Below are 70416 nucleotides of genomic sequence, written 5' to 3'. Positions count from 1 at the left end.
AGGCAGAACTTTAGCACAGTCCTGGAAGGTCTGAAATGAATTAATCATCTAGTTTGTTTCCTTATGTAGTATTTACTACCGTTTTGCTTGATTTTTTCAAGATATTTTATTGTTACTATTGTTAGCCATTTAGGTGATTCTTTTAGAAAAGAGTGGCCAGGTGTAAATTCTGTAAATAAATAAAACTGTACAAAAAAAGAAGCCACAAAAACTGTAACAAAACAAATTCATATATTTAGTCCTTGGATTGGCAAAGGGAGTCTGCTATGTCTGAATGAGGAATATAAGGCTTAAGTCTCCATATTTTTAGCTGAATACTCTACGCAATACAATGTGCAAGAATGTCTCTAGTTCCCTTTTCAGTGACTTGATCTGACAGCCATCTGGATTAACCCAAATGATAGAAGTAATTTGCGGAGGAAGTATTATGAAGGAAAAACCCCTTTGCAAACTATTGGTTTAAAAATATGTTTTGCATTTTTATCCTGCCCTTCCTCCAGGGAGCTCAGAGTGGCATACATTTCCTCCCCCTCCCGCCCCTCACAATAGGCTTGAGAGCTAAGTTTGGACAGTAACAGCCCCAAGATAATCAGTGAGTTTCATGTCTGAATAGGGATTTGAGTCCAGGTTTTTTACTCTACCACACTGATGCGTATACAGAACTGTAGGTATTAATAGAATCATAGAATGTTAGAGTTGGAAGGGACCTTGCAGGTCATCTAATCCAACCCCCTGCACTCTGCAGGAGCATAGCCAAAAGAGAGCCCTACAACATACCCGAAAGATGGTCGTCCAACAAAAACGTCCAGCAAAGGAGCATCCACCACCTCCCGAGGCAGTCTGTTCCACTGCTCAACCACTCTTACAGTTAGGAAGTTTCTCCTGATATTTAGCTGGTATCGACTCCCTTGTAATTTCCACCCATTAGATGTAGTCATGCAATCCGGAGTAAGAGAGAATAGATCTGCTCCATCTTGGATTAGGCCTTTGCTCTAGCAAATGGATGGAAGGCTTTCGTTTTGTCCCTTGACGATGGGACAGTAGGTTTCCCCTTTGCCTGTGAGAATCCCAGTCAATTCCTCTGCTCCTAGAGGCTGTCATTGGGGAGTCCTGCTGGCACACAGTGGCACAGTAAGATTAATGCCTGCATTGTGAAGTTGTCAGCAACCTGCTCCTGGGTTAGCTCCATGGGTTTGCTTACAGGCACTCAACAACACACATTCTTCCTGCATCCTAGAAGGAGCAAAAGGTGCTGTACATACTAATACGCAGGGAGTGACTTAAGTGTGGCTGCCCAGTGTTGGTAATTATGATCAAAGTAGACATTTATGTGTTCTTTCCATACTGGAGTATAGATTTTTTTCCCCCCTGTGTGGCATTTGTTATAGGAAAAAATGTGGAATATGCGAGGTCTAACCCATAGTTTTCTGGGACCAGTGGTGAGGGCACCCTGAAGCAGTGGGAATCTTGGAAGAAGCTTGTTGATATATCTTGGATGTGTGGCCTCTTAGCAATTATATAATTAGTTCTGTTCTGCACATGTCAAAATGCAACAGTCTAAGTTAGCTCTAAGACATTATTTAAAGCAGTGGGGATTATTCTGGCTGGGCTGGACCTCCCAATTCAGAGTTTTACAGCTAATGTTATCTGTGTAGTGAGGTTCCCAGTTCCAAAATGATAATTCTTCAGCAGCATGAGAGACCCAGGAGTCCCCCCCCCAAAAAAAAGACCCCCCAAAAAGAGCCAGTTTGGTGTAGTGGTTAAGTGCACGGACTCTAATGTGGGAGAGTCGGGTTTGATTCCCCACTCCTCCACTTGCAGCTGCTGGATGACCTTGGGCAAGCCATACTTCTGACAGAGCTGTCTTTGAAAGGGCAGTTCTTGAAAGAGCTCTCTCAGCCCCACCTACCTCACAGGGTGTCTGTTGTGGGGAGAAAAAGGGAAAGAAGTTTGTAAGCTGCTCTGAGACTCCGAGTGAAGGGGTGGGGTATAAATCCAATCTCTTCTTCTTCTCTCTTTATGTTTATCCTTGACAGCTTCTCTAGCTGGTTTGTCTCAAGTCATCTTTGTTTTTTGCTAAACTTGATGGCAAAATCCTGCAGTGTGAGAAGGCTGGTGACTGAAGTCATGGACATTAGATGCAATGTGTCATGGAGATTTTGGTTGAAACAGTTCAGAATTGTTTAAGACAACCTTCATTTATGTAACAGGTCACATGCAGGGGTGTATTAAAATTTCCCAGGGCTGAGCTACCCCTGCCAATGGTGGTAAAAATAAATGTAGGTTAGTTCATTGTGTTAGATCGCGCTAACAAAGGACTCTTAGAGTGATTCAGCAAGTGATTCAGCTTTATTGGAAGTAACGAACAAGCACTCAACTCAGTAAGAAACCAGAACAGAAAACAGTGGGAGCTTATGCTCCTTTTAAACATAACCGGGCTAATGTAGCCACGCCTATTTACAAATAACAACCAATGAGATTGCTAGTTTAAGAACCAATGGAAGTCTTTCCCTCGCAGGGACAAGGCACAGTTCTGATTGGTCGCTGTTGCAGAGCGACCAATAGGAAGTTCGTTCAGTGGAGCCCTGGTTTGGCTCGAAGCTTAACATGGGAGTCCTATGAGGTGATTCATGTAAACGTTTCAATACATTACAATTCCTCCCCCCTAAGTTAAGACAACATACCCTTGTTTATTCATCATCCTAAATGTTTTATTATTTACATACAGACAATCAAACCATTGTACATCAGTTATTCCAACATTAATTACACTCATAGTCCTTCAGATAAGTCGGCATTTGCCGCGAACGCTGGGACCTGCGGAGCGGTGCAGGCTCCATGGGCATACAAGGTTGTGGGTCAGAGTGGGGTTCACTACAGCTTGGTTCAGGCACAAACTCTACTGGGGTTTCAGCCCCGCACACAGGGGTCTGCCCTGACTCGGGGACAGTACCGGGCCTTTCGGTACTCACCGCCTGCTCTGGGGGTCTCCACTCAACATCAGGGAATTCAGCCGTCGGAGAGTCAGCGCTGTCCTTAGCCCAACGTCTCCTTAGCTGATCTATGTGGCGCCGCCATACTCGACCGTCAGCCAACTGTACCACATACATGCGAGTACCCACAGAGTCGGATATTACCCCAGGAAGCCATAAGTGACCATTAGCATAATTCCGTGCAAAAACCTTGTCTCCCCTTTCAAACATGCGCACCTTCGGTTGCGCAGTGGTACGCTCGGATTGCTCTTCAGTGAGGTCTGGGTGCATTCGGTTCAAACGGGTCGTGAGTCTCCGCCCCATTAACAACTCGGCCGGGCTACGGCCTGTAGCACTACAGGGGGTGGTGTGCTGCAGCAAAAGAAAGGAGCCCAGCCTCTGGCTCCAGTCCCCTGCGTCCATTTTACCCAGGGCCTCTTTGGCCGTCCTGACCATCCGTTCGGCTTGGCCATTAGATGCCGGATGGAAAGGGGCCGAAGTCATTTGGCGTATGCCATTACTCGTGAGGAAGAGCCTAAATTCCTCAGACACAAATTGAGGCCCGTTGTCACTGACGAGGACGTCAGGCAACCCGTGCGTGGCGAAAAGATGGCGGAGCGCATGGATCACGGCTAGTGAAGTGGTTGTTTTCATGCGCACAACCTCTAACCATTTAGACATTGCATCCACTACTATGAGAAACATGTTCCCCTGGAACGGGCCAGCGAAATCCAGATGCAATCTGGCCCAGGGTTTCCCTGAAGACTCCCACCTCTGAGGCGGAGCTTGTGGGGGTTCCGGCCTGACTTGCTGACACTGGGAACACACGCGAACCCAATCCTCAATCTCTTTATCCAGCCCAGGCCACCAGACATACCCCCTGGCCAACGCTTTGGTGTGCACCATTCCAGGGTGCCCCTCGTGCAGAGATTCTAGAACTCTGTTCCTGAGCTTGTCAGGGACCACCACCCTGTTGCCCCATAAAACACAGCCCTTAGAAATGGACAGTTCACTTTGGCGGCATTTGTAGGGTCCAAATTCAGGTTCAACACTCCCAACTGGCCACCCCCTCCAAACCCAGTTTAAAACACGGGACAGCACGCTATCTTTAGCCGTGTGTGCAGCAATGTCCCTGGACGATACAGGAGCCTGAGGGAGTTCGTCCAGTGCCAAGACCTCACAAGCAGGAGCAGGGTCGGGTCCCGCACAGGGCAATGGGCAGCGGCTGAGGGCGTCCGCATGTCCGATTGCCTTCCCAGGCCGGTGTTCAAGGTCATAATCGTACGCCTGCAAAAAGAGCGCCCATCTAAGCATGCGCGGGGACATGATATTCGGCAGTTGCTTATCGGGTGCAAAAATCCCCAGTAGCGGCTTGTGGTCAGTGACCAGCAAAAATCGCCTGCCAAAAATAAAGTCATGGAACTTTTTGACAGCCGCTACTAAAGCCAGACCCTCCTTGTCAATCTGGGCATAGTTCCTTTCTGCCTCAGAAAGAGATCTTGAGTAAAAAGCGATTGGCGCCTCGCTCCCATCAGGCATCAGGTGGCTCAAAACCGCGCCAATTCCAAACGGTGAAGCGTCCGCAGCTAACACCAGGAGCTTCTGGTCATCATAATGCGTCAGCACGTCATTAGACACCAACAGCTCCTTAACCCCCACGAAAGCCCTTTCTTCGGCCTGTCCCCACTTCCATTTCGCCTCCTTATGCAAAAGTGCGTGCAAAGGGGCCGCCACTGATGCCTTATGCGGTAAAAACGCATGATAAAAATTGAGGAGTCCTAAAAATGATTGGAGCTCCTTCTTACTCACCGGCCTGGGGGCGTCTCGGATTGCAGTCACCTTGTCAGTAGTGGGGTGCACCCCGTCTGCATCAATCCTGAACCCCAAGAACTCTACACTGCTAACTCCCAGTGTACATTTTGAACGTTTTACTCTGAGCCCAGCGTTTTGGAAACGCTTCAAGACCTCCTTCACCCGGTCCATCAACTCATTTTCAGACCTCCCCGCAATTAACACGTCGTCGAAGTAGGGCACCGTTCCTGGTACCCCCCTCAAGAGTTGCTCCATCAGGCCCTGAAAGATGCCGGGCGCCACATTTACCCCGAACTGTAGGCGATTCACCTTAAAAGCCCCCCTATGGGTAACAATAGTCTGAGCCTCTGCAGCCTCAGGAGTGACAGGCAACTGCTGGTATGCCTGTGCCAAGTCTAATTTGGCAAAGATCTTTCCGCCCCCCAATGAAGCCAGGATGTGGCTAATAACCGGGACGGGATAGGAGTGTTGTTGTAACGCCTTGTTAAGGGTGCATTTATAGTCTGCGCATAAGCGTATGGACCCATCAGGCTTAACTGGTGTTACTATAGGCGTCTCCCACTTGCTGTGAGGAACAGGTTCCAAAATTCCTTGTTCCACGAGTTTATCAATTTCCCTCTCTACTTTAGGCCTGAGGGGAATTGGAACCTTCCGATATTTCAGTCTGATCGGCTTTACAGATGGGTCAAGTTCAAAAGCAACCGGGGGCCCTTTGTACCGCCCCAGACCCTCTGCAAACACATCAGGGAACAGGTCATACATCATATCCCATTTATTCTCAAGCAATTTGTTAATCCCTGAAATACCAATGCCCAATGGCTCAAACCAGTCCAACCCCAGCAGGTTGACCCGGTCTCCCTCAGCAATAAGACATGACAGTTTAACACATTTCCCCTTATACTCAACATGTACAGTGTCTCTTCCGGCCAGGGGAATCCGGTTGCCCTGGAAGTCGGACACTCTGGTCTCCGCAGGCTGGAGCCGCCGTCTGCTTCTGGTCGGAAACAGCTGTTGCCAGGATGCTGCAGAAATCACCGTTACAGAAGAGCCGGAGTCCACCTCCATAGTGCATGGTCTGCCGTCGAGGAGTGGGGTCACGGTGATCTTCCCTTGGCAACTGGTGCGGTTTACAGCCGATGCGCTTGTCCGGGTCGTTGTAGTCTGGCAGCTTGCTTCCGATGCCGGGAAACGCTGCTTGCTGCTTCGGGAATTTGCGGGGGTATTCCTTTGTGCCGACCTGCTGGTAGGTGAGGGATCCTTCCGTGCCGATCTGCAGACTCTGGCCAGATGACCACGCCGTCCACAGGCTCTGCAGTCTGTTGTGAGAAAAAAAATAAATGGTTCAGAAAATTTTAACCCATTTATACAATTAATTTCATAAATAAATCATAGTCTTTTTCTCCCCTCTATTCCTGTAACTTTCCAAACAGCTAGCAGTACATGACTCCCAAAAAGAATTTTGCTAGGCCTTTGTCTCTTCTTACACAGGAATTAACATCTGCATTTTCATTGTTCATGAACCTAAAGAATTTGGAAAGAAAAATGGGCCTTAAGCTTCTCTGTGATGTCAGCGTAGGAGACAGTTTTCATATCCGTTGGGGCCATCAACGACCTGGCTATGTCGAAGGTTCCCTTCCCGCAGGAACTCAGGAGGCACGCCCGTTTCTTGGCCTCGTCTGTAATGTCGTGTGTCTCCAGATGGAACTCGAACCTGGATAGGTAGGAGTCCCAGTCTTCTGAGGAAGGTTCGAAGCACTTGAACTTCTGGCTTCCAGCCATCGTGGGAGACTTGGGCACCGGAGCTGGTGGCGCCTCCGCCGGATCGGCTGCTGTGCTCTGCTCGCTTTCTTCCGAGTCCGAAGTGTGGATGTCCGCAGGGCTGCCTACCTGCTCTAACATCCCATCCTTGTCGCCAATTGTTAGATCGCGCTAACAAAGGACTCTTAGAGTGATTCAGCAAGTGATTCAGCTTTATTGGAAGTAACGAACAAGCACTCAACTCAGTAAGAAACCAGAACAGCAAACAGTGGGAGCTATGCTCCTTTTAAACATAACCGGGCTAATGTAGCCACGCCTATTTACAAATAACAACCAATGAGATTGCTAGTTTAAGAACCAATGGAAGTCTTTCCCTCGCAGGGACAAGGCACAGTTCTGATTGGTCGCTGTTGCAGAGCGACCAATAGGAAGTTCGTTCAGTGGAGCCCTGGTTTGGCTCGAAGCTTAACATGGGAGTCCTATGAGGTGATTCATGTAAACGTTTCAATACATTACACATTGCATCCTCCCAAGCTGCCGTTGGCATCTGGCTGTGCATCTCTGTTCCCAGTGGTAACCAAGGAAGTTTAGACCAATGAGATTTTCCTGCTACTGGGCAAATCGGAGTTGAGTGGGACCTGATGCTGCTGGAGCGCAGCTTTGTTTGCTCCTGGCCATCAGGAAGACCTCCAGGGCAACAGGACAGGAGGAACTTTCCCCAGTATATTAAAGGGCTAATTTGCCCCCTGGCCACTTGACCTTGGGGCTAACATAGCTTCCACACTTTAGTGTTTGGACGCCTGAACTCTACAATAATTCATCCCCACCCCATGGCTAATATAAGGCCATCTGATGTCATTGATTAGTAAAGTGTGTGTTGGCAAGATTCTGCAGTAGGGCTGAAGGAGAGCTGGAATAGCAAGGAGGGAGCTGTTGATTAGGGGTGTGCTAAAACAGAGCTATTGCAAAGGTTATTGCTGGTCAGTGTCAGTTCTTTGTAAAAGATTAATTGGGGCAGTTTAAAGAGTCTACATGGGACAGATATGGAATTCCCCTCGTCTACATTCTTCAGGAGGTTGTTTGTTTGAATCCTTGATTCCAACAATATTTCCTTCCCCACCCTCCTTTCTTCCTTTTTGTAGGAATTTCCTCCCTTTACTTGAATTGTTGATGCTTCCAAATGCTGGGTCAACAATTCAATTACCCACATGCCCCACCTCCTTTGCTAGAAAAAAGCAGAATAAAGGACACTGGGTGAGTGGAAGGATTTCTTTGATTTGTTCTGCTTCTCTGGTTGTATTGCCATTTTTTTTTTTTTTGCCTGGGTGGTTAACGAGCAGTACTGTTCAACAATCTGTGGGTACAAACCATGGTTTTAAAACTCTGTTCTGAAATCCTGGTTTGCTGTAAACCAGTTGATCATGTGTTGTTGGGGCTGTCTACATTCAGATGCTGCCACTTAACTAGGATTTGATCAACCAAGGTTTATCATGATTTCTGAATGCAGCCGATGGATGGAGCATTCACATATTCTTTCACATGTTCCCATTACTACTTTGAGTTGGTGCCATTATATGTGGCTTACAGGAAAAGAAATGTGGAATGATGATGTGTGTTTTGCACTTTTATTTTATTAATTTCGTATTTACTGTTGGATTGCCTCCGGGGTGGGTAGCTCACTGCTAGGTAGAGGAGACAGGAAGGGAAGGGGGAGTGGAGCTATATAAGAGACTCTCATCTAGTAGGTGAGACCCAATTTTAAGAACTGAACCTTTTTTGGTCCCCTCCCCCCAACTGCTTTGAGTTTGGGAGAGGGTGCTGTTCAGAGCTTTAACTGCTCAAAAGCATGGTTATTCCCTTGTAGGTGTACACTTGGTAGTTCTGTAAAGTAACTCAGGCAGAGAACAGTACAGAATCCAGGCACTGGCCCAGTAAACAGCAGCTGGGTCTTCTTCCTCACCTGGCCTCATGATGTACATGATCAGGGACTTCCCACTTCAGCACCAAAATATCTCTGCTCCTTTGCAGTGTAAATGCATATCAGGCTTTGTAGTGACTTCTCCCATGAATCATGTGCACACTCTACATCAAAGAACCACGTGTATTCTTCAGCAACAGAACAAAAGCTTGTAGAAGTGGATTATGTGATCTGAATACACTCCACATGCAAAATGTCCATGCATTTATTTGTAATGTAGAAGTGGCTCCTCCTTGGCTGCTCTGTGTCCTGATCCTCTTTCTTCCATCATGGAACATGCAGATCTAAGGAGGCCTACTATCCAGGCATCAACCAGACTCAAGCTTAGCTTTAGCAAGAAGGCTGCCTTGTGTGCCTCTACACCATATCCTGGACCTTGCTCTTCCCTCTGCATGTCCCTCTCCTTTACAGATCTATCAGGCATTTCCTCTTCATTTTCAGACTTGTTTTTAGCCATAAGGGCTAGAAACCAGCTTTTTGGTTTTTAATGGAAGCTTAGATTCTCAAGATACTAATTCTGTGCTTGTGCAGTGTAGCTGTGGAATGTGTATAATAAGCCTCTGTGGTGTCTGTGATATGGGACTTAATGGCATATACTCCCTCAGCTGATGGATCTGGGACATTTCTATCTGGAAAAAACCTCACAACTGAAAATGTGTGGGTGTAGCTTTGTTGCATTACTTTAGCTTGTAGCTAGCAAAGGACTGCAACATCTTAATGTGGATGCATTTTATACATTGCACGTGGAGCTGCTCCATGTGATTTGGTCCCACAGTCCTCTGGTAATATGTCTATAGCTCAAAAATTCTAACATGGTTGCTTGTTTTTGTACATCCTTTAGTGGGTTGGGATTGGAGCATGATGAAACAGCTTTCACCTCTGAAAAGGTACCCTTTGAGTAAGGCCAATAGAGTGAATATTTGGATAAAATATTTCTGTTTGCTGAAGCTGCTAGGTATCTACATCATCTTGAAGCTTCTGAAGGTTGGGCCTTCCCCTGCAATGAAAATATTTGCCATGGCTAGCTGTCTTGAGGAGTTCTTTTTTAGGTCAAAAGACTTTTTATTTTCCATTATTGTCACATTTTACATCTTTTTATCAATTGATTAAATGTTCCCTTTTCCCTCCCTCCCCCGAAAGGCTTCCCGCAATGCACTTCCCTTATGTCCCACATAGATAGATTCAGGATAACATCAAATACTTAGTATTGTTCTAAACATAGTAAATTTTGTCTCACGTCCCAGTTCTTTTCTAAATATATCTTAAAGTCATTCCATTCTTCAAAAAATTCTTGGTCTTCTTTATTGTTCAACTTTTTGATTATTTTGTCCATCTCAGCCATGAACAGAACTTTTTGTATCCATTCTTCCAGATCTGGTATTTTTTCTTGCTTCCAATATTGGGCATATGTCATTCTTGCCGTTGTTATCAAATACCAGAACAATGTCTTTTTTGTTACATTCAGTTCTTCCATTTTTAAACCTAAGAGCAGAATTTCGGGCGTTTTCTCAAAAGAACATTTTAGAATCTTTTGCATTTCACTGTGGACTTTTGTCCAAAAGTCCCTAGCTTTATCGCATGTCCACCACATGTGATAAAATGAGCCCTCATGTTTTTTACATTTCCAACATTTGCTAGACATATTCTGGTTCATATTTGCTATTTTCTTAGGTGTCATGTACCATCTATACATCATTTTGTAACAATTTTCTTTTACATTAGTACATACAGATAGTTTTGTCTTGAGGAGTTCTTAGGGGGAGTGGCTTGACAGGAGATCCATAGAATTCTGTATTTTTCGCACAGCGGCCTCTCTGTCCTGACAGCTGTGCTTAACTCTGGCAGATAAAAGCAACAGTGGTTGAAAGTTCACTGCAAACTGTCTTGGAAAGTCCCTGCCCTTGAGAGCCCTTATCTGCAGCACAGTTGCTGGAGAGCAGGGATACACCTGTAGCCACATCAGAATGCATAGGGTGTGGAAGATTGGCAAAGATAAGTTGACAAACTGTGCATGTGGGGAGAACCCACGGCTTCCTGAAAGCATGTGAAACATAGTACTCTGGCACTGGCAGGGTTACTAGTATAAGAGGGATGTGGAAGCAGCTGTCAATGGAATATGAGACTTTCCCTGGCAACCTTTGCCAAAACTCCCAGGTGCAAGTACCATGTAGCATATTGTTTGGTTTTTCATCTGGCTAAGAATGCCCTAATGCAGTGCCTTTAAATGATAGTTCTTTGGTAATGCAACCTCTTGGTAATGCTGCACATAGGCTTGCTTGACGCTCAGAAGGGATAAACCAGGAGGAAAACATCTGAAATGAAATGTTAGATCTGTCTACATGATAATGACTCTAAAATGAAAGCTTTTTCTATAGTCTCAATGTTTAGGTTTCCGGTCCATTTTTTTGGTAAATGAAACAGCTACTGTTGTTATTGTAGCCCATTCTTTCCAACCTGGAGATTTTGGGTGGATACAGGCTTTCTTAAAGAGGATTTAAGGCAATTTAAAAGAGGCATCACTACTTGTATCTACAGATCCTGTGTTCACCTCTGTTAAGCAGGTTTGCAGGGTTTTGGCGCTGCTTAAAAAAATATGCCAAACCTGTATGACCAGGTGTGACAGAAGGGTTTTTTAAAAAGTTTATACAACTCAGGAAGCAAAACGTCTCTCAAGTCACAGTTACCTCTTGGAAACTACTGGCCATTGTGAATTTTAAGTTCCTATCATAAATTTGAGTCTTCTGCCTCTTGGTCACTGCTGCAGCCATCATAAGAAAATTAAAGATAAACCTATCCCAGTTGATGATATATTTAGGAATATTATATAAAATAAGGTATTTTATATCACCATGCTTTCAAGTTCAACAAGAAATCTAAGACGTCACCAACTGTGTAGGTTGTTGTCTAGGCTTTTGTGCTTGCTCGCTGGGGGAGGAGCCAATTCAGGAGCTAGCTAGGGATGTACTGTTTCTGAGCAACTAGATCCTTCTTATCCTAAGGTCTTGCAAAGTCCTACTGTGAGGTTTGCAAATTCTTTAAGGAAAGCTGAGCTGTGGCTTTTAAAATGGTTTGCATTGAGCAGTTTGTTTGGGGTGGGTTTGTAAACAGTGACTTGCCTGGTAGTGTTTGAGAATGACCCTGGAGAAGGTGTTGGGTTTTTTTTTGGGGGGGGGTAAATAGTAATCCTTTTCCTATATTTTCTGAAAGACTGTCAAATGAGAAATGTAGGAAAGGGTAGGCAGGTGGCCTTGTGTGGTGTAGGGACTTTTGTAATGTAGTTTGCAAAACTGGTTTAGGGCAATCGACCTTCCTTAAGAGGTCTATAATGAAGGTGAAACTGACCAGCACACAGGCGAACTCCTTTCAACAGCAGAAGGATGCCTCACAATTGGATGCCTCCAGCTCAGAGCTGGAGGTTTCACGTTTACAAGTACTCTGGTCAGCATTATAATTTGAATGAAGAACAGAGCTATAAAGGCAGGGAGGAGCACAGATAGGACAAATATATCCATGGAAATTTTGTCCCCGATCCCCCCCCCCATTAACATAAATCTCTCTACTGTTATCATGCTTGCTGGCTCCAGTTTCAGGAAGACCTCCATGGATCTGTGTAGTTTTTATGCAGCTCCTACAAAGAGAATCAACTCGCAGCATTTTACACGATACGTACCAAAAGTCGGTTAACACTATATTGTACAAACAGCTAGAGGGGCAGACCCCCCCCCGACATTATACTTTAACCACACTATGCAGCCCAGTTTTGAAGTGCTTATTCAGAAGCAGGGTTGCTAACTTTAAAAAAGCAAAAAAAACCAAAACAAAACCAAAAACCTGACTGTGCTCCTGTGTCTTCAACATCAGCTGAATACACAGACATTTAATGGGTAAACCTTCCCACCACTTCCATCTCCGTGCCAACCAGAATGCTTCACCTGCTGAATGTCCCCCTTGAAAGCATAGGAGCTGGACCAGTAAAAAAGGTGACAACCAGGGCTATTTTTGGGCAGGAACGCACAGGAACGGAGTTCCGGCTGGCTTCAGAGTTGGCCATGCTCACTACAGCCAAAACCTCTGTGTGCCTGGCTACAGAGGGAAGGCCTGGAGAGTGACCCCCCACCCGGCGACTCCGAGGCGGGCACGCTAAGGGGGTTTAAACTGCCTTCCCTTCCCTTCAAGGGGGGGAAATTGCCCGGGCAAGCCAAGGGAAGGCATGGGGTGTGGCCTAATATGCTGTTGGGTGTGGCCTATTATGCTAATGAGCTCCTGCTGAGCTTTTTCTACAAAAAGAGCCCTGGTGACAACTACATGCCAGTAAAACCTGGTGGTGGTGGAAAGTGCCATCAAGTCACAGCTGACTTATGGCCACCCCATAGACTTTTCAAGGCAAGGGACATTCAGAGGTCGTTTGCCATTGCCTGCCTCTGCACAGCGACCCTGGACTTCCTTGGAGGTCTTCCATCGACATACTTGCTAGGGTTACCTCTGCTTAGCTTCCGAGATCTGATGAGGTCAGGCTAACCTGGGCCGTCCAGGTCAGGGCTAGTAAACCCTAGATGGTTGAATTCAGTGGAACACCCAGGTAAGAGATATGTATGATGCGGCCCTATAGAAACAAAGGGACCAGACAGTGAAAACGGGCCCCAGGAACAGCCCAGCCTGCTTCTCCCTAGTTGAATGCGTTTCCCCGTCTGCCTTGGCCTAGCAGAGTTAAACTGTGTTCAGCGGCTTGTGCTGGCTGTGGCAGCTGTGCCTGAGGTTCCTTGGCCCTCCCCCACCTGTTGCTGAGGCAACTGTGGGTGGCCACTGCTTTGATGGGTAGGGAAATTCCCCATGCCCATGTGACCTCGGGCTTCCCCTAGTAGGGCCTAGCCTGCTTGCTGAGCCACAGACACTCTTCTGTCTGGGCTGCAGGAGTGTGCAGATCTCTGTGCTATGAAGTTTTGCTGTTATGATTTCAGTGGCCTGGGTAAAAGTTTCCAAATCGCTCATGGGGCCACAACTTCCTGTAGCAACAGCCCTGATCTGTGTTATAGAGCCTTGGGCAGTGGTGGGCCTGTGTTCAGAGTTCTCCTTTCCCACCATCCCCTTCTTTCCAAGGCCTGTCAGTACTGCCTCCCACATCCCTTCCTTTTGCTTCCTTGGAAATCCCCTTTATAGACAGACATGGGATGTAGAAGTGGTTCATAATGTCCTGTTTCAAGGATTCTCCGAGTTTAAAGACTTGTTTTAAAATTAATTGTAATTTTGAATGACTTGGCAATTAGAGACCCCTACCAGCTGCGATGGCTCAAGTGGTTAAGACACTGAACTGCAGGCTGTGGAAGGTCAGTAGTTCAGCAGTTCGAGACCCGAGTGTGCCGCATGACGGAGTGAGCTCCCGTCTCTAGTTCCAGCTCCTGCCAACCTAGCAGTTCGAAAGCAAGAAATTGCAAGTAGATAAATAGGGACCACTTCGGTGGGGAGGTAACAGCGTTCCGTGCGCCTTGGTGTTTAGCCATGCCGGCCACATGACCACGGAAACGTCTTCGGACAGCGCTGGCTCTTCGGCTTTGAAACAGAGATGAGCACCGCAACCCTAGAGTCGGATTCGACTGGCTTTCGAGCAAGGGAACAGCCAATGAGGAGGGCAGCCAATGAGTCCCCATTTTCAATATTATATGGAAATCCTTTTTTTTTTTTAATTGAGCTATTTCTCCCCTTCCTTTACAAAGCCTCTAGTGCACATGTAGAACATTAACTTCCACAGCCATGACAATTAGGAAGTTATCTTTTTTTGTCCTTGGTGAATGTTCAATATAATGTTTCATGTCTTGCATCAAAGCTCCTGTGACTTGAATTTGCTTCCACTGTGGCTGTAGTTGATTTTTTTGAATGGTGGCTTGAAATTAGAGGGGGAACGTAAAGAAATTATAGTGTTCCTTCAGGATTATGGATACAAAATGGATTTAATAATCTTATTAAGGTGAATCCTTAATTGTGTAGAAACGCCTGTAAAATGAGGCTTTATTTGTATATCAGTATATCCGTATTAATTTGCCTACTTTTTAATCCCAAGGCTGTTGAGAGCACTTGTGTTTGCCTCTACAGTTGCCAACTCCATCCTGGAAAATGCCTGGGGATTTGGGGATGATGCCTGTGGAGGGGAGAATTTGGGGAGGGATTCTACCTAGAATCTATGGTATACCATACAGTTTGCCCTTTGAAGCTGTCATTTTCTCCAGGGCAATTAATCTTTGTAGTTTGGAGACTAGTACTTTTTGGAGAATTCCAGGCCCTGCCTGTAGGCTGGGAACCCTCCCTTTAGTAGACAGCAGGTACTTGGGCATTGTGGGGGTGATTTTGCCGTCTGGACCTTGCTTTCTGCTCTTTATCCTGTGTCAGAAATCCTGATTGAGAGATCTGAAATTCTAGGCCCTACTCACTGGGGGCTTTTATATGGAAGCCAATACTACAGGCTGAAGTCAGCATAGATGGGCTTTTAACACACGATCAGAGCTCGGCTGCAACTTTTGAGTGCTTCAGTGGCACATTGAAAGCAAGAAGATGGCCACTGAGATAACCACAGCTGTTGTGTGCTGAGAGGGGTGTCGGAATAAGCTCTGAATCCTAGAATGCAGCTATTACTGTGCCTTGGTCGGTGGCTCAGTTGTTTCCCTTCCGAAATGATTCAGTGGTGCCATCTTCTCCTCTTGCCAGTCCTGGTTGGACTAGGGTTAGTGAAGATTTGGGCCTCGAGGTTTGCTTGCCTTGCTCTAGGAAAGCAGAAGTCTCCTGTTCTTAAGAAGAAATCAAAATTGGTCCTGGCTTTCCTTCTGGGTCCACCTTTGGCATAGATTCCAAAATTTGAGTCCTGGCAGAATTATGATTGGCATGCGAGGATAGGTCTGTATTAAGCTCGTGGGACATCGGCTGCTATTAATTTTGCCCTCAGAACGTTTGCAGGTGCATGGTTGGCTAACTGCAAGCGGCAAATCCCTTTGCCACATAGAGTGTGTGCTGGTCCTGCCCATCCTGTGAAAAAGTGTCAGGATGCAAAACTGCTCAGGAAGAGGCATAACTACTGTTTGTATGTGGAAGTCTAATTGAGTTCCAAGCAACTGTGTTAATGACCTGTTCCAATGGAGATGTACAAACGAGGGGCTAGGTAAAGACTTGCCCTCGCAAGGAAGAAGATCTGCTACAGAACAAGGGTGCCTGGTAGGAATTTCACCTTCCCAACTTACATGTGGCCCTAGATTAGGATTGTTCGGAATTTAGAATTGTAAGCCGCTCAGAGCCCCTTAGGGGGGTGAGCGGGATAGAAAGTTGAATGAATGAATGAATTGTTCTTCAGGTGTGTTGTGTTTTTTTAAGTGTTTTTAAGAATAGTAGGGTTGATATTACTTGGATGCTGCACCACAGACTAATGCCTTTTCCCCTCCTTACAGGCTACTGCACCTGGCAGTCATCCACTGCATGCCTTCTATAGCACTCTGCTGCATTGCCCATTTGCCAATGGAGGTCTTGGAGATCCAGAATGACTTATTCCAGGTGTGTGCATGTGTGCGTGTGTATGTGTGGCCTCACTGCTTCTTCTACTTGAGTGAAAGAAAAAAGGCTCTGCTAGATGGTGAAGATGTAGGTCAGCAAGCTAGTGTTTCTTTGAGGGACTATATAAACATGTTCCTTGTGCTTCTTGCTGCCATCTTGTCAAACAAGGAGTGCACATAGAACTGTTATCCTGCTGATCTGGGAGGCTTTCCTCGAGATGTGTTTCACTGCTTCTCATATCTGTGGTCTGGGCCTAGTTGCTGTGATTGGGCCAACTGAGCTTTAGCTGCATGCCACGTGGTGGTCTAAATGAGGATGCATCGCTTCCTCTGAGCCGAAAGACTCATCCAACTTGTTGGCAGAGGGTCGCTTGCATCTGTGTCTAGGCATGTTTCAGCAGAACACGTGGACTCCCGCCTCCAACTGTGCGCTTTCCCATTACTGGATCAGAATATTTATAAGGTGCCTGAAATTGCTAGGTGTTGTGCAGGAATTACAACGTCCCTTGCCAGTCAGTCAAAGAGTTATACAGAAAACTGGCACCTGTCCCTGACTTTGATCAGAGCTTTGTATGATCTGTTACTTAAGGGGGGGGGGGTATCTTCACCAAAATAATCTGAATTTTGCCAGGAAAAATGAAGTGAAATACCTATGTTTTCCTTTGATTTTTCTGCTAGTCAGGAAAAGGACCATGAAGCAGTGCAGAAAACTGATGCCATGACCCTGAACTAAATGCGCACTCTACTAAAGCCTCTTATCTCTGGCTTCTGAGACTTACTAGACATTGTTCACATGCTTTCTTTACATGAAATTTGAGACTACCAGGATGCTGAATTTGGCATCCATTAGCAAATTCTGTACTTTTGTGGTGCAGTCACAGAAAACCCACAAATGTATTTCTGTCCCTGTTTCTTTCTACCTTCTAAACTGCTTTTCCCCCCACTGTGTGTAGACCCCGCTACACCTGTCTGTGTACCTGGAGCAGTCTAATGTAGTGCAAGAATTAGTTTTGAGAGGGGTGAACACAGCATTACAAGACCGCAACGGAAACACCCCACTACACTTGGCCTGTGAGCAGCAGAGTCTGGAGTGTGCCCAGCTGCTGCTGGAGCCAGTCTTTGGCAAGCCCTTGGAGTCCAGGAGAACCATACAAAATCTGCAGCTCCAGAACTGGCAAGGTGAGAAAGGAGCAGAGTTTGATCAGGGTATGTCCACACAGAGAGTAGTCCTGCTCAAACACTAACAACTCCCTGGTTTGTCTTGTTCTTTAGGCTTGACCTGCCTGCACATCAGCACCTTAAAAGGAAATCTGCAGCTGATGGCACTGTTGGTGAAGAGTGGAGCTGACATAAATGTTCAGGTATGGCTGAACCCAAGGGGTAGTTGGCAGAGCTCCATATCCTGTATATGGCAGGGCAACATTTGTACTGTACTTTTGTGACACATGTACAGGATTTGGTGTTGTGTTGAATGTATAAATGTCAGCATGCTGAAAACTTTCGGCACTAACTTTTAAAAAAAGTTTCTGCCCATTGTGTCTATGAAGATTAATACTGAAAATGTGTGGGCAATGGCTGGTAAATTTTCAAGGTGCAGAAACTGGGTTGAGCAGGGCTTAATGGGCTGGAACTTTGCATAGCTCCTTGTTCCTATGCCTGTCCAGTCAGAATCAGAAAACTTCTATGCAAACTAACATGCACAAAGCCACTTGATCTGTATAAATTGTTCCAAGTCACATAGTACAGCTTTTCTAGGGAAAAAAATTGGATTTAATTTGACCAGATCATAAATAGCCTGGTGTAGATCCCATTACATTGGTGTATTGAAAAACAATGGTAGGTTGTAGAAGGCAAAGGATGAGATGGTTAGTCAGTGTCATAGATGCAACAAACATGAAGTTGAGCAAACTTCAGAGGACGGCGGAAGACCGGAAGGCCTGGCGTGATCTGGTCCATGGGGTCGCGAAGAGTCGGACTTGACTGTGCGACTGAACAAGAACAAAAAGATGTCGTAGGGCAGCCTCGCAGCTCCAGGGGCAGACCATTTAATGAGTTTGGTCAGGAATTCCCATGACAGTGTGTTTCCCGCCAGACATCCACAGTTTACATATATGTTGGTACGGAGATACTCAAACCCCTTCTGATTGAGAGACTGAATAGAGTGTATGATCAGCTGTCATTCTGCTCTCCTTGCTTCCAGGATGGTACAAGTGGAAAGACACCACTTCACTTAGCGGTGGAGAACCATGACGAGATGTCTGTGAAGCACCTTCTGCAAATGGGAGCCCAGGTTGATGCTCGGATGTACAATGGCTGCACCCCACTTCACCTGGCCGTAGGCAGGAAGGACGCTGCCATTGCTGCCATCCTCTGTCACTCGGGGGCAGACACCTTGCTGCGGAACATGGAGGACGAGACCGCCCAGGACCTGGCTGATGGCAACGACGATGTGAGTTTGGCTTAGCGGCTGGCGGCAGCTGCTACTACATGGGGACCTGTAGAAAGAAGCTGATTAGGATGGGCAGAGATCAGTGTCCTGGATCTTGCAAAAGGAAAACATGTTTAGCACTGTTGTACAATAGCACATGATCTAGCCATCTGTAGCACTTAATTGCGGTTTTGACCCAATCGGAAAAATGCCTTGCACATTTAGAAATTTACAGGTTAGATCCAGTAGTTAATTTTTAGCTGGCCCTTGTGCATGCGGAAACACTCTGTGGCCCTTGTGCATGCGGAAACACCCTGGATCTGGAAGAAAGGCAGGGATACAAGCTGTGTGTAGCAGTTCTTCAGAGGCTTGTGTCTGCCAACAGAAGGCACTCCATAAATGAGAATTTAAGTTCTAGCTGTGAAGGGAGTTCAGTTGCCCTTCGGTCCGTGCTGCCCTTTGTGTATCTGTGATTGCCAGATTCCAGTTCTGCTGAGTCTGCTATCCTTGCATTTATCCAGCAGGGAGGAGCTGCTAAACTGGCTGGTCTGCCTCATTGCTGCCACTCTTGCGTCTGCCGTGGCACCACTTGTAGCTCCTTCAGTGTGGGCAGATCACAGACGTTCTGATCTGCGTCAGTGGAGCAGTTTGGCAACTGCCCTCTTTTCCTTACTGTGGATGAATATAAGCAAATCAGAGCTACCTGGGGGTCAGGTCAGAATTAGGCAACAATTTTTACCCAATAACGGTCTATTCTTGCTTTCACAATTCAGTGGTAAAACAGGACTATAATAAAGAAAATGTAGACCTTGATATGGAACCGAATCCTGCATTTCCACACATTTCAAAAGCCACCATCACCTTAATCTGTACTTGCTAATGCACAGACAAACATGCCTGAGGAACAGGTTCATGTGCGTAGCCACAGTGGGCACATAGGGGCACATGCCTCACAACTCCCACTGCCCCTGCTAGGCAGGCACCACCTTTCTGCGGGAGGAGATCACTGATCAGGACCGGCAGCTCTGTGGTGTGAACTGCTCGCCTTGGGCTCCTGGCGCCCGGGCCAGCGGGGACTGGGCTTGCAGCCGTAGCAGCACCACAGTGTCTCCCCTCCCGTGCCTTATTTTCCTGCCCTGGAAGCCAGGGAGGCCGGGGGGTGGTTGCATCATTCTCCCTCTGCCAAGGGAGGCTGGAGGAAGACCAGCCAGGCATGGCTGACTCCCCCCCCGGGGGGGGGGTCCACTGCCATGCTTTGCTAGCTGCTGTTTGCTGCTTTTAACACCTCAGTGGTTACCTCGGCTGCCGCCTTGTGGGTGGCACTCAGGGGGCTCCAGCTGAGCGACTAAGTGCTGCTGCTGGCCACCAGGCTGTACTTGCGCAGCGGGTCCTGCTCCACCGGGCTCCTGCCCAGGAGCCCACCTCCTCCTCCCTCGGGCGTGCCTCCCGCTCCTTAAGACCCTTGTCTCTCTCCCTCCCCCACCCTCCTGCCCCACAGGATTTCACAATGCCCCCCCCAACTAATATTTTCTGGCTACGCCCCTGAGCAGGTTCTTTCCCTCTCACTCCTGAAACGTGGCTCAGTACAGGGAATGTGGCCATGGAGACCTGGGGACAGATCCTCATTCACTCGTTGACGTTCACTGGGTGACCTTGGGCCAGTCATTCTCTCTGTGGAGGACCTACCTCACAGGGATACTTTGAGGATAACAACCTAGAATAACCCTTTGAGCTTCTTCAAGGAAAGGAAGGATACAAATGTGATGAATCATATTGGCACTCCTTGCAGCTAGGACCGGGATTAATATCTCCTGTTGTGATGATTGTTTAATCAATGTGTTTGAATTTGAGAAAACGACTAAATTACCCAGTGCAGGCAACTGGAGAATCCCTAGGTCTCGGAGGCACCATGTTAGTGACCCAAGGAAACTGAGAGCCAGCTCTATAGAGTATTTGGGGTAACAATGAATCCAGTCCTTGAGATATAGGCATGTACTTGTATCAGGCTGAAATTAAAGTTTTTTTCCTGCACATGGCAGTCCCCAAGTCTCACATAAATGTGTAGGCACATTAACTAGGGATACCTGATTATCAAAAAGTAGGTACTGGGGAATGGGATACCACATTATCAGAAAAAATATATGGTATCCCAGAAAGCTCCTTCCATGTAGGCAGGAGTTTAGTGGCACCTCAAAGACTTCTTTGTTCCACCAGAAGCTTTCACGAACTACACCTGGGCTTTTGTCAGATGCTGTGCAGTGGTTCTGCTTAGTCTGCAAAAGCTTGTGCTGGAACAACGTTTTTGCTGCAACAGACCAACACAGGCCCCTGCCACACGGGCAGGAAACTGCAGAGGAGAAGTGTGGCTGTTTGCCCCGGGGCAAACTAACATGCAGTAAAGCGATCAGACCTACTGTGGAGGTTCTGTGGAGGTACTGTGGAGGTTCCATGGCAAGGGAGAGGTGCCGATCACAACACACGCCTGCGCGCAATGAAGAAGCGCGCGGCGCGGCGAACTGGTTTTCTTTTTTTGTGTACACTACGAATGCGCATGCTCCGTTGGGTGCGTGTGCGCATCCACGGAGACGTGGGGGAAAAAAAAACCTTTTCCGCAAGGGGACATGGGCGGGCGCCGGATACCACCAGAAACGCGATCAGACGCCCGCCCTTGCCCCGCAGTTTCCTGCGCTTTTTCGGCAGGAAGCCTCAGTTGTGCCACGGAAGCACTACGCTTCCCAGATGTGCTGGTGAGATCGCGACCGGAAACTCCGCTTGTCTTCCGTATCTCTTGCGTGGCTAATGTTGCGTGTGACCGCAGCCACAGTTACTCTTCTGGAATTACTGCCATGTAATTTCCTTCCATATGTGTAGCTATGGCTAGTGACTTGGTGATAATGCCCACTTGGGCATGGAATGTACTATGCTAACATGAGAGATCTGCACTTCAATGTTGTGCTGTTGTGTTCTGTCCTTCCATTGTGAATTTGAAACAGTAATATGAGTGTGTTAGCATGTTTTGGGGGGCTGTTTCAGTACCAATCTTGTCATTCTCTTCTCCTTTCCATTCACAGATACTTACTCTCCTGCCCTTTGATGACCTGAAGATCTCTGGGAAGCCTGTGGTGTGCTCCAGTTGAGCATCTTAAGGCTTGAATTAGGTCCTCAGTTTTTTGGGAGATGGAAGACCAGAACACTGCTGCTACAGGTGGACCAGACCAGAGCTGGCTCCCAGAAAATAAATCCGCTTGTAGCAGAGTCTGACTGGCTTTGTGCCTCCTTCAGACACTTCTTGATAGTGCACTGGACTGTGGGAGCTGCTGCTGGAGGAACTCTGCTCCTTGTACATTATTGCCTGGAAGATGAAAGGGAATTGCCTCCCTTTTGAAGGACACAGGCTCAGACAGGCCTACGTTTGCTTTACCTGCTTTGGCCCAAAGGCCAGAGATTCTGGAGAGGTGTCTTGATTCCTCCCCCCTCCCCCTTAGACTGTGCAGTGAATAGAGATGGCAAATGAGCTCTGCTTCCCTCAGAAGCCTACGATAGGAATTTGTCGGTCTCAAGTCAATACAGCTGATGGTGTTTGTTTTTCAGATACAAGAAGAGTTTCCTGACCTAGCTGCTATTGCTTAGGTCTCATGCATTTCCTTCAGTGGCCACTGTAGTCTGCATTGTTATTCTGGCTTGTATGTCTGTGGTGTTGAGGGCTGCACAATAGCCCTTTCTTTCACTTTAGCCTACCTGCTGCCTCCCGTGGAAGAGACCCCACTGCGAACATCACCAGGACAGGAGCTTGCCTTTAGTTCTGCCCAGAAGATGCAGAACTTGAAGAGACCTTGAAGGCTGAGTTCATGGAGAGAGAAATGTGCCATTCACCACTTCTGCCTGGGAATAATTGTTATTTTGGGGGGTCAGACTCAGGGAGATATGCTGCTCTGTTTCAGTTCTGTTCAGGTTTGCTAGTTTATCCTGAAGTGCCAACTTCTCTATTTAATTGCTGCACTATAAATGCCATACGTCCCCCAGGCGAAGAAATGCTGGCAGACTGAATTCCTGCTTGCAGTTGGAGCTTAGCTCCTGAAATAAGGAAACGCCAGGATCTGTCCCACTTCATCAGGGGATATTGGCTCCCCTCCTGGAGTACTGCTCGTCTTCATGTTGAAAAGTAGCTTTTTAATAGCTGTGTCACAAGAAGGCTCTCGCCTCTTTTGCAATCCTAGTGGGAGAAGCTTATGTCATTGAAACAGCTTCCTGCGTCCTCTTCACATTTGAAAAGAACTTTTTCTGGGACTTGACAGCCTGTGAGTAATCCATTCCTCTTGCTTCTCTCTCTCTCCTAAATTGTAGGATGAGTGGCCGCAAAGCCACCTGTTCCAAGAAATTTCAACAGAGTGGTTTGGAAATAGGGACCAGCAAAGTGAGGAGATGCAGAATCACTGAGTCCAGTATTGATTTCCATGTTGAAGGTTACTGTGCTCTACCAAGAGACTGTACTGTACACTCTTCCTCTCTCTCTCTCTCTAGACTTGTTGCAGCGGATGAGTGAAGCATTTTGGGTCAGCAGACAAAGGAACAGGCGTTGCTTACATTCAACACTTACTTTGCTGGGCTGGGGAAATTCCCAGCTCTCTCCCTCCTCCTATTGCTGCCTGGGAGCGGCTGTTTGTGACCTGGCAAGTCCCGGGTGGCACAATCAGCTGGGATACTTTAGGGAGAGGCTTTCTCTTCTTCCTTCCCTGTTTTAGGTTTACTTTGTTTTTAAAAGGGTGGGTTTAGGAGCAGCAGCGGCACCTTAATCTGCATCATTCTCTACTTGATCGTTTTTCCTGTGTGTGTATTTTGTTCGACTTAATTGAGACCTTTGCTTTGTCTACCTTCCTCCTCCCATGTTTCATTTTGTTTCCCAATAACAAAATAAATGTTTTTTCAGCTGGGCAAGTCTGCTTACTTTGTCAGCCGAATAGTATGGCTGGCCCTCAACGGAGACCATTTATAGTAGCATAGTTTCCAACTAATAAAATCCTTTGTTCAATGTATTTAGGAAAGGCTTTCAGCTGAGATAGCAAGACACGTGTAGGTCAGGCCTGAACCACAACACATGGGGAGTGATGCATGAGAACAGCAGTGGGAATTTGGATTGTTGAGAAGGGGAAGTTTGCAAGAAGAGCAAACTTTTTTTAAAAAAGTGACTTCATAAACTCTGGGCTCGGCTTATGTTTTAAAATGTGCTGCCACCTTGTGGTTGCTCTTAACTGCAGCTCCTTCCTGTAATTCCGTCAGAGCCATCCTACAATGTAACAAACCCTCAGAAAATGTGCAGGAGTAGGATGTTCTGGTGCCTTTATTGCCACTGACTTCAGGTGACCGTGGAAGAGGTGCAGTTTAAAATACTTGGGAAGCCCATAGTCCAGTACCTACTGTAGCTGCTAGTGCTTTAGTGATGAGCTTCTTGGCCTATGACATCTATGGAAGCACCGAGAAGAAGAGATCCAGCCCAGCATTATGCCATTTCAGGCTCCATTAACAAAAGCTAACAGTACTATATACTTCCTTTGGAGTAACGGTTACTCAGGACTAAAGGGTGACTCAGACACTGTACATGTTCCTTTATTCTCTCTGTCCACAAAGACACACGGGGTAGGGTGGATATGTTGGGGTTTGTCCTAAAAAAAATTCCTTTCTGTAATGACATCCTGGGAGATTATGGGCATTCTACTTGAATGTAAGCAAACAATTCAGGAATGTAATCACCTCTTGAATGACACCTGCTATCTTTTCATGCTCTCTTGTCTAGTTTGAAGTCCATTTAATATAGCATTATGAAATCAACAGGCAATATAACCCATTAGTTAAAGTAGCTAGTTTTGGATTCTTGCGAGGAGGTATAATGAAGCACACGGTACTGAAGTAGACAGCTCCCAATTTCTGTGTTCATAATAAAGATGGTCCTTTTTTCTGCAGCTCTACAATGCCATTGGATATCATGGATGCCTCATTTTAAGAACCGGCGAGTTCCTCTGAACAAACATGGCTTGATGATATTAAGATTAAACAAGGCTTATGCAGGGCTTACTTGATAACATTTTAAAAGCTAAAAACGCTATAATGGGGAATTCTATTATATTTCCTAAAGATTTGGGGTACTAGAATATGGGGCAGAATTTTCAAAATTATGAAACAATCTGAACATTATGCTAGCCAGCCATACCTCATGATCACTAAAGCAGCTGAGCCTTAACATGACCTTGACCATTTTCACTTTAGAGTTTTGTAATTGTGTTCAGATCCTTTGAATGAGGGCTTCCTTTAACCTATAGACTATGTGGTAAACTAAATTTAGGCAGCATGTTATTGCAGAAATGTCTCACAACTGTATGCTTTCTCTCATGGGTCAAATTGCCAGTTTCATATTTGAAACTCTGGAATTGTGTGTGTGTGTAAATTGCCATCTGGTCACAGTTGATTTATGGTGACCCTGTAGGGCAGTGATGGCGAACCTTTTAGAGACCGAGTGCCCAAACTGTGACCCAAAACCCACTTATTTATCGCAAAGTGCCAACACGGCAATTTAACCTGAATACTGAGGTTTTACTTTAGAAAAAACAACTCATACATTCACTTAAGATGATCCAAACATAGTAAGGAAAGCAATCACAAATGCTTTCATTTACTTAAAATTATTTGGCATAGAATTCGACACTTTAATGATGGTCTGGGCCTGGCTGGGGCAATGGCACGCGTGCCCACAGAGAGGGCTCTGGGGGCCACCCCTGGCACCCGTGCCATAGGTTCGCCACCACTGCTGTAGGGTTTTCGAGGCAAGAGACCAACAGAGGCGGTTTGCCATTGCCTTCCTCTGCATAGCAACCCCAGAATTCCTTGGTGGTCTCTTGGGGGTGCTTGGCTTCTGAGATCTGAGGAGATCAGACCAGCCTGGGCTATCCAGGTCAGGGCTTTTTACCCTTCACCTATGTGGGAGGTGTGTGAATTGTCGTGTGGTGGAATGTCATCCCATATTTAGATATGACTGCAACTCCCAGTTGGTCACCTGCTTTCTTTCAGACATAATGACATAATAGACGCAGCCCACACACTTCTACATATGCCTACACATTGTTTTCAGAAAGGTCACATGCATCCACGCGTCACCCTTTAGCAGCAACGACAGAGGGAAAGCTCTGGTTCTTCAGCATTGCCTAGAAAGTCCAAAGCAGGAGGAGGAAGTTGTCCTTTCACCTGCACCAGCAAATTGCCTCTTTGCAGTCTGGGTGGGAAAGCCCCAGTCAGCTGCTACAGATGCAGGCATGGTGTGCTGTCTCCTGGCAGTGGGCCCAGGCCTACAGATTCTGCTGAAGCTGGTACCCATAAATCTAGTTTATGCCTCCTTCAACAAGTGGCAACTCTTAACACTCCAACAGACTACAGTTTAGTCAGGCTATCATGTGCCATAAACACAGACCATACCAAAGTGCTGTGGTGCAGGGAGCAAGTGAGCTAAAGTCACCCATTATAGCAAAGCCTGCTGACCTGGATTAAAATAATAATAAAACAAACTTCTTTATGACCCTAAATGGGTCTAAACCAAAAAATGCCTACTGAATCTCAGCAAGGAAATGTTAAACATAGTGACTTAACATATCATATTGAAACCCAGGTTTTTTAAAAGGTTCTGGTTCGATGCTTTGGTCCATTTTCAAGCCATATGGCACCCATGCTCACCCATTGTTTATCAGCTGGTAGTATATTAACCTGGCATATTCAAAATTTAGGCATTAACAGAATAAACTTCTGGACCCAGCACTTTGCATTTAAAGTTATATAGCTTCCAGACAAGGAGATTCTCTTTAGCTAACAGCCTATCATTTCAGAATTTTTCTACGTGGTTAAGGTAGTTTTGAAAGGAAGAAGAAGAGATTAGATTTATGCCCCACCCTTCACTACCCAAAGAAGTCTCAGAGCGGCTTACAAACCCCTTCCCCTCCCCACAACAGACACCCTGTGAGGTAGGTGGGGCTGAGAGAGCTCTGACAGAAACTGCTCTTTTTCAAGAACAGCTGTGCCAGAATTATGGCTTGCCCAAGGTCACCCAGCAGGTGCAAGTGGAGGAGTTGGGGAATCAAACTCGGTTCTCCCAGATTAGAGTCCGCGCACTTAACCACTACACCAAACATTGGCAATGATGGTATTGAGAACCAAATGTCTCTCTTCTATGGAGGGATGGATAACTTCTTACTTTGCTTTGGCTGGAGAATTTAAAGTGTACCTCTTAATTTGAAAATACTTCAATTATTATTTTTGCAGTAGGATTACGGTTGTAGGTCGAAGCAGAAATCTAAAAGCAGATCTGAAGCAAAGCATAAGTGACCCAGGATTTCCAAAGTAGGCTCGTCTTCCAAATTATTTCCCTTTTGCACGGGGTACCACCTTGTCTAAGGCAGATGCTGCATCAAACGGGCTTGTTCTTAAAAACAGAGCTAGTCGTGCTGATGAAGACTACTTTGAAGGTAGTCCTCGCCTTTCATCTGCAGTCTGCGGGAGAATAAACTGGAAAGGTAGTTCAATTTGAAAAGGAACATCCAGGCACCATTTCTTTTGACTTCGCTACACCACACTTCCATGAATGCCTCTTGACTCCGCACTGGGGGGCACCTCCGACCCAGCTCAGGTGGGCTTAGCCTGAAGCCTGCCTGGTGCTTCCCGTAGAGCCCCCGCTTTGCCCCGGCTTCCTGCTTGAGCCGGCCTCGATCACGATGGGCTGGGCTGGAGCCTGCTGCCACCCACCATTCTCCCCCTCGGGCTTCTCCACAGCGGACTCCTCCGCTCGGAGCCTCCGGGCCGGCAGGGGGCGCTGCGGAGGCCCTGAAGTCCCGGCTTGGCCGGGGCGAGTGGCCAGTTCCTGGTCCTGCGGCGCCGGGAGGGAGGGAGGCGCGGCCGGGCTCCAAAGAGCCAAGTGGGGGGAAGCGGCAGCGAGCGAGCACCGGCCCGGCCGGCATCATGGGCCGCAGGTGGGTTTCGCCGAGGAGGCTGAGCTGGTTCCCAGCGCCGAAGAGGAGGCGGCCGTCTCCGCTCGCTCTCTCTCTCCTCTCCCTCTCGGCCCCGTGGCGGGCACAGGGAGGCGCCAGCGCACATCTGCAGATTCGGGGCTTTGGATTGGCCCGGGCGAGCAGGGCAGGGGCGAAAAGCGGGCAAGGGGCTCCCCCGAGAAGTTTGGGTGCCGCTGTGGGGAAGGGGAGTCCGGGAGGGGGGAGGGAGTTCCTTCAACTGTCATGGTAGCCGTGGAAAAGAGGAACAGTTCCCCTGCTCAGAATCGCCTTGCCTGTGGGTGGCCAGAGAACTTGAAAGAGTATTTGGTGGTGGACCCAACTAGAGAAGGAGAGACGTAAAATCTACCCTCAGTTATGGGCCGAGCGACAGTATAATTCGTATATCAAGTGTTGTAGGCTGTGACTGTATGCCCACTTACGGGAGTGTAAGTCCTATTGAAATCAAAGTGGGTTACTCTGAGTATAAACGTTCACAGGCTGGTAGCCTCTTATTTTACCCGCCTTCATAATAACGCTGTGAGGTAGGTCACTGGTTGTGTGTTGTTGTTTTTTCTTTACCATGTTGGGCAGTTTGAAACCAGAGAGGATGGCTTACCCAGGACCACCAGTAGATTGGCATCAAGGTGTCCTAAATGCAAGCTGTTATCCGTGCCTTTTAATTGGGTGAATCATGCATTAATGTTTAGGCGTGAGATTAATGAATCCAAAATGATTGTCCTTCTGTTTCTGTATTCTAATATTACATTTGTGGTAGTTCCAATTCATTAGCCCATAATGCTTTTGCCCTGCTGTAGACATTGCCAGTTTGATGATAGGCAACAAGGTTTTCTCCCCCTCTGCTTTTACTTATGGGTAGAATGTGGATTCTGCTGCACATTAGCCACTGTGAGTAAAAAAAAAAAAATCTCCCTCAACAGTCTATTCAGAATGAAAAGAAGTGACCTTGTATATATGGGAGCAGCAATTTAACAAAAGTAAAAATTGCACTTTCTCTAGTCAGGCATGCATTGAAAACTGGAGGTTTCGTGACTGAATGCGCAAAGAGGAGGTTAAAATCTCTTCAGTGTAACCAATTATTTTATCCGACATCATTCACTTGACCTTATGACCACCCTGTGAGGTCAATAGTTTTTCTTCAAAGGGAGCTAAAACAGAGAAAAGATCACTGGTCCAAACCCATCCAGATCAATTGTCCCCCAAAGCCTGGCTAAACAAAAATGTTGCTTTCTTTCTAAAAATCTGCAGTCAGATTTAGGAAGCCTCTTTTGGGAGAGGATTCCACAGCCTGGATGCCAGTGTCTGAAAAAGTCCCACTCCTAGCCTTTGTACCTTTCACTCTGATGGGATACAGAACGGAGCCACATCTGAAGAACCAATGCAACAATTGATGTGCTTTCAGTGCCATTCACCATTTAGAAGGGAGGCTGGTGAGTTTTGGACCAGCTTTGAGATGTTGATTTTGCACTACTACTACCCAGAACCTTCCTGTAACATTCAGTAAATGTCTGCAACCTAAATCAGATAGACTGTGCCATAAACGTTCAAGAAGAAATCAGTTGTTGTAACAACTGTGTTATTGGTTTAAATGGCACACCTGGTTTCAGTTTTCTGGGTAAAGGCAAGGTAAAATCTAATGCAAAAATTTTGATACTGGAAGTGAAGCTTATGTGAGGTGGAAAAAATTATTTGGCGTCACCCTCACTGAATGTCTAACTCAGCTTCCTTTGAATGTTTTTGAAGCCTTTCAGGCTAGTGATGAGGGATGGGATATTAAGCTAGATAAAATGCTGATGTGATCCAAATTTTGAAAAGCAATGATCATTGCTGTTAGCATAACAGGTTTAGCAACACACAGCAGTTATAAAAGTCTCAAGAAATCTGTCTATGATAGGAGTAACTTGTTTAACAAAGAATATTGCAGCTGGTTGGCAGGTATTGGTGTCTGGAATAGGTAGTTCGGCCCCTTAAGGTCCTTTGATATTTATTATTTATTTATTTATTTATAACCTTTCCACCTTGCAGAACTAAGGGTGGCTTACAATGTTAAAAAAAAATGCATAGACGACCACAGTTTAAAATGCCAATTAAGACTGCTAGTAAATAAAAAAATTAGTCGAGTGCAGTTATAAAGTTGATGTGATTCTAGACAATGTGGTTGTGGGTATTTAGTGTCTCTCCCCCACCCCAGTGTGTGTGTGCATGTGTGCGTGCAAAGGGACTTTGTAAAACAGTTGTAGAAATCGCCTCAAGTGTTGACCTCACATATTAAACGATGAAATGGTTAGATGTAAAATTGAGAAGATATACTTGAAGGACACATGCTGTACCTCTCTGTGAGCCCTCTACAAAAGTGAAGGGAAAGAATGCTGTTATCGTGCTTCCAGATATTGTTTAACACAGATTAGTTGCCTTTATCCGTTCTTTTGTTCACATGGCCCATGTGGTCAAGGGTAGATATTTTCATTCTTTTCATATGTACTTAAGTGTGAGATGTAATCTGGCCTTGTAAATGAGGATGTGGGGCCTCACCCCCCACCCTTTGCTGCAGATGTCCTTTCCCTCTTTTTCCCCTCTCCAGTGTTGTGTGTGAGGACGTTTTCTTCATCTGCCGGCGGAAGAAAGAAAAGGCAAACATTATAGCCCACTGTAGTGCAGCACTGTGTTTCTTTGGCATGGGAACCCATCTTGGTTACTGTGCCTGCTCTTGGATCTCGAGTTTTCTCTCTCCTGCCAGGGCACACAGATGCCACAATATCCTAGCTGGGGGAGCAGCATAGTTTCTATGTCAGCCATTAACTGTTACTGTGACATGAGGACAATGGAATGCAAATTCCTGGGGCTGGTAGTTATTCTGGCTAATTGATCAGTACTAAAAGTGTTCAGTGGAGAACTAGAAACGTGCTAATGGGCTAGGGCAGTGATGGCGAACCTTTTAGAGACCGAGTGCCCAAACTGCGACCCAAAACCCACTTATTTATTGCAAAGTGCCAACACGGCCATTTGACCTGAATACTGAGGTTTTACTTTAGAAAAAAACAACTCATACATTAACTTAAGATGATCCAAACAAAGTAAGGAAAGCAATCCGAAATGCTTTTATTTACTTAAAACTATTTGGCAGAGAATTCGACACTTTAATGATAGTATGGGCCTGGCTGGGGCGATGGCACCACTGGGCTAGGATCACTTAGTGCCCTGGTTTTATAGAGCACTTTGCAGATTTTGTAGTGCATATAGAAAGTTCTTATTTCAAAAGCATTAAGTTCTGAAACTTCTGTGGTAAGTGGGTAAGGAGGGGGCATCCGTGGAGACTTCGCATTGGAGTTTGGTTTGCAGTCAAGATAGTTTCTTGAATGAGGGCTGTTTGTATGTGAGTCTTCCCCGATCATTTGCCTACAGTAGACGTAAAAGAAAGTGAGAGTTGTGTCAGACACTTTCTCTGAATGTTTAACTTTTCCTGGTGACATATAATATTCTTTACAATAATGTTCAGTTCCGACTAGATTTTCCCATACACTCAACTTTGTCCTTATCTTTATATCACCAACAATTTGATGCTGTTCTCCTTCTGAAAAGCATTCTATATCCCTTGCTGTGCCTTAGATCTGTTACAGAGGTCATGTTGGAGTTAAGGGGGAAAGGGGAGGTTTTGTTGCTCTTGAGTGCATAAATGGAAACAGGGACTCTTAGCTATATCCTGTGTACTCATATAGTAGACCAGATGGACCGCTGGTCTAATCCAACAGGGCATCTCAGCATTTGTTTCCAAGGTCAGTTGTCTAATTAATGGGCTATTTAGACATCTCTCTTTAGAAAATAAAGGACATTTATACTTGATCAGGGTCCAGTTCATGGTTTCAAAGTGAGCATCATCCTCTTGTACTGAAGATATGCGGAAGTGTCCTGCTCTGCACATTCTTCTTTTTGTGTGTGGGTGAGTATTTATGTGTGTGTGTGTGTGTGTGTGTGTGTGTATGCGTGTGTATTTGCGAGCCTGGAAGTCATGGGGACTTCAGGCGACCCCTTGTAGGGCTAGCTAGGACATTTCAAAGAGGTGGCTTGATAGGCTGCCTCTGTCCTCCCAGCCCTGGGATTCCTTGGAGGTCTCCCATCCAAGGACTTGCCAGGGTCGGCCCTGCTTAGCTTCCGAGATCTGATGAGATCGGGCTTGCCTGGGCTACCCAGGTCAGCTCCTGCTCTGCACATTCTTTAAGGATTGTTTGGTGGTGAAAAAACCCTTGCATTTTTCATTTCTTGGTAAACTCCAAAGTCTACGTGGCCAGCAAGCCCACTTATTCTTCGCTCTGTGCACCCGGAAAGCAGAAGATGAACTGTCGGGCACGCCAGCATTGAGAGTTAAGGAACAAGGAAGACTGATAATAAGGTAGAACCCTCATGCTATATGAGGGAGTGTTTGGGGCAGGGTTAAGTGCCCAATTGAGAGTTTCCAAGGTCAGGGCGGTGCCTTCTGAGGCGGACGGAGACATCAGAGAGCGAGAGAGCAATATATAACAGACAGCCTTTTTAAGAATGGTCTTTGCACATGTCTCTGTTCCCATCGCCTGCAGAGTCTAAACCTTTTGGGAACCCCCTTGATGAGATGTAAACAGTGGTAGGTAGTCAGTCTCTGAATTTTTTTTCTACAGGAAGAAACATGCAGAGGAAATACGTAGTCCTCTATCAGAGTTGGGAGCTCCTTGGTCTAAAAGGGGATTGGGAGGGAGGTGAGCAACTTCCCCTTCAAGCCTTGTTTGAAAAGCTGAATTCATTGTTCGGTGCAATTCATTGTTCAGTGCAATAGGTCCAAGATCTTACCCTTGTACCCGTCATGAAACAAGTTGGAGTAATTACATCTCCTATTCTATGCTTGCTGTCACTAGTGCCAGTTAGAATCCATGCATTATGAACTGACGGGTGACTGTTTATGATTCTGATCCATGCCAATAAAGGTTTTGAATTGAATTGAATTGAATCCATGCATTAGAACAATTGAGTAAAACCCACCCACATACCATTGTTTTATTGCCCTGATTATGAATAGTCTCATGAGAATGGCTGAGTGGGTCTGCAGTAGAAGAGTGATATCCCAGTCTAGTAGAGACCAACCAGGTTTTGAGGGTATAAGCTTTCAAGAGTCAAAGCTGCCTGCTTGAGATGCAAGTAGGAGTTGGGATCCTGCAGACCTTTATATCCCGTTCAGAAGGTGGGAGGGGTGTTGCAAGGAAGGGAGTCAAGATGCCAAGCTACAATGCAAAATCATGTAATTAGCTTGACTGAAGCAGAAGGGAAGTACTTGGGGCGGAAAATTAGCATCTGTGATGAAATGGGGGGGGGGGGTCTGTATTCAGTGGGGGTCCATTGTTCTGAAATTGTGCTTGAACTCAAATTCAACAGTCTCATGTTGTAATCTCCCCTTGAAGCTTCTCTGATTGAGGACTGCCACTGTTAGGCCAGCAATGGAATGTCCCAGAAGATTAAAATGTTCTCCTACTGGTTTTTTGAGTGTTCTGATTTTGAACTGGAATGTGATAAGTATTGTTTAAATGTGTCAGTTCTTTCTAATACCCTAGAGAGAGGTGGCATCTTGGGACTGAAGATCAAAGCTTAAGAGGGTGTCCACAACTATAGTTACAGGGGAACGGCAAATGAGGGGGGTTTTCTTAAAAAAATATGGGGAATTTCACATTACCCAGTTTCACCCGGTTTCAAGCCAGTAATGATCAGTTTTGAAGTGAACCGGTACAGGGCTGCCATTTCACACAGGGCTTGCCCCTACCGGAAATGAGCCGGATCAGAAGCGGTTTGGCATTTCAGACTTACACTGCTTTGTTTTCCCGCCGTTTTCTTCCCGCGCGGGTGATCGATTTTTTAAATAAAAAAAACGTTCGATTTATAGTTCTATAGTGGTATAACAAAACACTCCATGCATTCCAATGGGATTGATATAATGCTATTCCGTTATAGTGTTATAGCGCTATAACGCTATAAATCGAACGTTCAAAAAAAAAAAACCCGCCGGAGATCGCCCGCGTGGGTGAAAGAAGGCGGGAAAAAAGCGTATCGGAACCGGGAGAGGGCACTGGAGACCACTTGGAAGTGGATGACAGGTAAAACGCTTCAGTCCCGGTTCCTAAACGGGACTGAAGCGTTTGTGTATGAAATGGCAAATAGATTCCGGAAGGGAACCGGTTCTCAAACGGGTTCTGTCTGAAATGACAGACCAGAACCCGTTTGAGAACCGGTTCCCTTCCGGAATCTATCGCCTGTCTGAAATTCCCCTATGTCAGTGCTTTCCTTTCCGGTTGTTTTATTTTGATTAGCAGCCTGGAACTGATTCTCTTGCTTGAGACTCAGCTTTTGCATTGCCTCAAGGGCTGAAATCAAGTGGCCTGCCAAAGGAGGCTTTGTCCGGGATCTGTCTTGCCCGAGCAGAGAGCAGGCTATCTGCAGGGTTTTGGTTGTGTGTGTGTGTGTGTATACAAAAAAAAAAAAAGGTGTGCTTGGCCAGAGGGAATGAGATGTGTATATATGAATTCTGGCTTCCTAGCTACTCTGTGGGTTTGAAATTATGAAAGCTTCTTTCATGCCTAGTACTGATGCTGGTGTTGCTTGCCTGACAGAAATGAGAGCGCCACGTGTATCATGAGCTGCTCTAGCCGAAGGTAGCTGAAAGGGTGGAATACAGCATAATGAAGGAGCCTCATTGGCCAGGGAGCTGCTGACCCAAAATGGAGAGAGAATTGTTGTTTGGTTGTTGGACTGGGAAGACCAGGATTGCGGCTTCAGCCCAGAGTAGTTTAAATGGAGCCTTGCTGAAATTAGCCATGTGAGCAGTGCTATACTGGAGTAGCTAATCATGCTGAGAAATTCCTGTGCAGTCTGTGCTGTCAAGAGCCACAGTTGCTTTAAAGGTAATGTTTGAAATAATAGTAATTGCTTTGTCAAGTCTCAGCGAACGCATGGTGACCCCAGGCCTTCAAGACAAGAGATGAGCAGAGCTGGGTTGCCATTGCCTTAATTTGTATAGCAACCCCATTCTTCTTTGGTGGTCTCCTGTCCACCTACGAACCACAGCTGACCCAGCTTAGCTTCCAGGCTCTGACAAGATTAGGCTGGGCTGGGCTGTCAGGCTACTAATGATGTTTGAAGGAAGCCTTTATTTTTGCCTTGGGAATAATACAGGCCAGTTGTGGTGGGTGTCTGTGTAAGCAATCTGTTGCTATCTTGAGGAAGGGCACAGGGCCTGAAGTAGCCTTAGCACCACAAGGAATTGTTGGTAGTATTTCAGAAACCTTGTTGCTTTGTCCCCAGGTGGCGGTTTTCAAAAGTTGGCTAGTTACTGTTTCTGTAACACTTCTGAGTTTACAGAATGCTTTGCACTTCTTTCCTGTCCTCGCAACAACCTTTACCAGGCAAGTTTCATGGCAGCATCTCTCCTATTATATAAAAGCATTTTGGAGTGGCCACCGGCCTATAGGGTGGTGAGAGGAAATGCGCTCCCTCAGCCATTGGCCCGCCGGCTGCCACTCGGGGCAACTGGCGTGCCATTGGCTGGGGGGGGGGAGGCTAGCTGGCTTGGTGCGCACACTGCTGGAACAGGTGGCGAGCGGCCGTCCCTCGTTCACCGCCCCTCCACCGCTACATGCGCTGCTCGCTTGGGCAGGCGGTGGGGAGAGGGGCGAGGCCAGCCACCTTGGCATGCTGGGCCCTCAAGCGGGCAGGAGGGCTGGGAAAGAGCCAGCCCGCCCGGCTTGGCCCACCGCCGCGCAGCACTGTGGACAGGCGAGGCATGCCGCCTTCGGCAGCAGCCGCCTCCAGCGTGTCAACAGAGGAGGGACGAGGCCGGCTGGCTTGCCCCACCGCCTCTAGTGCGCGGCAGGGGGAGGCGCGAGCCTGGCTGCCGGGGAGCCGCCACGCTCTCCTTTGCCAGTGAATGGGGGGGCCCTCCGGCAGCCTCTCTCTAGGACCCGTTGTCTCTCTTCCCACAACGAGCCTTGCGCCTAGTAGGGATATAAACCTGAGTTTCATGCATCCTAGTCCTACACTCTGTCTATGCACTGGAGTGATTCAAACCTGGGTATTCTTGAGATACCTCTTCAGCAGCATCAGACCCCAGACGTTGCAAAGTAAATCACATGCACCAACAACAGGCTGAAACAGCCATAGTGTCCTTGTTTCCTGAAAGCCATGGTTTTGAGTTTTGCACACTTCCCCAAAATCTGATGGTATGGGATGCATATTTCTGATAACAAATTTAGCCTTTTACAGTGTCCTCTACCCATTTAACAACCCACATAGGTATATATGTTCAGAGCAGAAAACGAAAGGTTTGAAATTCCTTGGTGTCATGATTTTTATATAATGAGATGTGGGGTTTTTTCCAGGAGTTATTTCTGTAACTTTGGTCATATTTACCATGGCATAAAGAAATAATCCAAGATGATGAGGCATTGAAAATGACTTCAGGATGAAATAGCTGTTTAAACTCCTCTTTGGATCTTACCTAAAACTAATTTTCTGTGGTTTTATCTTGCAAGATATTGGCTGCTCAATGAGGTATCCCTGCCCAAGGCAGTTGGAAAGAGAGAGGAAGGAAGAACAGTTGAATGGCTTTGTTAAAGATTAGCAGTCTTCAATTAGATTCTCAGTGTTCTGGAAGCTCTCCTGGATTTTGTAGAAACCTACTTCTGAGTAATCATGCATAAAAAGGGGTTATTAGAATTAGAGAGGTAAAATTTCCAGAAACGTTGCAGCTATGGTTGGGGGGGACTTATTTGGGGGGAAATTGAAATGATAAATTAGCATATAACATTGCACTGTATGACATATTTATGAAATATTAAAGTATAAATGCCTTAGATTCAGGTGAGTAGGTGTGTTGATACGAAGCAATAGAACAACTTTTGAGTCCAGCGGACTCAGACTTTGTTCTATAAATACCTTAGTCTTCTACAGACAAAATTTCAAACACACCCAATACTAAAGTTGCAAACTGCTGCATCCTATTCTGCCTTACTGCACGTATCTTAGTTTTGCTATCTCAGAGGTAGGAAAAATAAAAGTTGAAAACAGAAAATACAGATTTTGTAGTAAAAAGAAAGCCTTGTTACTTGAACAGAAATAATTCCAGTTGTGCAGCCATAGGTCTGTGACAGCAAAATAAAACAGGACTCCAGTGGCACCTGAAAGACTTAGCAAAACTTATTCCAGCATCATCTTTTGTTTCATGTACTCACAATGGAACAAACAGCGCATTAAAAAAAAGTTTTTTGTTATTAAATCATAGCATCATAGAATCACAGAGTTGGAAGGGGCCATACAGGCCATCTAGTCCAGCCCCCTGCTCAATGCAGGATCAGCCTAGAGCATCCCTGACAAGGGTTTGTCCAGCTGCTGCTTAAAGACTGCCAGTGAGGGGCAGCTCACCACCTCCCCTAGGCTGCTGATTCCACTTCTGAACTACTCTTACCGTAAAAATGTTTTCCCTAAGATCCAGCCAGTATCTTCCTGCCCATTATTGCGAGTTCTGCCCTCTGCTGCTAACAGGAACAGCTCCCTACCCTGCACTAAGTGACAGCCCTTCAAATACTCAAAGAGAGCAGTCATGTCCCCCCCCCCAACCTCCTCTTCTCCAAACTAAACATTCCCAAGTCCCTCAGCCTTTCCTCATAGGGCTGGCTTTGGGCCCCGGGGGCCCCCCCCCCCCCCCGATCATCCTTGTCTCTCTCCTCTGCATCTGCTCCATTCTGTCCTCATCCTTTTTGAAGCGAGGCCTCCAGAACTGCACACAGTACTCCAGGTGCGGCCTGACCAATGCAAATACAAATATACAAAATAAGGCATTTTATACTAACATGGTCAAACAGTACCATACAATTCCAGTATTTTCAATAATTAAGATAATGTGTTTGGTTTTTAAAAAAACCCAACCATGATCAAACAAATTCTGTTGATGACCAAGATAACTAATCTAAATGTAGATCTGTGCAGGAATATATGAATTAACACAGAAGACCATGGTTTTCTGTTTAGCAGTCAGTTTCACCACAGAAAGTAACTCAGTTTTTTTCTGTAGTCATGTTGCACTAGGTTTTCAGTTTTAGCATAAACAAATCTTGCTGCCACAATACATAACAATACTAAATTATGTACTGGCTGTGAAACGATATCTGTGTTAAATTTTAGAAGAAAAACCTTGGAAGCAGAAGATCCTGAGACTGAGCAGCAAATTTGGATAAGATGATATTGGACTATTCATTAGCTTATTCTCATTATACTCATTATGACATTAATTGTGAACAAAATTGATCACATTCAAACAATAAACATATTCTGTAAATACTAGCATTGGTTTCAACATGGTAGGGGAATAAGGTTCTTCTTTCTTAGTCTACGTCGCAGTCCTTGAAGGAGAAAGCTGCAAAGGTTGACCACGGGACTGGGTCAAAAGGACAGCAGATGTGGAATACTGGCTTCTAGTTTCTCTGCCAAGCTAGATCAAAAATTCAGGTAGGTAGCTGTGTTGGTCTGAAGCAGCAGTACAGAGTTTGAGTCCAGTGGCACCTTTAAGACCAACAAAGTTTTATTCAAGGTATTAAGATTTTGTGTGCATGCACACTTCCTCAGATACAATGAAATGGAAGTTACTAGTCCATACATATAGGCAGAGGGTGAGCAGTAAATTAACATACAACATAATGAAGATGTTTAATAGATTCAAAGACCAAACAGGAATAACAAGCTTAGTTTATAGGTTACCATTTGTTTGGGTTTAATTCCAGGGGAAAACATAGTGAAGTAAATAAATAGGTGAAAATTGGAGATTGATGGGCAGATGTGTCCTTAATTGTGGAATGCTGAGAGTAATGGAGCGTGGAGGCAACCTTACAGCATCCTCTTCTTTGAAGTGGGGGGATTGGCTGTGTAGTGTTATCTCCCCTGTCCCCAGACCAGAGAAATACATTCCAATCTACCATTCCAAATTACGTTACATTCTGCTATTCTAATCTACTATTCCAAATAATAAAATAAAGAAGACGTATGGACCTTCTGGGGGATTGCTAAGAATACAGATATAAGAACTGGATGAGGTTAGCACATGTAGTGGGATAAGAAACTAATATCCCTGTTAGGTCGTAGGAATTCCTTTGTTCTGAGTCTTGTAATAACTTGTAACTCAGCAATTTCTCTTTCAAGTCTGTTTCTGAAGTTCCTTTGCAATAAAACAGCTACTTTGAGGTCACCCATTGAATGTCCTGGGAGGCTGAAGTATTCTCCTGCAGGTTTCTCAGTCTTGTGATTCTTGATGTCAGATTTGTGTCCATTTAACCTTTGGCATAGGGTTTGACCTGTTTGCCCTGTGTAGAGGATCAAAGGGCATTGTTGGCTTTTAATGGCATATACTCCTGCCAACCTAGCAGTTCGAAAGCAAGAAACTGCAAGTAGATAAATAGGCACCACTTCGGTGGGAAGGTAGCAGCGTTCCGTGCGCCTTGGTGTTTAGTCATGCCAGCCACATGACCACGGAAACGTCTTCGGACAGTGCTGGCTCTTCGACTTTGAAACGGAGATGAGCACCGCAACCCTAGAGTCGGATTCGACTGGCTTTCGAGCAAGGGAGACCTTTACCTTTACCTTTTTACAGTGTTAGAAGATGAGCAAGTGAATAAGCGTGAGATGTTGTAGTTGATGTTAGGTGATGGTCCAGTGATTGTGTTATCTTGACTTAATCAGGTGTTATCTTGACTTCATCTACCTATATATATGGACTGGTAACTTCCATTTCATTGTAGTTGAAGAAGTGTGGTGTGCACATGAAAGCTTGTACCTTGAATGAAACTTTGTTGGTCTTAAAGGTGCTACTGGACTCCAGCTAGATCAAAGTCACCGGAGGAAGGCAATTAGCAGTTTGCAAGGAAAGAAGGCCTTGTTAGCTCCTCTTTTGAAGACAACAGCACACACTTTGGTGCAGAAATGTACGGGCTGAAGTGCTGTGTGTGTCTGCAGTACACACAGTCATTATTCTGTAATGCTTTATTTTGTATTACATAAACATTTTCATATGGTACATTATGAGTGAATGAAATTAATGTTGTAACCCTAGGTCATAACATAATATAAACATCAGATTCAGACATGCAGAAGAATATAGCATGAGTAAATACATTAAAACAGTAAATACATTAAAATACATGCATTAAATACATTAAAAATACGTAAAACATATGCAACCTCCGCTGCCAGGCCCACTGCAGCTTCCTCTCTCTGCTTCCCATTGTTGCTGCTGCTGTTTCTGGGCCTGGACAGCTCACGGCCTCTGCAGCTTCCATCCTGTCCATGCCATCACTGGGCCTGGTGTGGTTCGCAGCCTCTACTGCTGGTCTCACTTTGGATTCCTCCCCCCCCCCCACATCAGTGCTGCCACCACTGGGTCTGGTGCAGCTTGTTGCCACCAGGCCTGCAGTAGTTCCTTTCTGGCTACTGACTGACACTGCCGCCAAGGAGGAGGTAGATGGTTTTTATCTGGGGGGGGGATTTTAACCCCCCAGTGTATTATTTTAAAGATTGGGAATTTGTCTGCAAACGGCGGGGGGGGGGGGAGTTTGCCAGAAAATCTGTTTAGCATTGGCATGGCCCCGATCCACAGATTTGGATGTCTCCAGACCCGGGGGGGGGTGATGGGGGACAGGACACGTGGATACATAGATACACAGTTGGGCCAGGCTGATCCTCCCTCAGTGGCTGTGTTCCCTCTAAGCTGAGATAGTGTGAGCTAGCTCACAGTTTTTTACCTTCCTGCTCACACGTTTTTGTCTTAGCTCAGGAAGGAGGGCTCCAGAGGAAACTAATTATATGCAGTAGCCAAATGGCTCACTCACAACTCTAATGCCAGTAGCTCACAAAGTAGAATTTCTGCTCACAAGACTCCCACAGCTTAGAGGGCGCATTGCTCACTGGTAGTCTCGCTTGTGGGTCTGTCCTGTGGCCTTTACTCCACTGACCAGTTAGCAGAAGCCAGAGCGTCTTTCCCTTTCCCAGAGGCAGAGAGCAGCTTGTAAAAGGTGGTTCTTAGAGTATGTGTTCCTTGGGCGTTGCCCTTGCCATCTAGCGGCACTGTTCCTTTTTGTGTTAGAATGCCAGTGGCAATACCCAGTGAAACCCACAGCTGCTACAGTTGTTTGTTTTGTAGGAAGGCCACTCTGACTTTGTTGTTAAATAAGACCTGTGTCTGCTAGTTCCATCTTTAGTGTTCTGTTTTATTTGGGTAATATGAACAGTTTGGTTGAGCTACAAAAGAGGGATGATGCTTAGAATTTGCTCTCATTGCATAAAAGGGTCTGGCATTGACATATCCTTTTGTCGTTGAAATTTTTTCATTGCTTTATTACTACAAACATTACAAAAGGAAAGGGAAATAAGGGGTAATAAAACACTAACCAATAACACATAGAGATAAAGCAAGGATCATCATATCCACAAAGTTCTTGATAGTCGTTCCTACCATTATCAATATAAAAAAGAAATTGAATACAGGAATAAGACTGGCTGCCCTACATCGAGATTAATAAAGCTAGATCATTGGCATTGACATATCAAAGCTTGTGTAGGCCTCTGCCCCGACATCATGCCAGGCTGTGAAACAGGCAATAGTTTATCTGGGTGCTTGATTGCAAATAGGAAAGTGCTTTGTTTGCCGGCGAAGCCATAACGTCTGGCACATTGAGTTTGAAAATCCTGTGCATAGAGATTTTGTCATTTTTTTCTTGGTGTTCTTCTGATTTTGCAAGTTGCTTAAAGGGAGGCAAGGAAGGAAGCGTTGTTGGTGGAAATCTCGCATGCTCTCGATGTGTTGTGACTTGTCCTTTATTGTTTTTTGGTGGGCCTCTGAATTCTCTTTTGCTAACCGCCTGCTCTTTCTCTTGGCAGTTTCTGCCTGGCTCTTGCGCTGGCTGCTCTCCCCACAGTGGCTGCCAATGAAGAGGTACCTGTGACTCACCAAGACTCCTGGGGAGACTTCTGGCTATTTCGTTTCTTGGTCAATGCCGCAGGCTATGCAAGCATTGTGGTGCCAGGCTTCTTGCTAATACAGTATTTCAAGAAGAAGAATTACCTTGAGACAGGTAAGAAGCTGTAAGGGTAGGGCCTCTATGTGGAGATGCACTGCTTTCCTGATTCTGCTGATGAGGCACCTAGTTCACTCCTTCAGCTTTGCTCTTGCAGGCTGGAAACTCCCATCCATTGCTAAAAATGCTGATGGACTTTGTGTGGTGCCCAGCTTCACAGGCCCATCCCTTTAGCGAGCTCTGAATTTGTAGCTGGTCCCAGTTGAGTAAATTTGGGGAGCCGCAAGTGGCTGCCAAACCGTGGCCTTGTAGACAAGCTGCAGAGCCTCTGCAGAAGCATCTCTGTAACTTCTTGTGTTGCTGACAGCTGAGTCAGTCCGTCTGTCTTCTGAGCTGCAGCATCACTCAGTGGATTATAATGGGCTAGACAAGAGGCAGGTTGTGGGTAGAAGTCCCACAGGTAATCCAAGCTGGGATGATGATACCGCTCGTGGTCTCTTTTAACAGATGCAGTTTTTCCTCCCTGCATCGGTGTGCTTCATTACGGTGGCTAACGTCCTTTTCCTTCTACCTCTTAGGCCGAGGTGTTTGCTTTCCAGTTATCAAATCATGTGTTTTTGGCAACGAGGCCAAGTCAGGAAACCAGGATGATGCCTTGCTGGCAGCTCGGAATGAGACCGTAGAGTCCTCGACAGCCCGGCAAATTTTTAAACTACTGTTCTGTGCAGCGGGTCTACAGGTAAAAGAATGGGATGTGTTTTGCTCTGCTTTAACTGAGGCTGCCTGGTTGTGGTTAGGAATTAATGTTCACGTAACACTTGCGTTGTACGAAGTGCTTTGCAGTCATTATCTCATCAATCTTCACAATAATCCTGTGGCCAGGTTGCGACATTTTTACAAATGGGTAACAGAGAGTGAGAAAACGCCGTGCTGAAAGGTTTTTTTTCCATAGCTAAACAGACCATGAAGTTGGAACCAAGTTCTCCACCTTAGTTGTACTCTGTCTGAGCTGCTGGTTCCATTAGTCTATGCTGCAAGCTCAGTACTGATGTTTGCTGACTTGGAACCAAAGTGAAGGCTTTAGAATTGCATGGTTTGATCTTTCACACATATACCGGTAATTTCTGAATCAAGATCGGAACTTCAGGTTCAGTTAGATGAGAGATTTCTGATGCTCTAGTAAGATAAATAGTTCCACTCGGTTAGCGGCTGGTGCACTGGAAACGTTTTATGTGTATTTTGCCTTATCACTCTGTTTCTGCAGGATATGGATAAGATTTTGGGTGGTTTATAAGTAGGCTTTTAAAATAGATATTATTCCAAAATTAGAATCCAGACACTGGGTAGGCCTAGTTTAGCAAGTTTAGAATTGCTATAGTCCTTGTGATCTCTACCCCTCCCCTCCAGATAACAGCAGGTAGTGCCAAGTATATAAATTATGATGTGTCTCTGGGATGAAATGTATTGGTTGGGTCTGCCTCTTGGTTAGGTTATGGATATGTGTAGGAAAAGCTTTCGGTCAGCTTGCTTGGTTGACAGAGTTATCAGAAGAGTTAGAAAGTCCCTACTGGTCAAATTCTCCATCTTCCTGTGTCCCGTGGTCGTTTTTGCTTTCCTAAATTTATTTTTTCCTCCTGCTCTGCAGATTTCCTACTTGACGTGGGGTGTCCTTCAGGAACGCGTGATGACCAGAACATACGGGGCAACCGAGTCGGACCCTGGCGAGAAGTTCAAGGACTCCCAGTTCCTTGTCTTCATGAACCGGATCCTGGCCTGCACCGTAGCTGGCCTGTACTGTGCCCTGACCAAGCAGCCCCGCCACGGTGCCCCCATGTACAAGTATTCCTTTGCCTCCCTCTCCAACATCCTCAGCAGCTGGTGCCAGTATGAGGCGCTCAAGTACATCAGCTTCCCCACCCAGGTGCTGGCCAAAGCCTCCAAGGTGATTCCGGTCATGCTGATGGGCAAGTTGGTCTCGCGCAAAAGCTACGAGTACTGGGAGTATTTGACAGCAGCACTTATCTCTGTGGGGGTCAGCATGTTCTTGCTCTCCAGCACACACGACAAACATCTCTCCACCGTCACCACCTTCTCTGGTGTGGTCCTCCTGGCGGGCTATATTGTCTTCGACAGCTTCACCTCCAACTGGCAGGACGCGCTCTTCACCTACAAGATGTCCTCGGTGCAAATGATGTTTGGGGTGAACGTGTTCTCGTGTCTCTTCACCGTGGGCTCGCTGCTAGAGCAGGGCGCCTTACTGGAGTCAGTGCGCTTCATGGCCCGCCACTCTGAGTTTGCCGCCCACGCCGTGCTTCTGTCTGTGTGCTCCGCCTTTGGGCAGCTGTTTATCTTCTATACCATCAACCAGTTTGGGGCAGCTGTTTTCACCATCATCATGACGTTGCGGCAAGCCTTCGCCATCCTCCTTTCCTGTCTCATCTACGGCCATGCAGTCACTGTGGTGGGTGGGCTAGGGGTAGGCGTGGTCTTCACAGCACTTTTCCTCCGTGTCTATGCCCGCAGCCGCATGAAGAAGCGAGCAAAGAAGCCGCCAGCTGAGACCACGGTGCAAAAAGTTTAGGGGCTGCAAGGCACTGATAGCCCCCTTCCCTCTGGGGCCATCACCAAACTCTTAGCACTTGGAGGTTGGCTTGGAGGAAATGAAGGGACTCTTCCTCCTCTTGCCTTACTGTCTGAGCATTTCAAGCCTGCTGGGGCACTGCTCTGCGAAATGAGACTAGAGGTTAATAATACTTTAGGTTTCTTCTGCAGCTCCTCTCTTTGGAGAAGGCTTATTTATGAAGAAGGTACATTGGAGCTCTCTTGCCCTTTGCTGCAGTGCTCCTTCTGCTTATCATCCTGGAACTGCATATAACACTTTTAGATTTTCTATTTTAAACCCCCCCCCCAAAAAAAAAACCTGGTGGTGGAAGGGGAAACTGGGATGGTGCTGCAACTCCAGCCTCTTTTCCAAGAAAACAGCACTGACGGAAGGAGGCTTTGGGCTTCAGAATGGTCCTGCTGTGTAAGAGCCCCTCTTAAAACAGAACTTCCCCCTTTCAGGCTTGGAATACCCCATGTGTTCTTTTGCCCCCTTGTTGAACATTTTCCACCTGTGCGCCATTCCCCAGTGTCTTTTGGGTCTTGCTTTTTTGCTAGGTGTCTATTGAATACCCCCCCCTTCTCATTGAATTACAATCCCAACCCTTTTGAGACTATTCTCAGGACGCTATGTACTTTCCTGGGATGTGTAGTTGCTACATACAGTTTAGAAAAGCACAAATAATTGCCTTCTTGAAACATCCCTTTTCAGAGCTAGCTAAAGGTATGTGTTTGGTTTTTTGGTTTTTTTTTTAAAACTGCTTCTTGCAGGCTAGTGTGGAAGGAAGGCATCCCCAAGCAAAGATAATGTGCTTTCCTGGCCCTGTTCATCTTTGGAAGGGACTCTTTGGCACACACTGGGAGTAATAGCTGGAAGCAGTGTGTGCATCTAGGCTGGAATTCTACTTTCAGCACATCTGGTTCCCCCTGCAAATGTTGAGTGTGCGGCAGAATCCCTTGCAGAGCAGGGGGAGTTGCAGAGAGTTCTGGGGCACACTGTTTGTAGGGGGAGCCTGCTGTGTTGGAAGCAACGCAGTGGAGGAAGGGCTTGTCCTGGGCTGCCCGGACTACTTAGCATTGCCTAGTGTCCCCTGCCCTCTTTCCAGGAGGCATGGGGCAGGATACTTTGAGGCAGGACTGTATTGTCCCCTTCACATGTAGCTGCTCTCAGTCCTGGATGCAAGGTTGGAGCTGATGTTACTGGCTCTGCCTAAGAAGCCTGGATTTTACCCTCTTAATGCCAAGCTAAATTATAAAGGGAACTTTTTCGGTACTTTTGAAACACAACTTCTCTCTCCTTTTTATTAAATTTAAAAGATGCTGCAGGCAGACAGCCTGTTTTGTATCTTTCAATGGGTCCAAGAGGGAAGGTGGATAGGAGTCTCCAGGTTCTGTAATTCATTTCCTCTTTCAAGATGGTGAGAAAGACTCTTACATGTGTCAATTTAGCACAGTATTTTACATCCTGAACTGTAAAAAAAAAAAAAAGCGAGGCTGTCGTAGCCAAGAACGAATTAGAAGGGCATTGGTGTTACCCAGTGAAGACTTGAACCAGTGGTGGGTATAGAGAAGTTCTCACTGCTCAGAAGGTGGAGCTTCAGTGCCCTGCACAACTCTGTACCTCTTCCATTGACTACTATGCCTTGCCTTCATATTCATCTGGTGGTTCTACCTTCTTACCTGTTGCCAAGATTTACAATCCTGGGGAAAAAACTCCTAAATTTACAAATATATACCAATTGTCTTACATTTTAATATCGAGTGCATTTTATTATTTCCATTTGCGATTGGTAGATTTACAGGCTGATTGAACAGCAGTATGGAGAATGAGTTTTTGCAGATACAGGATAAGACATCACAATGGGAAATACTAATGGAGGTTGTATTCTTACCCACTTGTCTTGGTATTGTGACTAGGGATGGGCACGAACCGGGAAAATTGAGGTTCATCCTGGTTTGTGGGGTCACGTGAACCACAAACCTCCCAGTTGACTGAACCGATTCGTTTTGTGAGGTTCGTGATGCGGTGGGGGTCCTCCCTCCTTTCTGCTGGCGAAGGCTCCCTGAGGCCAGCAGAATGGAAGTGGGGTGCGATCTCCCCTCCCTCCCTTCTGCCAGCAGAGGTTCCTGAGGCCAACAGAATGCAAGGGGGGGGGGGAGAGATCTTGCAAAAGCCATTTAAAGGGAATATTCCATTTAAATGGCTTTTGCAAGCCACGTATGAGTGAAGTCCAAGCAGAGTTCACTCACTTCTGGGTGAACTCGCCACTTAGACTTCACTCGCATGCAGCGCAGCTTGCAAAAGCCATTTAAAGGGAACGTTCCTTTTAAATGGCTTTTGCAAGCCATTTGCAAGTGAAGTCCAAGCAGCAGGTTCACCTGGAAGTGGGTGAACTGGCCACTTGGGACTTCATTCGGACATGAACCTCCATGAAAAAAATATGTAGATTCGTTGCTGGCACGATCACACGACCCCCCGGCTCACAAACCATAAACCAGGCAATTTTGTTAAAATTAGGTTTGTGAGCCAGTTTGTGCCTATCCCTAATTGTGACTCACCCAGAGGTAAGTATGTGGGGTGAATTTGGAGAGGGATTTTTGAAGAATAAGCACCATTTTTACACCAAGCAAAAAGGAGAGTCTGTCATTCAGTGGAAAAACCTCTGCTTTTGGTATGTAGAAGTTTCCAGGTTCAATTCCCAGCATCTCCAGTTAAAAGGTGATGTGACAGATCTCCACCTGAGACCTGGAGAGCTCCTGCCAGTCTGAGTAGACAACACTGACCTTGATGGACCCAGGCAGCTTAACAGGTGTTCAAAGTGTGAGACAGTTGAAGGACATGGTTTTGTTCAAGATTCTGCCATTCCATCTCCAGATGCAAGTCAGCCTTTTGTGCTGTTTTAGAAATAACCAAGCTTGTGGGCAAGAATATGGGAAAGACTGGCAAGTATTGTGTTGGAAAGAAGCCTTGACTGAAAAGTTCCTTGTGGCAGTTTCTAGAAAGAAGACAAAAAGGGACTACAGCAGCGGTTCTCAACCTGTGGGTCGCGACCCCTTTGGGGGTCGAACGACCCTTTCACGGGTCGCCTAAGACCACCGGAAAACAGAAATTTTCAATTTATGATAGCAACGAAAATAATTTTATGGTTGGGGATCACCACAACATGAGGAACTGTATTAAAGGGTTGCAGCATTAGGAAGGTTGAGAACCACTGGACTACAGATTGCTTTGGCTAGAATACCCAGTGGACGGGTTCAAAATATAATATGCAAACATGAAATCTGGCATATTGTGGGATTTGGAACTTTTCCTTTCAAGTATTAATGTGATGGGTAGAAAGAAAACGAACAGAAAGAATAGTTGAGCACAGCACAGATATACTGATCCTCACACACCTGGGAAGTTTGGTGCCATAAGTTGGTACAGTTAATACGGGAAAAGGAATCAATTGTATTAGTCACAATGCAAATGCTTATATACATTTCTTAGAGGAAGGGTAATGTGCGCTCTGGTAGACTAGACCTCATTGAAACAGTGGGGCTTGAGGGCCAAATTATGTATGGATTCTGGCCCTGGAAGACAGGTTAATTCCTTGTGTGTTTTCATGATGGGAGATAATCACACCAATAAAGCAAAAATTAAATTGACAAGCTCCATGCTTCAAAGCAAATGACTACTTTGCTAGTGCTCTTTCAGTCTCCTCAGTGACCTACAGGTAGTTTCAGAGCTCTTAACATGAGTGGTTTCATACAAGCTGCTGGTACTAACTTGTTCCTGAAGAAGACTAACCCATTATGTTTGTGTGATGTCTCAGAGCATTAGGTAGGTATAGTACAAAAGGAGCATGGGGGTCATTCTGAACTAACATCATAAGGATACCATTCATGTCAAAGCAGCAGCCCAAAAAATACTGTACATTTAATAACCACACGGCCTCTATAAATTGAGTAGAATTCAGAATGAGCCATTTGACTGCAGACAGGCAATATAAAGCAGAGGTTGGGAAATGTATGGTTAATGGGTGCATTTTTATCTCATCTACCATAGTTGGGCTATCAAGTTATACAGATGGCAGAACAGGCAGGCTTTTTCCTCAGCATTTCATTTCATATGAAGTACTGACGTGCGTTGCTGTTTTCCCCCTGCAACTTCACTACAGTGCTAGCATGTGCATTCTGGAGCAGAATGCCTGCCCAAGGACCCCCACGTATGGCTACATGCCCACCCTTTGATTATAAGGACACACTCCTGCTTGAAGCAAACAAACCACTAAGGTATCACTTCATTGTAAATCACATTCTTTGTTATTTTAATTCCAGTAAAACAAAAACCAAATACAAACAGCCAACAAGATTACAAGTCCCTGCTCTCTGGATACAAAGGGCAGCCATGAGGACGAGATGCGAGGAGCCAACTCACTGCTCTGTGATAAGGAAGGACATTTGCCCTGTTCACCTCAGGGAGGGGGGGGGGAGGGGAAGACTGACAACTGGGGGCCCAGCAAAAATAAGATAAACCCACCAAGGTGGAAAAACCCAGAGCCAGCGTGCCAGCCCTTCTTCCCCTGTTTCTGAACAAGCAGAAAGACAAGCCAGATGGCAGCTGTGGTCCCTTGTCCTACTGACTACTGGTGATAAAGGAAGTAAGAAGAAACCGCATCGAGGAGTGCCGTCAGCACTACAGCAGCCAGGCCTCTCAAGCAAGGAGACAGTACAGGGGAGGGGGCAGGACCAGCCCTGTAGCCAGAAAGTTGGGGTTGGTGGGGCATGGGCAAATTTTGTGGGGCAGCGGGGGAGGAGGGAGGGGTGGCCTCACGCCTTCCCTGAACTCCATGGGTGGTTTGGCTGCTTGGAGTTCAGGCATGGGCATCCCCCACTTGAAACACTCCACTTAAAGGGTTCCCTTTAAATTGTATTTTTCAAGCGGGGGCTGCCCATGTATGAATTCCAAATGGCGATTTTGCCACTTGGGAGTTCAGGGATGGTGTGCAGCTGGCAGCCGCCCCTCTCCCTTACCTCCTGCAAGATCTAAAGGGCCTGCCGATCAGCTGGAGAGCCCTTTAAATCCTGGAGGAGGGGAGGGAGAGGGGTGGCTGCAAGACTTAAAGGGCCCTCCAGCTGACTGGCGGGCCACCGCTCTGCCGATCAGCTGAAGGGCCCTTTTAATGTCACAGGACGGGGAGAGGGTCAGTAACTGTTGTGGGGCGTGGAGGCCATTTGAGGGGGTGGAGCCCTGAAATGCCCCACTGTAGCTACAGGCCTGGGCAGGACAGAAGGAAAAGCAGCATTCCCTTTAATCCACTTCCTCCATGCGGGATGCATCTTCGTCTCCTTCTAGCGGAGGGATCTCTTCAGAGACAGCAGCACTGGGCTCCTCGGCAGCCACTTCGTCTTCATCAATACCTAGCGTTGGAAGGATTGAGTAAAGGTATAGTTTGGATTAGAAAGTCTCACTAAGCTTGTGTGTGTAGTCGTAGAAGAAAAAGGGAGCAGGCGACTGGCCTAATAAAATGCTCCTGCGGGGGGGGGGGGGCACACAAAGATAGGCATTCAGTTTTTAAAATCACATGGACTACTTCGAAGTGCTTCGTGCTGAATCCTTCAGGAAGCTCAGCAGTTCTTACAACGGCTACTCGAATAGTAGGCTAGTATTCTGCCTCTACTAACTGAGATGGAAGCACTTCACACGGTTTTCCTGCCAGCAGCTAGCACCTCAAATACCTCTTTCTGACTGCTGTAGGTTTCCCCCACCCCCAGCTGTGAAGTCACAGTGCCAGAAGAAGAGAACTATGTTTTCTCCAAGGACAGGGCTCCACCTGTTGGTTAGTACAGTAAGTGCACGTCAAGAGGGAGAGCGGGCTCTAGGCACTAGACACTGAACCTGCTCCAGGACTGAGCACATCAGGACCAACCACAAAGTCTGGAAAGCACTTCATTAGTAAGAGTCTGTCTCTTTAAGGAAAAAGAGAGCAAGATCATACCCTGAAACTCACCTAACCCCAGCTTGATCATCCTATAGATACGGTTGGAGTGAGTCTGTGGATCCTCCAGGGAGAAGCCAGAAGAAAGCAGGGCTGTCTCAAAGAGAAGCACCACCAGGTCCTTAACAGCCTTGTCATTCTTGTCTGCCTCGGCCTTCTGCCGCAGGGTCTCTACAATGGGGTGGTCAGGATTGATCTCCAGGTGCTTCTTGGCCATCATGTAGCCCATGGTGGAGTTGTCTCGTAGGGCCTGGGCCTTCATAATGCGTTCCATGTTGGCTGTCCAGCCATAGGTGCTGGTGACAATGCAGCAGGGGGAAGAGACCAGCCGGTTTGAAACAGTTACCTAGAGAAACATCATAAAAGGTTTTTTTTAAAATAATAATAATAATAATACAAGTATGCGGGGCATTGACAGTATATGGTAAGAGTAAAGGTATGTGTGCCCTGGCCTGGATGGCCCAGACTAGCCTGATCTTGTCAAGTCTCAGATCAGCTAAGCAGGGTTGGCCCTGGTTAGTACTTGGATGGGCGACCACCAAGCAAAGTCCGGAGTTGCTATGCAGAGGCAGGCAATGGCCAACCATCTCTCTTGATTTAAAATAATAAGCACGGGGGTCACCACAAGTGGGCTGTGACCTGATGGCATTTTCTACCACCACAGACACTGAAGGCAAGATCAGGAAAAATAATCAGGTGGTCACAAAGTTGCTTACCTTTTCAACCTTCTTCTCTAAGATTTCCTTCATGAGTTTGCAAAGGTTCTCAAACTTGGTCTTGCTCTCCTCCATCTTCTTCTTCTCGTCCTCATCCTCTGGCAGTTCTAGTCCTTCCTTGGTGACAGATACCAGGGTCTTCCCATCAAATTCTTTAAGCTGCTGGACACTATACTCATCAATGGGCTCCGTCATGTATACCACCTCAAACCCGCGTTTCCTCACTCGTTCCACAAAGGCAGAATTGGCCACTTGCTCCTTGCTCTCCCCTGCACCATAAAGAGGTAATATTTTGTTTATTTAGAAAAGCTGTATGCTGGACCTGCTCGAGGCTGCTCATAGTAAAACAAAACCACGCCCTACGGTGAAAGCAAATTGTAGCAGTAGAACAATCTAGGCAATAACAAAAAATACCAATAAAAAGCAAGCTGAGACATAAAAGAGCACAGCATTCTCAAATGACAGTGATAAAACATTACTCAGGCTAGAAGCAGGGCATGAAACAGATTTTTTTAAACCCTCTTTATGTATAAACATATACGGAGACAGAATGAATTAATTGCTGGGTTGTGGTGGTGACTGAGGCTAACAGATTTGGAAATCCTTTCCCCACAAACACCTTCTGCAAGATTTCTAAACTCTTGGTCTTGGGCTGGCCCCTTTGACCGACCCAACATTCCATGTCTGCAGGAGCATCTTCGGCATTCATGAGGACATTCTGGCCTTTATCATCTGTAAATTAATCCAAAGTCCTAACTTGCTTCATTCCTGAAAAGTCTTCCAAATATGTAAAAACCCTACTTTGTCTGTGGGTGACCTGGGTTTGCTGCTTCCGTGATTAGCATGAGCCAGCCAGCCAGCCATTAGTAACACAGAAAATGCTCAGGGCTCACTGATGGATGCATTCACTCGCTCACAGAATATTCAGACTGCTAGAGTACATAGTAGATCCCTTAAATTTGGCACATGTGTATAATTTAGTAGTCTATTATTTTACAAAATCTGTGCCATTATATAGTAAAAAGCTTTCAGTGAGTCTTATAGCACAAGCAATAATGTTAAGAGCACACCACCGTCATAAAAATCATCTTTAAAGTCAGAAACGGTAGAAAAATTATTTAACACCAGTACTGAATACCCAGTGAAGAAACAGTCTATATCTGCCTCTGAAAAGAGGTAAATAAGGGGGAGAAATTAATGTGGGGGGGGGGGATTCCACAATGTAAGGGCAACTACTGAAAAGGTTTCGGTTGTTCCTGCCAAGATGCTAACCCTGTATCCGCCTGAGATGGAACCTTGAGCAGGACCTAATCTACAGATCATTGTTAACCCTAACCCTACCATGAACTTTCTACTAACCTGAAAAATGGTATATTCATACATTTTGCCTGCAAAACAGAACTAAAAAAATGTTCCCCTAAAGGGTAGCAGCTGAAATCTGGTACATGTGGCCCAGAACATGCTAATTACTGGAAAGGTCTGAAAAGTGAAATATCTGGAAGTCTCTTACGAGGAACTGGGCAAGGAAGAAGTATACCCTCAAATGATTACAGTACTTCCAAGGCCACCCAGCCAGCTAAAATTTGGTACTCATGTAATCTGGTCACTGATTATTACCACAGTTAATTAGATGCCTTTACAAGTGACAGACAAAACCTGGAGCACTGTTTCTGCTTCGTGAGGTGGGCCAGAATTCCAGCACAGAACAAGCACGCAAACCATGGTTGTGGGCCGAGTGTTTGGAACAGATCTAGGCTTGCAGAATGCATGCTTCATTTACTAGTATGCATATAAATCTCTACATAAATTATGTGGATTAAGCTATAGAAGAGACCTAAATAGTGTTTCAAATTTGTCATGAGCTTCAAAAATGGGGATTGAGGCTCAAAAATTTGGAATGGGAGAGAGGATGGCAGAGGTGTAGAAGAGGGATGGAGACAAAGAAATTTTCAGCTTTGATCTCTTAAAGCACCAAGCTTGCTCTCCCTCTCTCTGCTAGGAACTGACCCAAGGACCAGGCTGGTTAAGCTGGAGGACCATCTGAGGGAAGTTGAGCTATAAACACACAAAACTTCTAGGGAAGTCACTGTATCAACCAAACAGACAGGCGTCAATGAATGTCAAGGTGACAGGAATAAATTTCTGATCCCCAGCCTACTAAGACCAATGAGCTTCCAGCTCCAAACAGTTCTCCATGAGGCAACAGGATTTGATAGTCCTGTCCTGTCAAGGATGACTCAATCACCTGTAATGTAGTAGATGCTCTTCTGGTTGTCCTTCATACGGGACACATACTCTGTGAGGGAGGTCATCTCATCGCCAGAGTGGGATGTGTGGTAGCGCAACAGCTCTGACAGACGCTTCCTGTTAGTTGAGTCCTCATGAATCCCCAGCTGAGGACGAAAGAGTTTTGATAGGCAACTACTTCGGTTTATAGATTGCCCTGTTTCCAGGGCTCCAGGAGGATTAACAACAACCATAATGAAAAAAACAACCCTCTTGGCCCCAAAGGGCTCACTTTATTTTTCCCCTCAAAGAAAGCACTGCACCTTAATATGACAACTTGTGGCCAAGATCCTATGGAAAGATCTACCTTCCATACAAACGGACTAGAATTTTGTTTTATATCCCCCATTCTACCTCAAAAGGACATTATTTAAACTCCATCCCTGGAAATAAGAGGGCTGAGGCCCAAGCAAGTCTCCCTTGCATTTCTGAGCTGAATGCTACAGTGTGCAGGATTTCTAACCTTTCCACAATCATAGTCTTTTTTGGAATACAAATAGTGACTGCCAGGATTTTGAAAAAGGCAGGACTGAGTAGCTCTCACACCTTGAGGTTCTTGGAGAAGGCCTCATAGAATTTCTTGTAGTTCTCTTTGTCCTCCGCCAGCTCAGCAAAGAGCTCCAGGCATTTCTTGACAATGTTTTTGCGAATCACTTTGAGGATCTTGCTCTGCTGCAGCATCTCACGGGAAATGTTAAGGGGAAGGTCCTCTGAATCCACAACACCCCGGATGAAGTCTACATTAAAATGCACAAATACATTAAATCACAAATGCAAGTCACTACGAGACCTGGTGAAATCCAATGGCCTATGCAAGCTCTTTTTCTTTTTTTTTTTTTACAGAGGCTAATTTGGAGATGTGTGTCTGTGAGCTTGGATAGAGAAAACAAACACCCAGAACTGTTCCATGGGTGGGCGAAGGACAATCTAACTGGATATGGACAAGACACTTACTCAGGTACTCTGGGATGAGTTCGTCACAGCTGTCCATGATGAAGACTCGCCGGACATACAGCTTAATGTTATTCTTTTTCTTCTTGTTTTCAAAGAGGTCAAACGGAGCCCGGCGAGGGATGAAAAGAAGTGCCCGGAATTCCAGCTGTCCCTCCACAGAGAAGTGCTGTGAAGTTCCAAAACATCAGAGGAAAGAGTAAGCAACTGGGAGCCCTTCAACAGGCGGGTTCCTTTATGACCAGACAGCAAAGTACTGAACAAAGACCTCTGCAGGGACTTGAAGAATATTCATGGCTGAGCTTTTAAGAGAAGGAGACTCCAGTGTCTGTACTGGGATTTTTTTTTGTACCATGCAAAGAATTCAACATACTGTCTATTCTTTTAAAATCTCTGAAAGCTGCAAAAAAAACCACAGATAATTTTTCTCATTAGTGTTTAAATGGCAAAGAAGCTGCCCTGCCCAGTTTTCAGGTACATAACCGTATGAAGTGGTCAGATCAAGAAGGACCAAGCTTTACACCAGCACATAAGCTGGCCAACCAAACAATTTTTTCCACTCTCAAAGTACCTTTCTCCTCTACCCTAGCCCCTTTATAACTTTACACAGTCAGCTTTAGGCCTAGTAATTAGCAAACTGGCAGCGCTAAGCAGAGATAAACACATCAGGTGCCCATACAATCTACTCATGAAGTGCTCAATTAGCACCTAGAAATACTTTAAAATAATCTCCAATGTTCTTGCTTCAAATGAAGGGGGGGGGAGTGGGGGTCATGGACAGAACCAAGGAAAAGCCAGAAACCAAAATCCAAGCAATTCAGTGCCTTTAATGGCTGCACACTAGGGGGAAAAGTCAATAGATGTGCCTTCTCCCATGATGGGGGAAACTACAGGACACCAGCCTCCATTCCTCTTTGCTAGATAGCTAGTGGTTGGAACAGGGGTCCTTTTCAGGCATGGAATTAGCAACCCTTAAGAAGCCCAGCAGTGCATGCTAGTGGACCATATATTACATCAGGGTGTCACAAAAAAAATCACACTTCAGTCCTAGAAATGCATCATACCAGTGTTCCCTCTATGCTGAGTTAGTGTGATCTGGCTTCCAGTTCACAGATTTTTGTCTTTGCTCAGGAAGAATGGCTCCAGAGCAAAGTAATTTATGCAGCATCCAAATTGCTCAGTAGCTCGTAAAGTAGAATTTTTAATGCCAGTAGCTCACAAAGTGGAATTTTTGCTCACAAGGCTCCACAGCTTAGAGGGAACATTGCTTACAACTACTCATTTGTAAGAATTCTGCTTCTCCATTACTGCAAATGGCTGTCAGCTGGACTCCTTTGCCATTTTTATGGGCCTTAGGAACCAGAGGGATACTGTAGAATGGTCTTCAGCCCACACACAAACTGAATCTCACCTTGACAGCCAGGTGGTCTTCCCAGTCATTGGTGAGACTCTTGTAGAATTCGCCATACTCCTCCTGGGTGATGTCATCAGGGTTTCGTGTCCAGATGGGCTTGGTCTTGTTCAATTCCTCCTGATCAATGTACTTCTCCTTGATTTTCTTAGTCTTCTTCTTGCTCTTGCCACCTTCTTCCTCCTCATCTGAACCCACATCTTCAATCTTAGGTTTCTCCTCATCCTTAGAGGCAGCCTCCTCACCACCCTCCTTTTCAGCTTTTTCCTCCTCCGCCTCATCATCACTGATCTCCTTCTCACGCTCCTTCTCCAGCTGCAAGAAGGGAAACCTGCTACTAAACGTTTCTCAACAGTGACGGACTCAAGGGGATGAGTCACCGAGGCTGAGCCATATGCTCCATCTCACCCACTGCCCCCATGTGTGCAGGGCTCATCGGCATGGGCTCAGACAGGGACACGCCTCCCTCCCCTTCAGACAATACACGGCCATTCTATTGTTTGTGCTAGGTAAGCTCCCAGTGACTGAAAACTCCCTTACAATCTAAAATTTGGCTACTGCTCTGCCTTATGGGATATGGGCAAGATTGCCATGTCCTGAGGCGTGAAGACCACCACAGGACACATAGATGTACAGCACAGCATTTCCTCAAATTTCTGATAGGAAAGGCATGTATTTTCCATTAATTAAGAATACAGTGTAGACTTTTATACCTAAAACAGTTTAAAGTGTTCCAAGAGAATAATTCTGTACCCTTAAGGAAGCCCAGGGTCTATCTCAGCATGAGTCACTTACTGGGTGTGCCTTTGGACTGGAAGAAGAAAGACCCAGAGCAGTGACTCATGCCGAAACACCCCAGGTAGCCTCTTGTAAGGGTCACCCAAACACAAGTGATGCAGAAACACAGCAAAATGATCCGAAACCTTATTTTTGGATTCGTAATTTGCGCTCTGCCCTGACTAGGCTAGCCCGATCTCATCAGATCTCAGAAGCTAAGCAGGGTCAGCCCTGCCTAGTGTTTGGATGGGAGGCCTCCAAGGAATACCAGGGGCATGATGCGGAGGCAGGCAATGGCAAACCACCTCTGGACGTCTCTAGCCTTGAAAACCCTTACAGGGGTGCCGTAAGTCAGCTGTGACTTGATGGCACAACAAACAAGCAAACTCTGGCCTCAAATAAGTCTCCCATTAATTAATTGAACTGATTTGTCCTGACATTCTTTGGGCATTGCTTTGTTGAAAAAGCAGCCTGGGTATCTTATTAAGCAATAGTATATATATATATAAAAAAAATCAATCTTCAGTAACACACCTTTTGATGGTAGAAACTGGAAATCTAACATTCCAGAACCAAAGGATGACTTAACAAAAATTTGGCATTGTGGAAATTTTTAAAAAAACCAAAACTTAGAAAGATGGACCTGAATGCATGTGGGAAATGATGACTTATCAATATTCTCCCATATGAAAACAGTGAAGTACTGGAAGAGGAAATACAAATGAAACAAGCTTTCAATCCTCAGGAGTCATGCAGAGTCTGGGCTTTATCAGACTTTGAAATGGTCACCATCACAGGGTATCCAAATAGGGAGCTCTGAGGATTAATGGTGTGCTTAACTGAAACACCCCCTCTTGCATACATACATAGAGGGTGATGGGGTAGCCAATGAACTGGGAGTGCTTCTTCACCACTTCCTTGACACGGCGTTCCTCCAGGTACTCAGTCTGATCCTCCTTCAGGTACAAGATCACCTTCGTGCCACGGCCAATGGGCTCACCTAAAATACAGAGCAAGAGAAAGCAGTTAAATCAGCTGAAGACATTGCACAGCACTGGTTATGGACTCTGAATAAGGCCACAATTGCTAGTCTAAGTGAGATTTCCACTGGACACAAACTCATCAATAAAAGTCAGAGCTTGATTTTCAGCCTTCCACACTGGCTCTCTACTTACACAGCATCTCTACTTACACGCCAGGCTGCAAAGAGTGCATTAAACCCTGCAGAAAATAATCTACTGGCGATCCCTGGCTCCAACCTAGTGGGACTCTCTGCCAAATAACATCAGGGCCCTCTGGGATTTCGTGCAATTCCACAGGGCCTGTAAGGCTTTCAATTGAGGACAGTGATGGGCTCTGTCATAGCTAGCACCCCCTCCTTTATTCCATCTTTGTTCTTTCAGCCTCCTCCCAGTTCTGCCTGTGAGGGGGCAACACAGTCTGGAACTGGCTTAAAATTCAACCCATGGACACTGTCATGATCTGGGCTGTACCACCAGAGGCCTACTAGGCCCAGGGAGCCTGGCTAGCAGTAGGGGAGGCTGGACCTACAAACCCCAGAAGGCCTTCGGAAGTTTTGGCACCGATTTTGAAGAATAGGGAAGATGGCTGGGGAATAAAAGAACTGGTACAAGAAAAAAAGCTGTTCTTCTTCCCAGGAAACAGGGCCAGAAGAAAGAGGCTGCTGTGGGGAAGAAACCCTCATCCTGAGGGAAGGGTGAGTAGTCTAAGGCCACTTGAGATAATGAGCTAGGGACAGTATATATTTAGACGCATTAGGGCATTTGATTTCTTTTCTTTTCACCCACTTACTGTTATTATTCCTGCACCTTGTTTGTTTGACCCCCTATAAAATAAACCTTTTCCTTGTTGTTTACTCTGCCAGGTCCTCACGCCTATTATTCGGCCAAAAGGGAGGTCTGAAGGTCTTGGGAGGGTGCTCTGGGTCTTCCCAAGGGATCCTAATTCCAGAGTGGTGACAGCGTCAGGTGACACCCTACCTGAGCTGTGACAGACACCATCTAGGAATTGTTATTAGGATCGAACTATTTACTGTTGTACACAGCCCAGAGCCCTGTGAGCTAAGGAATTGGGCAATTCATAAATTTTATTTATAAATATAAATAAACTATCCAACAGCTGCTTGCTGTGGCTGAGAGAAGCTTTCAACTCAGATGAACCTTTATATTAAACTAGCTGGGGTTAAGGATGTCACTCTGTATCAGCCTTTCCAGACAACACAAAGGCAGAGAATCTCAACAATGTGTAACTGATGCAGGAAGCCCTTTCCATGTAGCACCGGGGGGGGGGGAGCAGTATATGCTGACGTGCTGTCCTTGTTATCTCAACCTCTGCACCATTTGAGTACTTCTTGAAAAAGCTTCCAGGAATGGAGAGCAGATGGCTGTCTTTCTCACTGATTACTCCCTCACCTCAAGTTACAGGTTGAAATGGGGATTACTACAGTCCTTAAACTTCGGTAGCTTCACCTAGCTATGCACGGGACTGCCAGTTTTATATACTACTTCTGACCTGGGGCAATAATTTGTTTATCCATGTGTTAAATTCATTAGTCACTTTTCAACTTAAAAAAAAAAAACCTTTAAAAAGAGAGAGAAAACATTATCCCCACTTAACATTACTACTCTGAGCAAACTCATAAAAAACGGCTGGGTGTTCTTAGAGCCAGGAAGCCCTGCCGAAAAACCGCTGCTCGACAGCATCCCCCCTGGATTACAGATGACAGCAGATGGTACTGGAGGCATCACATACCATGATCAACTCTAACTGTGAAAGAGCCCCCTGCGGAGGACTCCCAAGCATATTGTTCATCATCGTTGTGCTTGCTGATGACTATAACCTTCTCTGCCACAAGATAAGCAGAGTAAAAGCCAACTCCAAACTGCCCAATCATGGAGATGTCTGCACCAGCCTGTAGATGGAAAAGAAGAGGTTGAGGATGTGCGGGAAGGATGACAAGCCGACTTATAGATGACCACCGGAGTGTAAGCATAGATGATTTCTGAATGGCCAGGAAAAGATGATCTACTAGCAAGGAAGAAATAAGGCGACAGACAGGAACAGGAATGGAATAAAATTGTCACTTCTGTGACAAAACTGCAAAAGGGGTGTAAATTTATACTGGATACAGAATTCGGCATACCAAGAATGTATCCATTTTTATTCCCCCTCCCCACAAAAAAACAGGTTTCCAGTCCTCAAGACTATGAAGAGCTAGATTTGAGTCCGGTAGCATCTTATAGAGAACAAGATTTGGGGGGGGGGGAGCATTCGGGAGTCAGACCTCTCTGTCAGATGCAGATGACTAAGGGAGCTCTGACTCTTGAAAGCGCGTTCCCTGAAAGACTCGTTGGTCTCCAAGGTGCTACTGGACTAGAATCTAGCCCTCTTCTGCTAGAGATGAACATGGCTACCCTCTGAAGACCATGAAGGTGTACTTCCAAATGAGTGGACAAGGCCTGGCTCATAGAGTTGTGGAATGGGAGCTCAGCATCATTTCCAGGATGATCCTATTTTTCACAGAATCCAGTGAGGGTTTTCTTAAAAGCACAATGTTTGTGGAAGCCACTCTATCTGCCTCTTGGGTCTCCAACAGGCCATCCTGAGAAAGAGCCTATGCATTGGTCATAGTTTTGGTAGTACCTAGTACATTCAGTTTCAGATCCCGACTTGGCCATCAAACTTACCGGGTGCTCTTTGGCCATTCACTCTTTCTCAACCTAACCTTCCACACAGGACTGTTGTAAGGATAAAAAGGGGGGAAGAGAGAGTGAGCCACACATTCCACCCTGAGCTTCTTGGAGGAGAGAGGTGATAAAAACGTACTGGATAGATAGAAAAGATCTACAGGCAGCTATTGGGTTGGTTATTTCAGAGAAACGTGAAATTCTGGCATGCCTCCCCCCTGGCAGATTGGTTTGCTTTGCTCTCCCATCATGCCACTAGACCGACATCTGACATTTTACATCCCTACCTTCTGTTTCAATTCCCTGCTTCTTGCAGCCCTTCTTCCCCTCAGGTCTGTATTTCTACGCCCACTGCCTTCTCCGTATCACTTTGCTTGAGACACCAAACCTCTTACATTTCCTTCCACTCTTTGGTGTTCTTGTCTCCCTAGACACCCAGGCCCCCCCCCCGCCACTTCCTGCTAGTGGCAGAAACAGCTCCACTTCAGGATGATCAAAGCAATCCATCTATTGCTGAGGAGACTTTGTGTGGCTGTCAAGGGTTAGCCTTTGATTATAACAAGGTGTTACACACTGAGAGGTACTCTGATTAACACGGACTATGTAACTCAGAGGGGAACCCCACCACTCGGGATGTTATGCCCACCTGCAGGGCTTCCATGAAGGCTTTAGTGCCAGACTTGGCAATGGTGCCCAGATTGTTGACAAGATCTGCCTTTGTCATTCCAATGCCAGTGTCCACCAGAGTGAGGGTGCGGTCACGGGGATTGGGGATGATATCTATCTTTAGTTCCTTGCCACTTTCCAGCTTTGATGGGTCTGTCAGACTCTCGTAGCGGATCTTGTCCAGTGCCTAAAAGACAGAAAAGATAGGTAAGTGGAGGGTTATCTACTCAACCTTCATTTCCAGTCAGCCTGTTTCTTCAAAAAGGTACTTAAGGCAACAAAAGCAGTTCAGAAAGAAGCAACAACAGAGCAGTTCAGGAAGAAACAACATCTTAGAGCAACAGAGAGAGATTTTTCTGCTCTACAGCTCGGGGCCACCCACCAATATGTATTGCAAATAGACTACAGCCAGACAAAATAAAAGTTCTTTACACAATGCATGCTTTTCTTGTGCCATTTACTTTCATAAAATGTGACAAAAACTTCAAATGGCTTTTAAAAGGGATTAAATAAAACCACTGAAGATACCTCTATTAGTCACAAACAGAACCTCCAGGTTCAGAGGCAGTATAACTCTGAACACCAGCTATTGGGGGTAGGATTTCCTTCATGGCCAGCTCGTGGGCTTCCTAAATGCATCTGGCCTACTGCTGATAGAAATGGAATATTCCGGCTCCAGTGCTTTTGTCCTGATTCAGCAGGATTTGCCTGAAGTTCCTAATGACAAGCCCCTATCAGCACAACAGGGTTTCCTTGTTGAGTCTCAACAAGGTGGAGACATTCCCTAAGGACTGAACATCTCAGTGAAGAATGGAAAACTGGGTTCAAGCCCTGTTATTACTAGCATAGCTAGTTTTGCCAGGCAACTGCCATTCTACTAGGCCTATCCCTCCCTCTATCCCCGGAGACACACACATCCCACTCACATCAGAAGCATTGGAAATTATCTCCCGCATAAAAATTTCCTTGTTGGAGTAGAATGTGTTGATTATCAGGGACATGAGCTGAGCAATCTCTGCCTGGAAGGCAAAGGTCTCGACATCCTCTTCGCCATGCTGGATTTCTTCAGGCATCTAGAAGACAATTCAAGGTGTTAATACCTTCCCAGCTCCTCTGGACTGATACATCAGTAACACTTTGCACTTAAGACTATTCTAAACAGACCTCCCACAGCTGCAATTCACTTTGTAGAAAAATATGGGCATGATACAGACACCAGACTCTTATGCAAACAGCTCCTGGAGGAGTATAAGACTGCTTCTAGAGCCAGTTTGGTGTAGTGGCTGGGAGAACCAAGTTTGATTCCCCACTCCTTCGATTGCACCTGCTCTCCCAAAGTTCTGTCAGAGCTGTTCTCGAAAGAGCAGTTATCAAAAGAGTTCTCTCAGCCCCACCTACCTCACAGGGTGTCTGTTGTGGGGAGGGGAAGGGAAAGGAGTTTGTAAGCCGCTCTGAGACTCTCAGTGAAAGGCGGGGTATAAATCCAATCTCTTCTTCTTCTTCTACAAGGCAATAGTTTTCTATATAGCTTTCAATACCAGAGGGATTTTCAGTGGTAATAGAGCATTCATTCAACAATTTTCTCTGTACTTTCCTTTTCTTAGCACCTTGTGTTTGTCATTTCTCCCCACATACTTTCTAAAAATGGCATATGCTATACCGCCTTGGCATTATGACACTTATAGCAATACAACAATTACTAATTTCAAAATAAACGATATGGATGATTCAAATAAACCTGCACCAGGCTTGACACCAGACCAGAGCAAAACCTCTGTGCAGAAGCAACCTTTGTTAGATCAGGAAAAAAATGATGGGGTTTAAGAGTGCCCCATAGCACCCCCCCTCCTGCACGGGGGGTGGGGGGAGATGAACGTGGCTCTCCTGTGTGTCTATCTTTAGAACAATCTATAAGGTAAATCCGTAATATCATACCCATGTTGCAGACAAAGATAAAGATTTGTGTCAAGTACCTTCAGGTTCACAGCTCAGTCACTAGTGCAACTCTGTTACAGAACAGATGCTGGCTGAGGCTGGTCTAGACATGCAGTAGAATGAAGACATTAATGAGATGGCAAAGTGTTGCCGCACTAGCTAGGCGGAATGTACCGTTTCAAAGCACAGGTGAAGGTTTACATTTTTCAGAGTTCCCAGTCCTTAATAATCTCCTGTAAGTGGAAAACTAGGCCAGTGTTGTGATTGGTTAGGATGCAAACCTTCTCCTTAATGTGCTAATTTTTTATTTGTAAAAAGATTGGGGGGGGGGGATAAAATGTGATCTATTCTCCCTACAGACTGAAGCAGTATAAGCCATTGTACTATTACGCTGCAGGTGTGGACCAGCTCTGACAAAGCTGGAGATCAGAAGTTCAGGCTGCCCAGCAGAACCCTGGATTCACAGTGTGTCTTTGGGCAAATCCTGAGGCTGGGTTTTATCATAAGGATGCAGAAAATCAGGGCTGCAGAATGTTACGTCATCAGAGCATGACACTTCTTTTGTGCTGTTAATCGTATTTTAAGGCTATTACATAAAAGAACAATACTAACTGAGTCATGTTTAAAGAGGAAATGCCCAGAAGAATTGGCCGGACACTTTTACAACATGCCAAAGCAAAGCTTTAAATATTGTTTAGAAATCGTCGTTGCTGTTGTTCAGTCGCACAGTCGAGTCCGACTCTGCGACCCCATGGACCAGATCACGCCAGGCCCTCCTGTCTTCCGCCGTCCTCTGAAGTTGGCTCAGTCGTCGTAATATCGGAAATAAAAGTCACTGCCTTGCACCAGCTACTTTTCAGAATAAAGAAAGCCTCTTTAATGCAAGGATGTCGAAACTCTGCCCTCTCAGAGGCAGTCTTATTGTTAACCGGCGAGTCGCTTGCACAACAGGCTTTCCAGCGCCCCGGTCTGCGTTTGAGCACAAAGCTCGCCCCCGTTTGCCAAGGTAGGAAATCTAGCACAAGGCCTACGCACGGGGAAGAAAAGATGGCTCTCTGGGGAGGGAAAGATGTCGGAGAACAAAATGAAGGCCACGGCCAACAGCCCCCCGGCACAGTCTCGCTCGCAGACGCAAGGAAGCGGCGGAGGACTCCAGCACGTGTGCGGCGGACCCGGCATTAGGCCCGTCTAGGCCGACATCCGAACTGGCCCGATTCGCCAGCCTACGCAGACACCCAAGTCGTCCCCTACGTCTGAAATCGAGCTCAGCCGCCAATCGTCGGAACAGCGCAGGGCGAGGAACACTCGAGAGCCGAGTACTGACTGAGGGACTCTCTCTCGGCCTCCCCGCTATCGATCCGGGGGGGGGGGCACATGGCCGCGGGGATCAAGCGCCCCTCTCCCCCCCATCCTCCCCCCGGACCATTTTCCTGGGCAGGCTAAGGCCCGCACTGTGGCCGGACCGCCTCCCCCTCCAAAAAGCCCAGGAGCCCACTTACTTTGATCGATAGCGGGAGCTCGGCCTGGTCTTAACGGCAAGAGATCGCGGCACAGTCAGGAGAGAATCTAGGACCGCCTCTTCCAGCCCTATATAGTGGCTGAGCGCGGACCCACGCAGCCTCTCGCTCCCTCCGCTTTAAAAGGGTCGGTGTATTAATGCGCTAGCTGCACTATTATGCCTCAACGGCAGGCGAGCGCGCACGCACCCCGCCGCAGGGGCGCCTGTATCCCCGTTCTTATTCCCTTCATCGCCTTCTTGAAATCCATCGTTTGTCGTGCAAAGATTTACAGCCAGCATCATCTCCGCAACGGGGGTGGTGACGATCTTAGCGAGGTGGATCCCCTTGGAAAAAGCTTATTCCCGGTCTACAACTACTAGAGACCAGTTATTTGAGAGAAACGAAATTATTTGTAGCAGGCCAGGTGTTACATAAAAACATCACGTTTGAAAGATGGTATTAGATGGATGTTCATTGTATAAAGGTAACAATAGAAGTGCATAACTACTAATTTCGACCTTCATTGACAAAGGGTGCTGAAAACCTCACAAGTACAAAGGAAAAACAGACAGGAACGCTTTACCTGGGTGGGTCCAGATCAGACTGCAGCCTCACTACTATGACATTATCTATTGCTGGCACTTTAGAATTTTTTAAAATGTTTCTTTCATTACTGCAAATGGGGGGGGGTTTACAAGTTTGAAGGAGCACAGAGACATGATGCTTGGGCCAGTATATACCAAGGATTTATTTATTTTATTTATTTATGTTTGGATTTATATCCCACCCTACCCCGAAGGCTCAGGGCAGATTTTATTTATTTATTTATTTATGTTTGGATTTATATCCCGTCCTATCCAGAAGGCTCAGGATACAATCTTAAATAACAAGATAAATAACATGCTTATGATACATTGCTGTGTGGTTGCTACTATTGAGCTAAAACCCCAGAGGGTCTTGAAGACCATGAAAAATGGGAAACATTTACTATAGGTCAGCTTTCACGGACTAAACAAAAGTGGGTTAGAGTCCACCAAAATATCTGCTAGTGGCATCAGTCTTAGCCCTTAACCTTTTCCTTTTTGTCTAAGGCCCTGATCATGGCACAGAATTGGCAATATGACTTTGCCTCCCTTCTTAGATTTTTTTGACAGCTTTCAGCACAATCAACCACTCAATATTGTTGAACAATTTACAACAGGAGGGTGGAATAAGAGGAAATACACTGAAATGGTTGATATCTTTTCTTGCTTTGTTCAGGATGGTAGCTGCAGAGTCTACATCAGCAAGGGAGTAAAATCCTTGGGGGGTTTTATTGTCCTCAGTGCTTTGGTCTGTATTGCACAATGATCTGTGTGAAACTTTGGGGGGAGATTGTCTGTAACTATGGTGTAGGGCAGTGAACCCAGGGGCTTGGGAGCCTCACAAGGCTCTTTGACATGCCACACGTTCCCCAATGTGGCACCTGCCCCATTTTTCAGGAAAGCAGGCAAGATCCTTGCTCAGTGGGGCTTTGGGTTGGCAGGTGGTTCCTACCTTGAAATAACCACCACGAGAGTAACAGGTAAGCTACAAGCCTTCCCGAGGTTCAGGCTCATGCCAAAGATTAAAGTAAATATAGTTCTTTTGATGGTAATTTTGAATGTGGCTCTCTCCAAGTAGGGTTTGCCAGTTCTGGGTTGGGAAATACCTGGAGATTTGGGGGGGGGATGCCTAAGGAGGGCAAGGTTTGGGGAGGGGAGAGACTTCAATGGGGTATAATGCCATAGAGTCCCAACTTCCAAAGCAGCCATTTTCTCCAGGTGAACTGATCTCTGTTGTCTGGAGATCTCCAGCTACCACCTGGAGGTTGGGAACCTTATCTCTAAGTCATGGAGAGACTAGCACTGATATAGGGTACCATCACTATGCTGATGACATCCAACTCTACTTTTGGGGATTGTAGAGCTCCTTGTAGTCTTCACCACAGCCTAAAACATTCTCCATCCTCACTCCCCTTTTTTTGTTTTTGTACTAGACATGGAGCTGGATGAAGAGTTCTGGGCAACCCGAAGCTTGCTATTTTGCGATCTTTTGGCTGGTCCTAAAAAAATGGTATTACATGGCCTGTAGTGTTTGGAAATTTTCCCTGGATCAACAGTGTACCTACCATCTTTTGACAAATATTTGAAAAGGGGCAATAAGCTGTAAAGATGAGAAATAAATTCTTCATGCTTCATGCACTAGAGTTTTCAAAGTGTTCTGGGTTTCCTGGAAATTTATCAGTGGGTCCTCAATTATGCCCAAATATGGCTTGCTCACCACATCTGTCTCTGGCATTATCTAGCAGTCAGTGTGTCAAACTGGAATCTGGATTTTATCCCCACTCTATCAAGGAAGCGTGCTGGGTGACTCTGGGACAGTCTCTTTCAGCTTAGTCTACCTCATAGTGTTGTTGTGATGACAAAATCAAGGTGAAAATAGGGAGAAAAAACTAAAGTAAATAAACTTGCAGCCACAGATAAGTATTGGGTATGTTCTACGGCACATTCTGTTTATGGGGGCCATAGAGAGGCCCAAGAGATCTGGCCAGAACTTTGGGTGAACTAAGTGGGTAAATTAAACATTGTGGCTGAATTCACACAGGTTTACTTTTTAATAAACTGGTTTCAGCATAAGTTTCAGAGATTTATACATATAAATGCTTCAGTGGTGTATGACTTGTGACTTGACATACCGTGGTCCAACTCACCTTTCAAATGTTTTTCAGGATCAGCTGCAATATGAAGGAGGGACTGTGGCTCAGTGGATGAGCTTTGCATGCAGGTCCCAGGGTTTCAACCCACAGCATCTCCCGTTAAAAAAAGACCAGGCAATAGGTGATGTAAAAAACCCTAGACCCTGGAAAGCCGCTGCCAGTCTGAGCAGACAATACTGCCATTGGTGGACCAATGGTCTCTGACTCAGTACACGGCAGCTTCATGTGTATTCACCTGAAAGGCTCAAACTGAAGCAGTCAAACGATTACTGTTGGCCAATAGTATAGTACTGCTAGGCGCTCTATGAAGCAAACACAGGCTGAAAAACATAAATTAGCTGAAACTTGTATTCAGGTTAACATATTCATTACGGCCTCAAACCTGCGTTAGGTGCTTTTTAGGATCACGACTGCAAATTGTGCTGCTCTCTCCGCCCTGAACAGAACAGGATGCCCGGCATATTATGTTGCTAGCTGTGGGACCCACAAGAGCTTTCCCCCTTTAAGTGAAAGCCAGGAGCGGGAAAGTCCCGGCAGGAGGGCGGGGAGGGAGGTCTTTTAATAGCCTTATTATAATTTCGCGAAGGTGGGGCTGGCGGAACAAGGTAAGGAAGCATTTTCGCCCCGGAGCGGCAGCCTCTGCTCTGAAAGTCAGCGCCCTTATTTCCCAACATGCATAGCTTCGGGGGAAGGGGGGCGCCGGGCACTCTACGCACGTTCAAGGCTACCATTTTCCTTCCTGGCCAAAACCTTAGCGGTGCCTTATATCTTCTGCGCGGCTGAGGCCTAAAGGAAGGCGGTCTCGAAGTACCGTAGTAAAAGCAAGGGGCGCCATCTGGAGCAGTTTCTCTCCAGCTGGTTTGCAGAAACAGCGAGAAGAACCTGCCGCTACAACCGGCTTTGCTGGGCAAGGGGAAGAAGGCGGGAGGGGAACTATTTCCTCAGATACTTCGCATGGCAGCGGAGGGAGACAGGCGTCCGAGCTCCGTCTGGCTCCACTGAGGCCTTCCCCACCTCGTTGTTCCTTTTCAGCAGTTGGTTTCCTTTCGTCTCCCGCTTGTTTTCCCGCCCTTGTCTTGGTGAACCTGAAACCTCCGATGCAGCTGTGGGTTGACCGCGTTAACCTCGTGGAGCTTAAGGCCGCCGTTGCTGCAACGGCCGCGGGTGTGTGTGTGTGGGGGGGGGTATGTTCCCCGCCTCCCTGAGCCCCGGGGTGCCGGCCTTGGACTCCTAGGAGCAAATTCCACCTCTCACACATGTCCGTCGCCGCTCGGACATCAGACGCAGAGGTGGAATTTGCCCCTAGGAGTCCAAGGCCACCGCCCAGGAAGGCGGGGGAACGTTCCCCCCCCGCGACCGTTGCTGCGGTGCTGATAGCGGCGGCGGCCATAACTTTTTAAAGAGCCCCTAACGAGAGCTGGGAGGTCACACGCGAGAGGTCACTCTGGCTCCCCCTAATGAGAGCTGGGGGTGCCGGAATGACCTTGGGCAATATTGCCTTTTGGCAATCATGGATTCTCTGTTGGCAATTATGTCCCTATGAGCAATCATTGATTCTCTATTGGCAATTATGTACTCAATTATCCTCTATGGGCAAGCGTCCTCTCCATTATTCCTTATGGGCAGGCATGGATTCCTTATTGGCTATTATGGATTCTCTAATGGCAATTATGTACTCCATTATCCCCTATGGGCAAGCGTCCTTTCCATTATTCCCTATGGGCAGTCATGGATTCTGTATTGGCAATTATGTACTGCACTATCCCCTCTCGGCAAGCGTCCTCTCCATTATTCTTTATGGGCAATCATGGATTCTCTATTGGCTCTTATGGATTCTCTATTGGCAATTATGTACTCCATTATCCCCTATGGGCAAGCCTACTCTTCATTATTCCCTATGGGCAATCATGCATTCTCTATCTGCATTCATGTATTGCCTGTGGGCAATCGCTGTCCACTCATGTATTCCCTATGGGCAATCGCTTGTCCTTAGTTTTAGTACGTCCCATCGAAGTGAGCCAGGGGGCCATCATGATGTTAGAAGGTAGAAAATATCACTGAAGAGCCAGCAACACACCTGGCTTGCTAATAGAGGAAAGGTAACAAATGTAGAACTTGCCTTTCTTGTGATGGCTAACCAGAACTTGGTGCTGAAAGCTACTTCTTAAGTTCATCAAGAAATTCTGCAAGGGCCCAGAAATTGTTACAATGAGTTGCTTTGCTACAAAAGCCACCAGTCTAGTGCAGGTATTTTAGGGCTCAGCTACCAAGGTAGTTGCCAAGATGTGCCAAGGGATTCCATTCTGCATTTGGGTGATCTGGTCTAGATATGAATAGAATGATTGCCTTGTCATCCCTGGATGATGCAGACTGTATGGGCAAAGTGGTTCTTTCTAATGCTGAGGTTACACAAAGTTGGAACTCACATGCTTGAAGCATGGAATGGACTGAAGATGTATTTCCTGCCTCTTGAAACTCTAAGCACTGAAGCAGAATGAGCACAGAATTGACTATAAAACCTAGAAGTACAAGCAGTTTTTTGTCCTTGGAAGTATGCCCTTGAACTACATTGCAAATTCAGCATGAAGATGGAGGATGAAGACCCTGGTTCACCTTGCACAGTGACCTTTTGGGAATGTCCCCGGAGACTGCTGTGAAACTTTAATGGCAAAATGATACAGAAGTCTTGGACAGCCTAGAAAACTTTATGCCTCTGAGCATCGTGGATTAGCTTTGAAGCATCCCTGGATGGAACACCTTTTGAAACAAATGTGACAAAAGGCTGCATTGTTCTATGCCACAGTGCTGATGAATAAAGTGATCAAAAATCCCCTTGATGGACCTATTATTAAAAAAAAATGGTTCCATGTTCCTTAATCCCATATCAAAGCTGCAGGTGTTGGCCAAAGTGATTGCTTACCTTGGAGTCATCTGGAGAGCATACAGAGGAAGCTGGTCAACTGATGGATCACTTTTCAATGTCGTAAAACAGGTTCAAGGTGAAAAGATATTTATTTAGTTCTTGTGGATCCCCTAACCCAAGAACTAAAGAAATATTTTCAGGATCCACAAGAACTAAATATATATATATATTTACCTTGAACCTGTTGTTCTGCATTTTTTCTGCCTACCGGTGTGGCCATTCTTGTTTTCTTCATTTTTCAATGTACCAATTCCAAAACACCGACAGATTTTTGCAAGGACCATTGCAGGGAGCTGAGTCCAGGAGTTCTGTGCTCTAGAAGATGGTTGCACGGCCACGTTGTGTTTGCTCCAGCCCAATGCAAAGACTCAGCTTGCTTTCCCAATCATGAATAAACTAAATAGTGAGCCAAGGGAGAGCTTTTGCAAACTCTTATTGCCCTGATTACAATTGAGACAAGGAATGGGGAGGGCTTTGAGGTGCAGCAGCCAAAAGACAATGCTGGAATGAAGGCCCCCTCCCCTCCAAGACAGAAATTACAATTAAGGAAGAGCACTGCAGGAAATAACTTTGATTATATGTGTTTATACATTAATTTTTTTAAGTAAAAAAGTGGTATTCAGTGTACTTGGTATACTATATTTT

General features: G+C 46.1%; 3 protein-coding genes across 3 annotated transcripts in view; 2 read left to right on the top strand and 1 right to left on the bottom strand.

The window, feature by feature from the left end:
• NFKBIE (nuclear factor of kappa light polypeptide gene enhancer in B-cells inhibitor, epsilon) overlaps positions 1 to 22015 on the top strand; it is a 30559-nt gene extending 8544 nt beyond the window's left edge. Inside the window, exons 2-6 of the mRNA XM_015416924.1 lie at positions 15948 to 16050; positions 17003 to 17228; positions 17322 to 17410; positions 18250 to 18498; positions 21549 to 22015. Of these exons, the coding sequence (XP_015272410.1) occupies positions 15948 to 16050; positions 17003 to 17228; positions 17322 to 17410; positions 18250 to 18498; positions 21549 to 21614 (733 nt within the window). The 3' untranslated portion in view covers positions 21615 to 22015. The remainder of the gene's footprint in view (positions 1 to 15947; positions 16051 to 17002; positions 17229 to 17321; positions 17411 to 18249; positions 18499 to 21548) is intronic.
• A 5415-nt stretch (positions 22016 to 27430) lies between these two features.
• On the top strand, positions 27431 to 46380 carry SLC35B2 (solute carrier family 35 (adenosine 3'-phospho 5'-phosphosulfate transporter), member B2). The gene is made up of 4 exons (XM_015416923.1): positions 27431 to 27479; positions 41445 to 41638; positions 42160 to 42320; positions 43227 to 46380. Exons 1-4 carry the CDS (start codon positions 27469 to 27471, stop codon positions 44160 to 44162), a joined length of 1302 nt encoding a protein of 433 aa, XP_015272409.1. The 5' UTR covers positions 27431 to 27468; the 3' UTR covers positions 44163 to 46380.
• A 2912-nt stretch (positions 46381 to 49292) lies between these two features.
• On the bottom strand, positions 49293 to 64189 carry HSP90AB1 (heat shock protein 90kDa alpha family class B member 1). Its single transcript, XM_015416928.1, has 12 exons — positions 64112 to 64189; positions 61604 to 61750; positions 60658 to 60864; positions 59077 to 59236; positions 57171 to 57304; positions 55528 to 55842; positions 54120 to 54285; positions 53712 to 53902; positions 53125 to 53272; positions 50880 to 51148; positions 50176 to 50509; positions 49293 to 49585 (listed from the first exon to the last, which is right to left on the bottom strand). Exons 2-12 carry the CDS (start codon positions 61748 to 61750, stop codon positions 49476 to 49478), a joined length of 2181 nt encoding a protein of 726 aa, XP_015272414.1. The 5' UTR covers positions 64112 to 64189; the 3' UTR covers positions 49293 to 49475.
• Positions 64190 to 70416: the final 6227 nt, after the last annotated feature.

Source organism: Gekko japonicus, unplaced genomic scaffold, assembly GCF_001447785.1.
Source record: "Gekko japonicus isolate JY-2015 unplaced genomic scaffold, Gekko_japonicus_V1.1 scaffold342, whole genome shotgun sequence".
NCBI classification, from domain to species: Eukaryota; Metazoa; Chordata; class Lepidosauria; order Squamata; family Gekkonidae; genus Gekko; species Gekko japonicus.
The sequence above is the reverse complement of the archived record's forward strand: the minus strand, read 5'-3'. Positions and strand labels throughout refer to the sequence as shown.

Bases quoted from the DNA above. Each gene is read 5' to 3' on its own strand.
- SLC35B2 (XM_015416923.1), top strand. The intron at 41,639-42,159 runs GTAAGAAGCTGT...TCTACCTCTTAG, and splicing joins GAAGAATTACCTTGAGACAG to GCCGAGGTGTTTGCTTTCCA. The intron at 42,321-43,226 runs GTAAAAGAATGG...CCTGCTCTGCAG, and splicing joins TCTGTGCAGCGGGTCTACAG to ATTTCCTACTTGACGTGGGG.
- HSP90AB1 (XM_015416928.1), bottom strand. From the start codon at position 61,750: ATGCCTGAAGAAATCCAGCATGGCGAAGAGGATGTCGAGACCTTTGCC. The intron at 53,903-54,119 runs GTAAGTGTCTTG...ATTTTAATGTAG, and splicing joins ACTCATCCCAGAGTACCTGA to ACTTCATCCGGGGTGTTGTG. The intron at 49,586-50,175 runs GTGAGTTTCAGG...TTCCAACGCTAG, and splicing joins GATGATCAAGCTGGGGTTAG to GTATTGATGAAGACGAAGTG.